The sequence below is a fragment of the Canis aureus genome, chromosome 14 (genome assembly GCF_053574225.1).
Source record: "Canis aureus isolate CA01 chromosome 14, VMU_Caureus_v.1.0, whole genome shotgun sequence".
Lineage (NCBI taxonomy): Eukaryota > Metazoa > Chordata > Mammalia > Carnivora > Canidae > Canis > Canis aureus.
In genome coordinates this window covers 2,848,112-2,909,059 of record NC_135624.1, presented here as the reverse complement: position 1 = coordinate 2,909,059, position 60,948 = coordinate 2,848,112, and the positions used below count along the sequence as shown (strand labels likewise).

Genomic DNA, 60,948 nt, shown 5'->3' with positions numbered 1-60,948 from the left:
ATAGTGTCTTGTAAGTTATATTAGCTGAACTAATTAATTAATTCTTTTTTAACTTGTGGGTTTTTTTAAAAGTAACATAAAATTTACCTTCTTCGTTGTTTTAAAGTGTGCAGTTTGCAGTATTAAGTATATTTACAGTGTTGTACAACAGATCTCCACAGCCTTTTCATCTTGCAAAACTGAAATTCTGTAACCCATTAAAAAGCAGCTCCCCATCTCTTTCTCCCTAAGGTCCTGGCAGCCACCTTCCTACTTTCTATTCCTATGAATTTGACTACTTTAGATAGCTCATATAAGTGGCATTTTAAACACAATCTGATCTATATTTTTATTACATATACAGTCACAAGAGCCATGGCAATATGATTTTATATGTTAGTATATTAGCACGTTAATTGTTTCAAAGAGCTTGCATTGATATTAAGTCCCCCTTTATTCAGTACTTTCTCTCCTGTCACCCTCTTTCTCAGACTTCCCACTCTTCGAACCCTTTTCATCATGGCCTTCAAAACTCAATCCCACTGTAAGCAAGCATTCTGTACTCTTAGTCTTAACTGAAACCTCAATTTCCCTGGAGAATCTTTTCTCTCTCCAAACCTATAATGAAGGCCCTTTGTTCTCTTATAACTCACACAGTCCAAGGCCATGGTGATGGGGTATAGGAAGGAGTATATAAGTTAATAGCTAATAGTCTTATGGTTAGTAGTAATAGAGACTCAGACTAATATCTAGCATAACCTTAAAAAATTATGGACCTATATAACTGAAGAGAGGTATTCTCAAAGATGCAAACAAATATCAGAAATATTATTATTCCAACTTTCAGCCATTATTTCTACTTGTCTCTGCTCAAAATAATTTTCTCAGGATTCTATGGCCATCTTCTAGGCAGTGGGCAAGATGGCTGCTGATAACAAGGTCACATCATCTTTACCCTCATCTTGAAGAGTACATCTACAATTCAGAAGTACTGTAGTTGAATAGCTTGGGTAATAAAGCTATTCTTTGATCCAGTTACTTTCTGTGCAAACACTTTCCATAACTTTCTATTGGTCCAGCCTGGGACATAAGTCCACTAATTTGTGAGGCTGAACACCAAAATAGATAGCTCCTCCAAAATCACATGAAGTTCATATCTTCAAAGAAAAACATAACAGGCTATCTACTAGAGAAGAAGTGGCATTCTTTAGCACCTCGTGTTAGTTTTAAATCATTTCTTCTTTATCTTCCTCTAATAAAAGCTAACAAACCTCTCCTCCTTTGAGACATGTTACCCAGCTCCTATTCTCAGCCATCTACTGTCATTGGTCAATACTTAACTTAGATGGGTTTGGCACAAGTTTTTCAAAATATTTATCATCATAGTGTACTACTTCCATGTCCATTTGGATGACTTCTCCAATAGCCTAAAGTCTTAAGTTCATAGTTCCTTGGTCCCCTAAAATCTAGTCTTCTTAATTTTCTTTTTTCTAAATCTTATCAACCATGGAAATCTTCTTTTTAAAAAACCTTAAGATTCTAGTGTTAATCTCTCTGACCACAAATTCTGACTTTCTCCCACTGTGTCCACATGGACATCTAACAGAAACAGCAAGCCTGATATGTCTAATTGATAAATCATGGTAGACTGTATTAAGATTGTGCCCCAGGCACTGCTACAGTTCATACACCTTGTCTCTGACCTGCTTGCCCACCTGACAAAGAGCAGCTACCCATCAGCAGTGATTCCAGCTCTGACCAGATCTCCTCCTTTGGGTTTTCTGAGTACCAATCAATCTAGGTGTACATGCAATAACATGTAAAAGGCACCAGCTTTAATCTCAGGTCATCCAGATGTTGTGAGCATCAAACAAGTTCCCTCTGGCCACATGAGTTCCAGTTTGTTTCCTCAGGTTCCACTCTGTCCCTATGGACCTCAGCTTGCATTTTCCTTTCCTATGTGTCCTGCTGACCTACCCTAACTGCAAGCCCACCATCATATGCAGAGGGGACTTAAAGATATTGTTTCTCCAGATTCCCTTCATGATGATTAGCAACTTTTCTCTGATCTTCCAACATCACTGTTAAGATTTCTGTGCCTCCAGGTTCTTGTACACTTTGTACGATCTAATCCCTACAATAAATCTATTTCATATCACTCATAGGGGTACTCCTTCCCTAGTCAAGCTGTAACTGAGACACCTGATTGGAGGTTATTGCACAAAACTGTAACAAGTATCTATAGAAAAATAAAAGTCCTTAAGAAGCAAAAGAATTCACATCAAATGGGAATTTATATTCTTAGATGTGTTTGAAAAGTTCTGTATGATTGGAAATGAGAGGAATAGCAGGACTGAAAAACACTCATAAATTTTATGTCTCAAATCACTTAGGATGCTATTTCTATGTAACCTCATCCCTTTTTCCATTCCACATAAAATCAAGAATCATTAACAATTTTTTACTAACTGGTCCTATGCTTTTCCCCACCAACCTCAACCAAACATTTTATGTTACATTTTAGTACAAAATGGTAGATTCAAAAAAAAAAAAAAAGGTAGATTCAGCCTATTTTCCACTTTTCTTCTTCTGTATACCCCATAAGATTATAATAAGGATTATCTAAAATTATAAAAACACAATAACTAAAATAAAATAGTGGAAGCATACAAAAACAAGTACTTTAACATATTTCTGGAATATGGAAATTGAGAAAGAATACCTCTTGTCCTTTAGCCCAAAATAAGAGAGAAGGAGGCTTCAGCAGATATGGGAAACACCTTGTCCAGCAGAAATCAAGATGCTTCAGAATAGAGACTATAGGTAGAAGAAAGGTCAGGAGAAAGTGGACATGAAAACGAGATTAAATGAAGACCTGTATAAGACATAGACACCTGTCTTCTCACGCAGAATGACTTGTAGTTAGGCATTTCACTGGTGCCAGAAAGCAAAGCCCCTCTCCTTCTAGTATTAGTTAAAAGAAAAGGCAGCTGGCTCACTTCCCTCTAACTATAATGTAAAGCTTCTAGCCACCAAACTTCTTCACATACAGAACACACCATAACCTTTTAATTCCCTCAGTTTGAAATAGAAATGGGCAACAAATGACTACCAGAAAACTGAGAGAAGGTTGCAGTGTAACAGAAAGACCAAGATAAATAACAAAATTTTCCCCTAAACAAAAAGAATATCCAGGAAACAGCAGAAGAAAGCCTTAAGTAAAACTTTAGTGTCCTTACACAGAAAATACTAAAGAAAACAAAATTGAGAATCAATATAAAGTCTAGTTATTAAGAATTCTAAAGAGATGAGAGCAATTTATCAAAGAATTAAAATAAGATAATTCTCCGGAGATGAAAGGAGGACCTGTCTCCAATCTGGTAGGGTCTACTTGCAACCAATGGTATGAATTTAAAAAGAACCACACTTGGGCACATTATTATATAAAACTTCAAAACTCCAAAAGTTAAAAGATATTAAAAAGCTTCCACAGAGGGCTGGGAAAGACAATTGTGTACACAGAAATTAGAATCAGAAGCATTGATTCCTGGGATTCCTGGGTGGCTTGGTGGTGGAGTGTCTGCCTTTGGTTCATTCTGAGGCCTGGGATAGAGTCCAGCATCAGGCTCCCCGCAGGGAGCCTGTTTCTCCCTCTGCCTGTGTCTCTGCCTCTCTCTGTGGGCTCTCATGAATAAATAAATAAAATCTTAAAAAAAAAAGCATTGATTCCTTTTTGTTTTATTAGCGACACCACATAGTACAGCAATATTTTTAAGGTTCTGTGGGAAGCTTTTTTCCAACTTAGCATTCTCTACGCAGCCAAACCATTAATCAAGTGGGAGAGAATGAAAAAGAACTTTTTGGTCTGAAAGCACTGATAGATTTGTCTCCATACCCCCTTCCTTGGGAAGTTCCATGAGGAGTGGTGACAGGTATGAGAGTTGTGTGAGGTAAACCCTCATAACTCATAGCAGGATGACACTAGGAAGTGTCAAAGTTGATAAGTCAAGAAATCGCATTATACATGATTTATTGGAGACATGGAGTTAACCACCAGAATAACAAAACAAAACAAAAAAAAAATGAAGTTGTAAAAGTAGTGACTTCTAAAGAAGGACTTAGGTGGTAGGGTATGTACAACTTTAACCATGTACATATATTAACCTGAAGTAATTTTTAAATGTACTACCAGAGCTCCAATTAAAATTCTTTGTCTAATGTTTTATAATATTAACTACATGGACTGTGGTGAGCAGAATGATGCCCACAACAGGACCACATCTTGTGAATATGTTATCTTATGTAGCAGGAAGGGACTTTGCAGATATGATTAAGGTTCAGGATCCTGAGATGGGGAGATTAGCATAAATTAACTAGGTGGGCCTGACATAATCACAAGGTCCTTAAAAGAGAAGAGGAGGGCAGCCCCGGTGGCTCAGCTGTTTAATACTGCCTTCAGCCTGGGGTGTGATCCTAGAGACCCGGGATCGAGTCCCACATTGGGCTCCCTGCACAGAGCCTGCTTCTCCCTCTGCTTGTCTCTCTCTCTCTCTCTGTCATGAATAAATAAATAAAGTCTTTAAAAAAAAGTAGATGAGGAAAGCAGAAGGGAGTCAGAGGAGATGTGACTAGGAAGAGTAGGTGGAGAGGTGTAACTTTGCTGGCTTTAGAGATGGAAGAAGATGCCAAAAATGTAGGCAGTCTCTGGAAACTGGAAAGGCAAAGACATTGATTCACCCCCGGAGACTCCAGAAGGGAATACAGTCCTGTTGACCCCTCAATTTTATTTCAGGAAGATCCATGGCATGCTTCTAACCTGCCAAAGTATAAGAAAGATTTTTGTTTTATATTACCATGTTTGTGGTCATTTGTTACAGCAACAATAGAAGACTAATACATGGACTTACATGACTGGAATTAACTCCTTTTGATGTTTTCCCATCTTAGACTATTATTTTCCTTTCAGCTATTACATTATGATCAGGTTTTCCATTTTAAAGGGCAGCAAAACAGACCCTTTGCTTTTCCTATTTTATAGGTACTGGCTTTTTTGATTAGTATTTCAGGCAGTTTACTACCATAGTATCAAATCTTCCTTGGTATCAATTTTGGATCCATTATAATGTGTCTATTTTCAGTGAAGCCATGATGGAACATTTTTTGATGATCTTCTTTCCTAGAAACCTGAATAATTTCATCTGATTGCCCATGTCTTTTTTCAAGAGCTTCAACATCCAGAAACCACACTTCTTTCAGAAACAAAAAAGAAAGCGATTAAGTGAAAGAAAAAATGATTCTGTTTTTTTCTGACACAATTAGTTTTATTTCTCTGTATCAAGTCTTCTAGACATAACTTCAGGTGTCACAGCAAGGTCAGAAGCTTTTGCTAAACACTCCACTTAATAATCATGTATTTTCATTTAATTATACCTTAAAGTAATTTTATGGTTGTCATTATATATGTACTAATCTTCACTTTCTCTAAACTGAAATTCTCTTTGCCTCTTTGTGGGGAAAACATGGACTTTGAGCTAAATATATCTAGATTCCATACCTGGCTCTCTCATTTACAGTCTACATAACCTTGGGCAAGTTATTTAACCTCTCTGAGCTTTCTCCAACCATAAATACAGAGGTTGTAATGCTTTATACTGCCTACCTCACCTCTGCACTACTGACATTTTTTTAAATAATAAATTTATTTTTTATTGGTGTTCAATTTGCCAACATACAGAATAACCCCCAGTGCCCGTCACCCACTCACTCCCACCCCCCGCCCTCCTCCCCTTCCACCACCCCTAGTTCGTTTCCCAGAGTTAGGAGTCTTCATGTTCTGTCTTCCTTTCTGATATTTCCTACCCATTTCTTCTCCTTTCCCTTCTATTCCCTTTCACTATTATTTATATTCCCCAAATGATTGAGACCATATAATGTTTGTCCTTCTCCAATTGACTTATTTCACTCAGCATAATACCCTCCAGTTCCATCCACATCGAAGCAAATGGTGGGTACCTGTCATTTCTAATGGCTGAGGAATATTCCATTGTATACATAAACCACATCTTCTTTCTCCATTCATCTTTCGATGGACGCTGTTTGTTGTAAGGAGCTGTCCTCGTGTTTTTCAGCAGCCCTGGTCTCTCTATTCGTTAGATGTGAGTACATCCCCCACTCCTTGTTACAATCAAAATTTTTTCCAGACATTGTCAAATGCCCCCCTGGGACAACGATTACTTGTTTGTTGAGTGGGTTAAATGAAATTCTGTGAGTCATTTAGCACATTTTGACGCATAATAGGTACACAATAAATGTAATTTTTGTATTATTGGTAGACCTGGGTTCTCAATAATGACAACAACCACATTGTATTGCATAAAAACAAAGAATGAGAAATCAGAGAATGAAAATTTTTAAGTTATTATTATCAGGGTAAGATTGGCTATAATTCAGAAAGGAAATAATTCAGTATTAGTTCGATTAGGATTATAGGAGTTTGGTTGTGCCTATTCTGAGGGAAGGAGAGGAGGGAACCTGAGTAAGTTAAAGCATTTGTGAATTTGACAGATACCAATTTCAACACTAGCTGACATTTTTTTCTTCTTTTAGTCCCCTGAGAAAAACACAGCCATTGGAATTATTTTTTTAATAATAAATTTATTTTTTATTGGTGTTCTATTTGCCAACATACAGAATAACACCCAGTGCTCATCCCGTCAAGTGACCCCCCCAGTGCCCGCCACCCAGTAACCCCCACCCCCCGCCCTCCTCCCCTTCCACCACCCCTAGTTCGTTTCCCAGAGTTAGGAGTCTTTATGTTCTGTCTCCCTTTCTGATATTTCCTACCCATTTCTTCTCCCTTCCCTTATATTCCCTTTCACTATTATTTATATTCCCCAAATGAATGAGACCATATGTTTGTCCTTCTCTGATTGACTTATTTCACTCAGCATAATACCCTCCAGTTCCATCCACGTTGAAGCAAATGGTGGGTATTTGTCATTTCTAATGGCTGAGGAATATTCCATTGTATACATAAACCACATCTTCATTATCCACTCATCTTTCAATGGACACTGAGGCTCCTTCCACAGTTTCAGCCATTGGAATTTCAAATTAAATTCAAGCCTTATTTCCAACTGTCTGATAATGTAGAAAGAGTTCAGCATTGAGAAACAGGCAGGAAAATGTCTAACCATTCTGAGCCTATTTCCCTATCTGCAATATAAGGAGCAATAATATTATTACTTGATAGTGTTTTGTGAATATTCTGTATTTCATCTGGCAACCTACAATAGAAATCAAGGATTAAGCACCTGAGACCCTACCATTTATTGGTACCTCCTATGAACCAGGCATTGTCGAAGAGCTTGGCATATATTAACTCACTTAATCTTTAAAACAAAGACAAGAACTCCAAGAGCAGGACAGCACTAATCTACCCCTTTTTTTAGAAAGGCACCAAGGTGCTAAGGCACTTGCCAAAGGTCACATGACCAGGGGGTGATGGAGCTAGAATCACAACCTTCCAACTCCAGAGTCTAAACTTATAACAAGTAACATTTCCTAACTCTTATCCTCGCCTAGTTAGATATATATAGCTGGAGTCTGCATAAGGTCCCTTACTTAGGTTGATGGAAATGCCTTTTCACTTTGTTTTAAAGAATCTGGGGTTAATAAAGAAGACAGATGTGATAATTCAGATTCCAAACTCTGGATTCAAAGTCTTGTATAAATTTGGATCACAGTGAAGGACAAGAGCCTGAACATTTAACAAACCAGAAAGGAGAGTGATTAAAGACTTACAGTGACCAAATAGCTAGGGATTAATTGCTTACAAAGCAAGTTTATTTTTATTACAAGAGGTTAATTCATTTATGGATCATGTGCAAATTTTTTACAAAGTATGGGGAGAAGTTGGAGCAGAAGCAGATATCTCTGAAATGTTCTCACCTTCCTGAGAGTCTATAGGTTTTAGAGAGAAGATGTACATGAAGAGAAAATAAATGAAAAGAATATACATGGTTTTGGGTTTTTTGCTTTTTGGGTTTTTTTCTGGGTAACTGTTTTACTTGTTGAGACACATATTAGAGATGCCCCATTAGGAAAAGTCCTTCTGATATTACATTCACTGCAGTATTTAAAACTAAATGCTTATGCAAATTTTTTATCACAATCTTTGTTAAAAAATAAATCCTATATTAAAGAAACATTTTGTTCAAAATTTGCCTAAAACAAGAAAAATACAAATATTTGCTTTTTTTTTTTTAACACAAATTGTGAAAAGCGTGTTGGGTTGAATAATAAATTAGAGTCAGACTAGGAAGGGTCCTCAAAGCCATTCTAAAGAGTTGTGAAGGTAAACTAGTGAATAATGAGGGTAGAAAAAAGAAACTGTATCTGAGGGACATCTCCCAAGGAGAGTGGATAGGTCCGCAAAACTGATTAGATTTAAGGAGCGAAGCAAAAGGCGGAGCAGAGAAAGACTCCAAGGTAGATAAGTGGTGAAGCCATTAGCCAAGACTAGGCAAGGCATCCCCTATCCCCTGAGAGGAGAAACAGCGGAAGAAAGGGAATAACAAGCAATAGAACGACTTCAGTTTTAGAAATGTTGAGATGGTGCTTAATACACAGGTGTAAATAGCTGATGTGATACTGGGTATATGAATCTGAGTTTGCAATGATTACAACCATAAGAATTTTTATTTATTGCTAGACTCTACGCTAAGCATTTCGTACTCTGTAGCAGAAGCTGCTATTTCTAAATATATGTGCTCCCTCAATAACTATATTCACCTTTATTGATATTAAGAGAACCCATGATTTGTGGCTAAGTACATAGCTACTTGGAAAGAGACTGTGTGTCCTAATCTTCCTTGGCTAGGTGTCATCATGCAACTAAATTCTGACCAATGGCCTGGAAGTGGAAGTGTTCTCAAAGAAGCCCTTCCTTATCCTTCTTAATGCAAGAATGCAAACAATGACATGGCTAGGATAGACAGATACTTAGATATGGAAATCATCCATAGTACAGCAACCACACAAACCAGTACCTGCATACCAGGAGCACCACGTCAGAGCCCTAGGCACCTAGTGAGAATTATTCGTAAGACAAAAGTAATTTGTCTCTTGTTTAGACTACTAATATTTGGATGTTCTGCTTTTTAAAACAAAACCAAATCTTAACTAGGTCATGTACATCATCTCATATAATCCTCATAACAACACTATCATTATACCTAATTTAAAAGTGAGGAATGAGGGGTGACTGGGTGGTTCAGTGGTTGCGCATCTGCCTTTGGCTCAGGTCATGATCCTGGGGTCCTGGGATTGAGTCCTAGATGGGGCTCCCAGCAGGGAACCTGGTTCTCCCTTTGCCTATGTCTCTGCCTCTGTGTGTGTGTGTGTGTGTGTCTTATAAATAGATGAATAAAATTAAAAAAAAAAAAAAAGAAGGGAGGGATGAGCCTAAGAGAAATGAAGAGAGAGATTTGTCCAAGGTCATCCAAACAGGAGAAAGTAGAGCTAGAATTTAATCCAAGAAATCCAATGGCAGAGGCCATACTCATTATCACTAAGCTTTATGAAACCATCTACTCTTTGATTTATAAAGGCATCCCACCCAGATAAAAATCAGTCGTTTCATTTTTTAACTTTTTCTTAAACTATAATATATGTAGAGAAAAGAACACGTCCGTATTTTTTAAATGAAGAGCATATTCAAAGTGTTATCTGGTTTCTAACCTATACTCTTCCTCCTCATTCATGTGCTCATTTTCCCTTGTCCCCAGATGACTATGTAAGCATCATTCTTTCCATGTTTATTTTATGACCCAGAAACACATTATTAAAGGACTCTGGAGACTTCTCTTTTGTAGGCTAGAAAACCACAGGTCCTTATGCTTTTATTTATAGATTTAATTTTCCAACTACTTGAATTATTCCCACTGTAAATCTTTAAGCATTCTTTTTTTTTTTTTTTTTTTTTTTTTTTTTATGATAGTCACAGAGTGAGAGAGAGAGAGGCAGAGACACAGGCAGAGGGAGAAGCAGGCTCCATGCACCGGGAGCCCGATGTGGGATTCGATCCCGGGTCTCCAGGATCGCGCCCTGGGCCAAAGGCAGGCGCCAAACCGCTGTGCCACCCAGGGATCCCCCTTTAAGCATTCTTTAATCCCTCTCAATCTTTTACCTAAGTACCCTTCATGGTGGCAAACTGAGCAGCATATATGGCTTGAAAATGGGTTTTTCACAGCACTTCCTTTGTGCCAGGCCAGGATTCATGCATTATCCCACCCATCATATTGAGTAGATTTAAATACTTGGTGAGTTAAGAAGTTCTTTCTGTTTTTTGGAGACAAAGAGGGCTTTGTGTCATTGCTGAAAAGCCACATAAATAACTTGAAAACAAAGAGTTTGTCAATTACAATCTGTTCTTTATATTTTCAGGATTTGAATTTGGCTAGCCATAATCCACTAAAAGTCATCTGTAGACAGGAAGGCATGGGAAAAGTGGTGCAATAGTTTCTTTCTGGGACAGACCCAGGGGGTCAGCAAATAGGGAGAGGTACACCATGCTCGAGAGGTAAATTTAGAGCAGGACAATTTCCATGGGTTAGGACATTGTCATGAGGAGGAATAAGCTCAAGAAATACAACTTGCTGTCACACACTCCCAGAAAAATCCAGGTGCCCAAATAGCTTAGATTCAAAAGAAAGATCTATGCCACTGTGAAATTCTAAAATTTAGAAGTCTAGAAGTTAATTTGTTTCCAGATATTTGGGTAAAAAAATTTAGAAAAGAAACATGCCTTTTGCTAAGAAGGAGTACTCAGAGGTAAGATTAGAATCTCAGAAGGTTCTCTAAAGATGCTCAGAAATATGGAAAATTGAAAGTTGAAATTCATCAACACTGTAAATTAATTACAGAGATGAAATAATCTTACAGGAAAGAAACAAAAGGAGTATCATTACAAGCAAATAGATAAATAATGTGAAAGACTTGCAAGTTCTGGAGATACTATCATTAAAATGATTTTTATTATTTTAGTATAATGATAGGAACATGAAATTTAGATCCAAAAGTCATGTGCATCACACAAAGAATGGATTTCTTTAATATATGAAAACTGCTGTTAATAAATTTTAAAAAGACCTATCACCCCAATGAAAAGGGACATGAAAAGATAGTTTACAGAAGAAAGACAAATAGTTCTTCTATATTTGACATAATGCTCCACTGTACTCATAATATGACAATTAAAAATTAAAACTACCAATGAAATACTTTTCATCTCTCAAACTGGCAAGCATCAAAAAGTGTAATAAAGCATTATTTGCAAGACTGTGTAACATAGACCCTTTCATAATTGCTGGCAGGAGTGAAAATTGATCCAATTTCTTAGGAGAACAATTTGGCAATATCTATCAAAATTACAAAGGTATACATCCTCTCACCCAAAAGCTTTGCACCTACATCCTTAAGTCATCTACTCCCACATCTTGAAATGACTTGTGTTCAAGGCCTTTATATTGTAGCATTTTAAAAACCCGAGTATAGCTGACACACATTGTCACATTAGTTTCAAGTGTACAACATAGTGATTAAAAATGTTTATACATTATGCTATGTTCACCACAAGTACTGCTATTTTTTTCCTTTAAATTCATTTAATTTCAACAATCTGTCAAAAAAGAGCCAATAAACAAATACTGAATTACATTTTGTTGGGTTTTTCAAACCCTCCAACTGCAGACTATATAAACATCTTGTGTGTCTCTCATTCTGACCACCCTGTTACTTTTCCATATACCACAGGCCACCCATAGATACAAAGCCAGGGGCCAAAGCCGGTACAGTCTACTTGGAGCCAGTAGACAGAAGGGGATGAGGCCTGATGAAGCACTTATGGACAAAATATAGTTCACCGTTGGGTTGAAGTTCTTCAATATAAAGAAGGAGGCAACAATGACCAAGACCAGGAATAGGGTGTTGTTATAGAAGATGGAAAATGTTGTAGCTTCATAATCAGCAACTTCATTCTTCTTCCACAAAATTCTTTCATCTTTTTCCTTTCAAGACATCTTTCTGTTATCAGCTTCAGAGAGTTTTCGAGTCACTTCTTTGGAAACAGCATCCTCCCTCTTCTATGCTACTTTGTGTTTGAGAACAAATTTCACGTTTTTGTATGCGAAAGCCACCAGGTTAAGTGCTTACGAGGGTCATCACACTGTAGAGCATGGCCAACTGAATGAGATCCATATGCCATATTCGCCAATACAGCCAGATGGGGATGGCTGACACGATGAAGGCGTTCCCGAAGAAGAGCGCGGAGGACTTGGCTGACAGGTTGCCACACAAGGCTATTGCAGTATCATGGACTATATTCCTTATGCTGTGCCTTTTATTCCTCTGACTTATTCATTCCCTAACTGCAAACCTGTATCTCCCACTCCCTGCACCTCGCCCCCACCTCCTCTCTGTCAACCATCAGTTTGTTCTTTGTATTTATAGTCCCGATTCTGCATTTTTTTGTTTGTTTATTCTTTTTTTGTAGTTTTCTTTTGGATTCCACATGTGAGTGAAACCATGGTATTTGTCTTTATCAGTCTACCTTATTTCACTCAGCATAATACCTGCTAGGTCCATTCTTCTTGTCTCTGAAGGCATGATCTTATCCTTTTTATGGCTGCATAATATTCCTCTGTGTGTGTGTGTGTGTGTGTGTGTGTGTGTGATATCTTCCTTCTTTCTTATCTTTTGATAAGTGTCCTATTGATGGACACTTAGGTTGCTTCCATATCTTGACTATTGTAAATAATGCTGCAGGAAACATAGCGATGCATATATATCTTTTCAAATTAGTGTTTACATTTCCTTTGGGGTAAATATCTAATAGTGGAATTATTGGATCGTATGATATTTCCATCTTAATTTTTTGAGGAAGCTCTGTACTATTTTCCACAGTGGCTGTCCCAGTTTATATTCCCACCAACAGTATACAAGTGTTCCTTTTTATCCACATCCTTATCAACACTTGTTTTCTTGTCTTTTTAATTTTAGCCATTCTGATACATGTAAGGTGATATCTCATTATGGTTTTGATTTGCATTTCCCAGATGAATGATGTTGAACAACTTTTCATGTAGTCTGTTGGCTACATGAAACAGACAACATGAATGTTTGTATATATTGTAACATTTTTACCATGATGAAAGATTTTAAACTATTTAAATCCTCACTGGTAAGGGCCTCGTTTGATCAATAGTGAATCACTCAATCAATGCACTACTTAGTTGTTTCAAATAAAAATTGAAGATGAATTCTTTATGCATAGATCTGGAATGATTTATGTGCAGAGTTAATAGGTGAAACAAGTAAGGTACAGAATAAAACGTATAGTATATTAGCATCAGCATAAAAAATGGTAGAGGAGACTTCTATTCACTAGTATATGCATAGAATATCTCTGCATAGATAGCCAACTAACTAACACTAACCTAATGATATTGCCCCAGAAGGAAAATGGGTGGGTGGAGGACAAATGTCAGAGGGAAATTTTCTCTGCATAACTTTCTGTATCTTATAAATATTGACCATAAGAAAGTAGTAGTTCTTTTTTTATCTAAGAATAGTTCACATACAATGTGAATTGTTTTTAAATTAAATAAAAGCTAGATTAAAAAATGACCTAGGCTTGGGCTCCGCCTCTCCAAGAGTTATTTTAACCTATTTTGAAATACAATTTACTATTTTGGAATTTCCCTAGCAATAAATGGTACTTCTTGCCTATCACACATTATTTCAGAGAACCAATGAGAAAACAAGCATGAGAGCACTTTGTAGACTATAAAGTACTATGCAAAGGCAAAAAAAAAAAATGTGTCTATATAACAGTATTGAATGAGCCTAGATCCTTACTATAAAATAAATAATATTCTAATAGTTTTGTTGAAACTCAGTTTAAGAATATCATACAAATTCTAACCTATTTATTTGCAAATTGTTTATTCTGGCTCCAAAAAATGATTTTTTTAGCCTTAAACACAAAAAAGAACTCACCTCGTGTCATGTAATATTAAAAAATAGTCATGTGTAACTCAAAGAATAACACATTAATGTACTAGGAAAGGGAACACCTGGGTGGCTCAGTCCAGTAAGAGTCTGCCTTCAGCTCTGGTCATGATCCTAGGGTCCTGAGATGGAGCCCGACATTGGGATCTCTGCTGAGCAGGGAGCCTGCTTCTCCCTCTACCTTCTCCCTCTGCACCCTCTTCCTGTTCATACTCTCTCTCTGAAATAAATAAATAGTTTTTTAAATGTTCTAGGAAATTGATCTCAAAAAATCCTACTGTGAGGATTTGCTTACCAGGAAGAGAACTTTTAAAGAATAAACAATTACCCCAAACATGAGAACATATGTATATAAATGCAAATTATCATATATCTAATTTACCCCAGAAAGAGATAAATGCCCCATGTACATTCTAGAATGAGAATGCCATGTATGATTCATTTTCTTGCCAACTTCTGTTGATTGATGATATCTTCTTGTATCATTCTGTTGAATGAGATTCCAAGGCAAACTCTGGACTTAATGGGAAAACATGCAGCAATAATTATGTCTGCCATGTATGTGAGAGTAAGGAACAGTTGGAAGGCCAGACACAGTCACAACTGCTCCCTACATTCGCATATGTTTCCCCTTTCTTCTTCCTTTCTGCCCTTCAGCACCATAATTTTCTACAAAAAGATTACTAGGAAAGAGGTTCAGGATAGGATTTAGGCAGACTGGTAGTAAGAAAGAAGGAAGTGTTCTCCTCCCTAGACTTCCTAAGCAAGAGGAAAGGATGAAGAGATGGAAGAAAAACTTGTTTGGAGCTCAGTTAGTTTTTCGCTCTGGTTATTATCACGACTAGTTCATATCAATACTACTAGATTTCATTTATATACAATGTAATCAATGAAGGTCAAGAATGTCCAAACAATAGCTCATTTAAATCAACATTAGAATCCACAGAAGCTGAATGATCTCCTTTTTGTGTATGTCTCCTTTTTTTTGTTTTGAGGTTTTTATTTATATGAAAGAGAAAGAGAGAGAGCGCCAAAGCCTTAAAATGTATATAACTTTGATTCTCTATTTAAACTTTAAGGGTATGTGGTCTAGGTAAATAAACATGGCTACATGAAGAAGATAATTAAGGAAATGCTTGTCGCATAAAAGTTTATAGCAGCAAAACTTTTGAAACAACCTAACCAGCTAAAAATTGGGGATTGGCTAAACAAATTATGGGATATCTCTACAAAGGAATCTATTGTCGTCATACCCATGAAGTAGCAGATTATCAAATCAAAAGATGCTCCCTAATCACCAATAAGTGACAAGAACAATTATAAATTATAAAAGGAATGCATAATATAGTCTTCTTTTTGGTGATACTAGAATATTGTTGAAAGCCTACATACCAAAATATTAACAGTGGTTATCTATGGGTGGTGGTATCACGGGGGATGTGTACTTCTTTTACTTTCTACATATATTTATTTCCAATGCATTCAATAGACAAGCATATCCTTTGTAGTAAGCTATACTTGAAACTTCAAGAGGAGTAGACTTTGTTATATTCATTGTTTATGTCCAAGATATAGCACAAAATATTGCACATAAGTGTTCCATAACTGTGTGTCGAAGAAAAATATATTTAAACATATATTTATATTTAGTTATTATAAATAAAATTCATATAGGATATAAATATAAGAAATATATATTCTCTAAAGCAAGAGTTGTGGCAGTCGTAATCTCAGAGGAAAGCAATATGTCACCAACATGACCATTCACAGAAGAAACAGTCACACAGGTCAGGCCAAATAACTACAGTTAAAGGAAGAAAACCACTAAGTAATCACCAGGTGGCAGGAGATAGAACCAGCAACTTAGCTAAGGAAGCCAATGAGTATAGTGAGTTCTAGAAACGGCATCCTCCACAGAGGGCCTAAGAAATCCAGGCTCTTGGCCAACAGGACTGACTCAGGCCTCCTTCACTTCCTTCTGGAATTCAAGTGAAAGTAACTCCTCTCTTCTGAGCCTTGATCAGTAAGCTTGTTTCACACAGCTAGGGTGGATGCTTAGAACCCTCCAGTGGGCTGGAGACATTTTGTAAGATAGGGAGTGTAGTCTGGAAGAAGGAATTTTTGGATTTTAAATGAGAAACAACTCTGCCATTATCAGCGTGTGAGTTTTGCCAAGTTGCATTTTTGTTTTACTTGTTAAGTATGAATTAGAAAAATAGCTGTTTGTCACAAGATTGAGGACAAAATGGATAATGACTGAAAAAAAATTAAGAAGTACCATAACTAGGTGTTAAACTATAAAACATATTACCTTTACTACCTTAGAAAGAGAGAAATGCCCCATGTACATTCTAGAATGAGAATGCCATGTATGATTCATACGGAAGATGCTGAAATATAATATGTACTTAGGTTTTGGAGACCAGATACAAGTGGACTTGGGTGGCAGCCCGGGTGGCTCAGAGGTTTAGTGCCACCTACCGCCTGGGGTGTGATCCTGGGGACCCGGGATCGAGTCCCACGTCAGGCTCCCTGCGTGGAACATGCTTCTCCCTCTCCCTGTGTCTCTGTCTCTGTCTCTCTCTCTGTGTCTCTCATGAATAAGTAAAATCTTCAAGAAAATGAGTGGACTTGGGTAACTAGATGAACACATGCAAATCTATTGGTTAAGTCTCTGCACGGAAGCATTCCTAGGTTTTTAGGTTAGGTTTTAGCCACAAATAGAGGTGTTAACTGGAATAGCAGGGTGTGATTTTGCTGATTTTGCTGAACTTCGATATCTAGAGACATGTCCCAACAGCACACAGGAATACATTTGCATTCCATACTTATTTTCCTATTATCTGAGCTCTATCTTCTATTCCACACCAAACAGCAAGCCCTTCCAGACAGCCCCATTTGTACAAATAAAGAGCCATTACTAATTTGTCATGAAACGCAGAAGGGGGAAAGTGCAGCACAATAAATAAGTGTACTGAACAGTAACAACAAAAGGATGTGAAAGATTGCATAGGTTAATGATTAAAATGATAGCCAAAGGGATGGAGTAGCTGGGGAGGGGTTAGGGATTCTTAAAGGAAAGCCCATTAGAACTATAAACAGAATGATCTTTTTTATTAAATCTGCAACTTCAACTCATTCAAGGTGGCTTTAATACAAGAACATAAGAGACAACACAGTGTGTGGCAAATGAGCTGTGATGTCAAGTAGAAATGACTTCATTGTTGGCATTGGACTTATTAGCTAAGACCTTGAGCAATAACTTTTCTGAGCCCCAGTTTCAATATCTGTTCAAAAAAATAAGAGAACGTTGTAGGAATTACTGATAATCTATGTGAAGTGCGGGATCCCTGGGTAGCGCAGCGGTTTGGCGCCTGCCTTTGGCCCAGGGCGCGATCTTGGAGACCCGGGATCGAATCCCACATCGGGCTCCCGGAGCATGGAGCCTGCTTCTCCCTCTGCCTGTGTCTCTGCCTCTCTCTCTCTCTCTCTCTCTGTGACTATCATAAATAGATGGAAATTAAAAAAAAAAAAATCTATGTGAAGTGCACAGCTGACATGTAGGTGCGCATTAAGTAGTATCCATTGACAGTGATGACCTCTCACCCATAAACCTCAACCAAGTAGTTTTATTCAAAATAAACTCCTTCCTCTGAAAACATAATGGAATTAACTAGGGAGGGGAAATCCTCTCCTTGCGCACTGAAGGTGAGTCACTGGCAGGCAGGCAGAAATTGCACAAAGGGAATGTTTCTGATTTGAATATTGCTCAAAGTGAAAATTTTAAGCAAGATTTTCCAAAATAGCTTGGTGCTCTTTTGGTTTTTCTTTAAGTGTTGTGAATTTAAAGAATTTATTCAAAATCTGTTCCTTAGGGCGCCTCGGTGGCTCAGTCAGTTAAGTGTCTGCCTCCGGCTCAGGGACCCTGGGATGGAGCTCCACATCAGGCTCCCTGCTCCATGCGGACCCTGCTTCTCTCTCTCCTGCTACCCACCACCCCCACCCCCACTTGTGCTCTCACTCCCTCTCTCTCTCTCTCTTTTTTTTATCTCTGTCAAATAAATAAATAAAATTTTTTAAAAAGAAAAAGAAGAGTATAGGTAAAGTAAATGAAACTGTAGACATATGCAGACAAATATTTTACACGGCTGTTTTTATGGAACTGTCAATCAATCTCTCTCTCCCTTCCCCTGCCCTCCACACACACTAAGGATGAGCATCATTTTAGCTAAACTCAATGTCAGCCTTGCTTCTTTGTTACCTTTACCTGTCCTTACTCAAATTATTCTCCTCAGATTCCAAACTGGTCCTCACTATCCGATTGTGTGAATCCAAGATCAGACATCTCTAAAGCTTATTGTCTACGTGGCCATGACATTATTGTTTGGCTGTCTTCATTAACATGACTTCTATTGTCTTCATCAACACAACTTTTTTATTCTAGGAAGCTCTGGAGCAGAGAGATAAATGTTTATCGATTCTCAATGCTTTTTGAAACACTCACCTCAAGACACTCATCTTATGTCCACCAATCCAAAACTAGTTTATCATAATCATTAGCTAATTCTAATCAAGCCCTTGTATTGAAAGACCCATTTTAAACTCAAACCCCAAAACCACTTAAATAGTCCAACATTGTCCTTCCTGCTCCAAGATGCTATTAAAACTTTGCCAAGGAAGAAAGCTTACTTACCATGGTAAGCAACAAACTCAGTTTTGCCTTAGCAACAGGCTGTTTTGGTAGTATTTTTAGGGAGCTAGCATTCAGCAATTGCAAGCCTTGGAGCGGGTGTTCTTAGTTTGATGATTATAGTATATAGGAGGGGGGTGTATGGGTATAATTTGATCTATAATAAGAAAGTTTTTATATCTAGTGTTAATGTGGCTGCTGCCTTTTACTGTTTTCTTCTGTCATTACATTCATGCTTTACCCTAGTGAAATTCCCTTAAGCTTTCTTCTAAATGCTGTACTCTCCCCTCACTTTCCTTTGTTCTTCTGGTGTGCAATGAAAGGTCTCAGGCATTCCGCACATATAAAAGACTATAACCATGACCCCATATTCACTAGACAACAACTCACTGAAGATTATCATAATCCTCCAGAGGACCCTTCTCCTAATTAGCAGATCTCTCCCTGGTCACACTAGCTACACAGCTCAACCTGGCCAGTCCAGAATTGTTACATCTCTACAGGTGGTTACTGAGACAGCTTCACAGCTTCTGAGGACAAAGAAGACTGTCTTTTCCATGGAAGAACAATGCTTCAAAACATCCTTTGAATGGCTACTTTCTAACCTAGGGAGTCTCAACTCATGTTATTTTATTGCAGATTCCTGTTTCCTATTTTTAAATTCCCCTCACCCTTATGACCACCAACTCCCAGCAAGTTGCTGCTTTAAAACAGGTGGATCTTTGCAACCTAATGTTTGTAGTAGTCAAGACCAACACAGAAATGCTTTTAAGCATTTTATGATCATGGAGATTCTGATGCAACCATTGTAAATTATAAAATCATCATGGATCAGCAAAGCCGTGCTTCAGTTTTCCATTTGGAAACCCAGCAATGAAGTGTTTAAAACAAAAGAACAATGTGAAGATAAGGCAGAAACAAAGATTGGTATCATTGGTGGGCTAGCTTTTCAGAATGGTAGAAGATATTCACTTTTTTTAAAATGAGGCAATGAGTGTAAATAATTAATAATAGCAAGTTATATAATGAATAGCTTCCTTGCCCCTTGTTTCATGCCTTTTTAAAAACTTTTCCTTTTATCCTTTTGGTCTACTTTTTAAAAAAGTTAGTGTTTCATACATTTTGAAGTGGCATAACTAAGGCGACGCCACAACAAAAATATAAAAAGAAATATAGAATAACAGGTAATAGCTGCTTTTTCTGCTACGGACTTATAACTGTTATTTTTTTTTTTAATTTTTATTTATTTATGATAGTTACAGAGAGAGAGAGAGGCAGAGACACAGGCAGAGGGAGAAGCAGGCTCCATGCACCGGGAGCCCGATGTGGGATTCGATCCTGGGTCTCCAGGATCACGCCCTGGGCCAAAGGCAGGCGCCAAACCGCTGCGCCACCCAGGGATCCCCAGACTTATAACTGTTAATTTCTATTTTGCATTACTTCTCCCGGAATAAATGAGAAACAGATTCAAAAAAAGGACCTAGAACATTGAGATTTTTAGTAATCTAACCCACTCCCCACTTAGCAGAGCAATACATTGACAGCAGTGGTGAGACACAAGCTTTTTATTATACATTCCCTAATTTTAAAAAATTAGCGTGTTTAGAACATGCATGTACTATACATGCATAAATTTTATACATGTCTTATTATACCAATATAATTCATAAGACATGTATGGTACACAAAATTGAAATTTTGTTAAGTGTGGAGGCTAAAAATACAGAAATAGAAGATACCAATTTTTGTGTTTAATCCAAAAGATTTTCCTACATTCCCTGAGATGAACTAGTCTGAACTACCAAATTAGATCTTTCAAGGTTTTCCTTGCATCTTTAAGAAAGTTTATAATAGGGCAGCTCCGGTGGCTCAGCAGTTTAGTGCTGCCTTCAGCCCAGGGCGTGATCCTGGAGACCTGGGATCGAGTCCCACGTCAGGCTCCCTGCATGGAGCCTGCTTCTCCCTCTGCCTGTGTCTCTGCCCCTCTGTCTGTCTCTCATGAATAAATATAATCTTAAAAAGAAGCGCAGCCCCCAACACACCAAAGTTCTAGATTCTCTCATTTTACCTTAAATAGATTAATTAATTAATTAATTAAAAAATCTCACTCTCAGTCTTCATCTCTGGGATGATCTAGTTCTGCAAGGAGAAAAAGCAGCACTGGGGTGTAAGAGGCAGAGACACAGGCAGAGGAGAAGCAGGCTCCATGCAGGGAGCCCGACGCAGGACTCGATCCCGGGACCCCAGGATCATGCCCTGGGCTGAAGGCAGGCGCCAAACCGCTGAGCCACCCACGGACCCCTCAAGGGTGCTATTCTTGACAAGAGCCTCCGCGGCAGCCAGAGCAACGTCCAACCCAACTGGCCTCAGATCATTTCATAATTCGGGGGTGGGAGGTGGGGGGTGGGGAGCTTTGAATCTCTGTCTTGGCCCCTGGCAGACTAACCTAGGAAAACAGGCTTGTCGGGGAGAGAGAGTGAAAAAGTGAACCAGGGGACATTTCGGATGCTGGGGTGCGGCACGGAGTCTCGTGTTTATTCTTCGTGCCTGGGACACGGCCGGCTTTGAATCAGAACATTAAATACACAGCACCGCAGCCTGGGCCCGGCCCGGCCTCTGGCGTGTGGCGCGAGGCCCTCCGCCTCGCCAGCGGGCCCGGCCCTGGTTCCGCGCTCCCGGGAGTGCCGGGCCCCCGCGCAGCCGGCGCAGCTCGGGTCACCCCTGGTGGGGGTTTCTCCGCTCCTGCCTCCCCCGCCGACGCCGTCCCAGGAGGAGGGCGGAGAGGCGCGGCCGGGCTTCCTCGCCGGGACCCCGCGGGCCTCTGCGTGGAGGGCGGAGCGGGAGGGGGGCCCGGCGAAGGCGGGAGAGGGCGAGCCGGAGGGGAGCACGGGGAGGCCGGGAAGGGCGTCACTGCTCGCTCTCCCCTTCAGGAGCGGGCGGCAGAGGCGGCGGGGCGGAGCGGCGGCGGCGACGGGGTTCGCAGCGGTCCTCGCCTCCACTCCTCCGTGGGCCGCGCGGAGGGAGCGCGGGCGCGGCCGGCTGCACCCACCCGGGCCGGAGGGCAGGGCGCGGGGGGAAGGGTGCTGCGCGGGGGGGCTCCGCGAGCTGGGCGGCCGCGCGTCTCCCGGACACTAGGGCTCCGGCTGCACCCACGCGGGCCGGAGGGCAGGGCGCGGGGGGGGGGGGGCTGCGCGGGGGGGCTCCGCGAGCTGGGCGGCCGCGCGTCTCCCGGACACTAGGGCTCCGGCTGCACCCACCCGGGCCGGAGGGCAGGGCGCGGGGGGGGGGGGGGCGCTGCGCGGGGGTCTCCGCGGGCTGGGCGGCCGCGCGTCTCCCGGACTCTAGGGCTCCGGCTGCCATCGGGCCGCGGCCGGGACGGAGCTCCCTGCGCTCCCCCGGGGGCCTCGGCGGCGCAGCCCCGCAGCTCCACGCACGCGGCGATGCGGGCGCGGAGGGGCGGGCGGGCGGGGGCGCGAGGCTGCCGCCAGCCGCCCGGAGCCGCTGTCCACTGCTGAAGCGCCGGCCGCCGGCGCCGCGCTGCCCGCCTGGAGCGACTCTGCTAGTACGGGACGCACGGGATGCCCGGGACGCCTCGCTCGCAGCCCGGACCTCCGCAGGCTGGGGTTCTCCTCGCCCGCCGCCGCCTGCTGCACTCGCTCACCCGCTTCGCCCCGGAGAAGGTCTGCCTGCCGGCCGCGCTGCCCCAGCGCCTCCGTCTTCAGTTCTCCGGCCTCCCCGTCGGCCCGCGTGGCGCTGCAGACCCCGGCGGCCAGGCGCTGCGGCTCGGCCTGCGCGGCGGACCGGGCGCGGCGGTGCGGGGCCGCTGCGCTGGGGCTGCGGGACTGCAGGACGTGCTGGCGCTCTCCCGCGGCCCAGTGCTCCCGAAGCGCTTCCTGCGCCTGCGGCACCGGGGCCGCCCGAGCAGCGGCCCCAGCCTTGGCCGCGCGCGCCCCCGCCGCTCCGGGCGCAGGTGGCCGGCGACGACCGCCGAGGCACCGGGGGCGTCGGGGAGCCCCGCTCGGGGGCTGCCGGACCCGCTCCGCTTTCTCTTCTTCGGAACGCACGGCTTTTGGGATGAGATCCTCTTCACTTTCTTGGGCAGGCAGACGGGCCGACCAGCGGCCACACGTCGCTCTGGTCCTCCTTTCTGTAGGGCAGCTGCAGCTTCGTGGTGGAGAAACTCTACTTCCACCTGCACTGGAGCCGCGGCTGGAGCACCTGGAAGCGGTGCCCGTCTACGTGACCTTCCTCTACGCGTGGGAGCTGTGCCGGGGCCTGGGCCTCCGCTCGTGCGGCGCTTGCTCCTGGGACTATTCTCACTACCCACTCAATTTCATGGGCCTCATCACCCTGATGTATTTACCTGGTTGGATATTCCTTAGTGTGTACCAGGACCTACTTGGTGTTGTGCCGGGTTCAGTACATACCAACTATCTAAAGGAAAAAAAAAAAAAGTCATTCGAGTCCCGCGAACCAATTCGATTTATTTTTACACGTTTAAAACGGAGTGGTTTTTTTAGCCTTTTATTTTTATACGGTTTCCTAAGCTCTTCTAATATGTTTTATTCGACTTTTCGGTTTTTCTGACACTTTGGAACCTATGCATAATACAACATTTTGAAATTTTACTCGAAACATAACTCAAAGTACTTGTCAATATTTAAAATCCCTTACAAGCCCAAACAGCAAAACCATGATACCTTAACATCAGAAGCTGTAGTATATTCACTTATTTGGGCATGGGTGGGTGATAACTACTAGGTTTTTGTTGTTGTTGTTGTTGTTGTTGTTGTTTAAGAATGAAGTTATTCAAATCAGAAATTGATGATCTACAAGATTTGGTGAAATTTTCTAATTCAGTGATTTTTTTTACTTTCTTTTTAATCCAATTTCATTTTAATTCCCTGCCCTATTTACCAATCACTGCTGAAACTCAGTGTCTTTTATTCCTAGAATGACAGTTAATAACTCTTAAAGTGCCTCCCTCTAGCGCGCAAGTGGAAAGAAACTGACAAATGTGAAAACACATCCTATGGATCGATTTTTAAATAAATCTTTTCTAGCAACTCAGACAGGTGACACTGTGTTAAGATTTTTGATCTTCATCCTGGAGATGATTGTTTTTCCAATGTAGATTAGCCTTAAACGCCAAGTGTGTTGACATTGGTCAGATGCTGTGTTATCTATAGTTGTAAACTTTGGTTGTAAAATGTTCACCTTATATGCCCAAAGGCCAAGCAAAATTTTATCACCCACAATAGTATTCTAACCCTAAGGACTCTTTCTACACGGAGCTTCAAGAACAGAAACAGTTCCTTGGAATAAAATGAACCTGAATGTTCATTATCCTCGCATTAGACCTAATTGCTTACCGTGAATACAGATAGGCGTTTTCAGAGTATTTCTGCCACGGCTCACTTGTAATCGTCTTTCTTTTTCCTTCTGGACCCACAGAGTTCTTGGGCCAAACCTGATGTGCTAATGTGCAGTATAAATCAATGATAGCTTTTTGGTGACTCATTATTGTCTGGAAGCTCCAAAGTTAGATGATAAAAACCGCTTTAAGAAATCATGTCTAATCAATAATAATGTACTTTAAGGTTGTTTGTTGTTTTATTATATTTAGAAAAGATGTACAATTGAGTATAGCTCAGCCAAGGATGACTAACACTTTCTCAGTTTTCGTTATGAAAATTATGAGGAAAACTTACAGTTTGTACAAATGAATTGTTTCCGCTTCAAATTATTAGCTTGTCTATGCTATGAAAGGGGACTTCTTTCTGGTTTCAAAAAAATATTTGCTATGGCAGTAAAAACAAATATGTATTTAGATGATTGTTGGGAATAATTTTGAGAATGTTATTTTAATTCACTATCTGAGGTTGTGAGCTAAATTATAAATAATGCAATATAATCAACCCCACCTGTGGAATGGATCGTGTCAAACTGATTATGTTAGCTAGTCAAAGCTGAGTAGCAAACCAAATGTTTGCAGAAAGTTAAAGTGTCACTTTATGAAACTTGGTCATAGGTAAAGGATTTCTGAAAACACTGGCCAGAGAAAAGTAGAAGTATAGACACTAAAGTTAGTCAGATGCTAAGCAAATATTTGTAATATGAATGTGACCCATTGCACAGGAATCTGAGTTAGGTGTGGCACCACACCACACATTCCTGTGAATGCTTAACCAAATCCTTGACTTCTAGGATACTTGCTAAATGTACATGTTTGCACTTACATCCTTCATATACGGCTCCTCATCCCTGCTTACCTGCTTACCGGCGTTCCTAGGTTCAGAAATCTGTCAGGAAGTAGGAAAGCCTGCTACTTTTTGTTTGTTTGTTTTTGCTTTTAATGTTAATCCTATTTTAAAGAAAAAACCAAGTTTTCCATCCATTCAGTTCATTCAAGAAATAATTACTGTGCACCCATTATTTGCAAGGCATTTGCCTAAATTCTGCAGATACAGCAATGACCCAACACAAACAAAATCTGTCCTTATGAAGCTCAGGTATTAGTGTTTTGGAAGTTATACTTAACTCGGAAAGCTACTGTTTTAGTACTAGGCAACGAGAGGCAGTTGCTAGGAGGGTCCTCATCAGGCTGGATATTCATCAGAATAAACATCAATCCATCATCTCTAAAACAAAAGTCCATTAACAGCCCCTCTTCTAGTTCTACAAAGACTTCATCCGTATGTATTCCGGAAGTGATTATCCTGTCTATGAACTCGCACCTTGCTCTAAGACTTCTTGTTATGTGTTTACTCAATTTCTTAATTGACATTTTGCTATAACTGAAACTTGAAAGAAAAAACATGGCAAGAATCATCAGATCAATCAATTTTGTTGGGGGGAGGAGCAAGATGGCGGAGGAGTAGGGTCTCCAAATCACCTGTCTCCACCAAACTACCTAGAAAACCTTCAAATTATCCTGAAAATCTATGAATTCGGCCTGAGATTCAAAGAGAGACCAGCTGGAATGCTACAGTGAGAAGAGTTCGCGCATCTATCAAGGTAGGAAGACGGGGAAAAAGAAATAAAGAAACAAAGGCCTCCAAGGGGGAGGGGCCCCGCGAGGAGCCGGGCTGAGGCCGGGGCGAGTGTCCCCAGGACAGGAGAGCCCCGTCCCGGAGGAGCAGGAGCTGCACCGACCTTCCCGGGCGGAAAGGGGCTCGCGGGGAGTTGGAGCAGGACCCAGGAGGGCGGGGAGGCCCTTGGGCTCCCGGGGACAGTAACAGCAACTGCGCGCCCAGGAGAGTGCGCCGAGCTCCCTAAGGGCTGCAGCGCGCACGGCGGGAACCGGCGGGACCCGGAGCAGCTGAAGGGGCTCGGGGGCGGCTCCGCGGAGGGGGCTGCGGGGCCCCGGGAGCAGCTCGGAGGGGCTCGGGCAGAAGAAGAGGCTCCGTGCGGAGGGGGCTGCGCGGTTCCAGGAGCAGCTCGGAGGGGCTCGGGCGGCGGCTCCGCGGAGGGGGCTGCGCGGCCCGGGAGCGCGAATCCACCAGCGCAGGCTCCGGAGCACAGGGCGCCGGGACACAGCCCAGGATCCCGCCTCCCCCGGGACAGGCAGAGGCCGGGAGGGCCCAGGACAGCGAGAACGCTCCTGCCCCAGCTGAGCAGATCAGCGGCCCCGCCCCGGAGCCTCCAGGCCCTGCAGACGGAGTTCCTGCCGGAGCTGAATCCAGGGCTCCAGAGCTGCCCCGCCACTGGGGCTGTTCCTCCTGCGGACTCACGGGGTAAACAACCCCCACCGAGTCCTGCACCAGGCAGGGGCACAGCAGCTCCCCCAACTGCTAACACCTGAAAATCAGCACAACAGGCCCCTCCCCCAGAACACCAGCTAGACGGACAACTTCCAGGAGAAGCCAAGGGACTTAAAGAACACAGAATCAGAAGATACTCCCCGGTGGTTCTTTTTTTGTTTGTTTGTTTTTGTTTTTGTTTTTGCTTTTGTTTTGTTTTGCTTTTTGATTTGTTTCCTTCCCCCACCCCCTTTTTTTCTCCTTTCTTTTTCTTTCTCTTTTTCTTCTTCTTTTTTTTTTTTTCGTTTTTTTTTCTTTTTCTTCCCTTTTTTTTTCTCTTTCTCTTTTCTTTCCTTCTTTCTCTCCTCTCTTTTTCTCTTTTTCCCAATACAACTTGCTTTTGGCCACTCTGCACTGAGCAAAATGACTAGAAGGAAAACCTCACCTCAAAAGAAAGAATCAGAAACAGTCCTCTCTCCCACAGAGTTACAAAATCTGGATTACAATTCAATGTCAGAAAGCCAATTCAGAAGCACTATTATACAGCTACTGGTGGTTCTAGAAAAAAGTATAAAGGACTCAAGAGACTTCATGACTGCAGAATTTAGAGCTAATCAGGCAGAAATTAAAAACCAATTGAATGAGATGCAATCCAAACTAGAAGTCCTAACGACGAGGGTTAACGAGGTGGAAGAACGAGTGAGTGACCTAGAAGACAAGTTGACAGCAAAGAGGGAAACTGAGGAAAAAAGAGACAAACAATTAAAAGACCATGAAGATAGATTAAGGGAAATAAACGACAGCCTGAGGAAGAAAAACCTACGTTTAATTGGGGTTCCCGAGGGCGCCGAAAGGGACAGAGGGCCAGAATATGTATTTGAACAAATTCTAGCTGAAAACTTTCCTAATCTGGGAAGGGAAACAGGCATTCAGATCCAGGAAATAGAGAGATCCCCCCCTAAAATCAATAAAAACCGTTCAACACCTCGACATTTAATTGTGAAGCTTGCAAATTCCAAAGATAAGGAGAAGATCCTTAAAGCAGCAAGAGACAAGAAATCCCTGACTTTTATGGGGAGGAGTATTAGGGTAACAGCAGACCTCTCCACAGAGACCTGGCAGGCCAGAAAGGGCTGGCAGGATATATTCAGGGTCCTAAATGAAAAGAACATGCAACCAAGAATACTTTATCCAGCAAGGCTCTCATTCAAAATGGAAGGAGAGATAAAGAGCTTCCAAGACAGGCAGCAACTAAAAGAATATGTGACCTCCAAACCAGCTCTGCAAGAAATTTTAAGGGGGCCTCTTAAAATTCCCCTTTAAGAAGAAGTTCAGTGGAACAGTCCACAAAAACAAAGACTGAATAGATATCATGATGACACTAAACTCATATCTCTCAATAGTAACTCTGAATGTGAACGGGCTTAATGACCCCATCAAAAGGCTCAGGGTTTCACACTGGATAAAAAAGCAGGACCCATCTATTTGCTGTCTACAAGAGACTCATTTTAGACAGAAGGACACCTACAGCCTGAAAATAAAAGGTTGGAGAACCATTTACCATTCGAATGGTCCTCAAGAGAAAGCAGGGGTAGCCATCCTTATATCAGATAAACTAAAATTTACCCCAAAGACTGTAGTGAGAGATGAAGAGGGACACTATATCATACTTAAAGGATCTATTCAACAAGAGGACTTAACAATCCTCAATATATATGCTCCGAATGTGGGAGCTGCCAAATATATAAATCAATTATTAACCAAAGTGAAGAAATACTTAGATAATAATACACTTATACTTGGTGACTTCAATCTAGCTCTTTCTATACTCGATAGGTCTTCTAAGCAAAACATCTCCAAAGAAACGAGAGCTTTAAATGATACACTGGACCAGATGGATTTCACAGATATCTACAGAACTTTACATCCAAACTCAACTGAATACACATTCTTCTCAAGCGCACATGGAACTTTCTCCAGAATAGACCACATATTGGGTCACAAATCGGGTCTGAACCGATACCAAAAGATTGGGATTGTCCCCTGCATATTCTCGGACCATAATGCCTTGAAATTAGAACTAAATCACAACAAGAAGATTGGAAGGACCTCAAACACATGGAGGTTAAGGACCATCCTGCTAAAAGATAAAAGGGTCAACCAGGAAATTAAGGAAGAATTAAAAAGATTCATGGAAACTAATGAGAATGAAGATACAACCGTTCAAAATCTTTGGGATGCAGCAAAAGCAGTCCTAAGGGGGAAATACATCGCAATACAAGCATCCATTCAAAAACTGGAAAGAACTCAAATACAAAAGCTAACCTTACACATAAAGGAGCTAGAGAAAAAACAGCAAATAGATCCTACACCCAAGAGGGAGCTAATAAAGATTCGAGCAGAACTCAACGAAATCGAGACCAGAAGAACTGTGGAACAGATCAACAGAACCAGGAGTTGGTTCTTTGAAAGAATTAATAAGATAGATAAACCATTAGCCAGCCTTATTAAAAAGAAGAGAGAGAAGACTCAAATTAATAAAATCATGAATGAGAAAGGAGAGATCACTACCAACACCAAGGAAATACAAACGATTTTAAAAACATATTATGAACAGCTATACGCCAATAAATTAGGCAATCTAGAAGAAATGGACGCATTCCTGGAAAGCCACAAACTACCAAAACTGGAACAGGAAGAAATAGAAAACCTGAACAGGCCAATAACCAGGGAGGAAATTGAAGCAGTCATCAAAAACCTCCCAAGACACAAGAGTCCAGGGCCAGATGGCTTCCCAGGAGAATTTTATCAAACGTTTAAAGAAGAAATCATACCTATTCTCCTAAAGCTGTTTGGAAAGATAGAAAGAGATGGAGTACTTCCAAATTCGTTCTATGAAGCCAGCATCACCTTAATTCCAAAGCCAGACAAAGACCCCGCCAAAAAGGAGAATTACAGACCAATATCCCTGATGAACATGGATGCAAAAATTCTCAACAAGATACTGGCCAATAGGATCCAACAGTACATTAAGAAAATTATTCACCATGACCAAGTAGGATTTATCCCTGGGACACAAGGCTGGTTCAACACTCGTAAAACAATCAATGTGATTCATCATATCAGCAAGAGAAAAACCAAGAACCATATGATCCTCTCATTGGATGCAGAGAAAGCATTTGACAAAATACAGCATCCATTCCTGATCAAAACTCTTCAGAGTGTAGGGATAGAGGGAACATTCCTCGACATCTTAAAAGCCATCTATGAAAAGCCCACAGCAAATATCATTCTCAATGGGGAAGCACTGGGAGCCTTTCCCCTAAGATCAGGAACAAGACAGGGATGTCCACTCTCACCACTGCTATTCAACATAGTACTGGAAGTCCTAGCCTCAGCAATCAGACAACAAAAAGACATTAAAGGCATTCAAATTGGCAAAGAAGAAGTCAAACTCTCCCTCTTCGCCGATGACATGATACTCTACATAGAAAACCCAAAAGTCTCCACCCCAAGATTGCTAGAACTCATACAGCAATTCGGTAGCGTGGCAGGATACAAAATCAATGCCCAGAAGTCAGTGGCATTTCTATACACTAACAATGAGACTGAAGAAAGAGAAATTAAGGAGTCAATCCCATTTACAATTGCACCCAAAAGCATAAGATACCTAGGAATAAACCTCACCAAAGATGTAAAGGATCTATACCCTCAAAACTATAGAACACTTCTGAAAGAAATTGAGGAAGACACAAAGAGATGGAAAAATATTCCATGCTCATGGATTGGCAGAATTAATATTGTGAAAATGTCAATGTTACCCAGGGCAATATACACGTTTAATGCAATCCCTATCAAAATACCATGGACTTTCTTCAGAGAGTTAGAACAAATTATTTTAAGATTTGTGTGGAATCAGAAAAGACCCCGAATAGCCAGGGGAATTTTAAAAAAGAAAACCATATCTGGGGGCATCACAATGCCAGATTTCAGGTTGTACTACAAAGCTGTGGTCATCAAGACAGTGTGGTACTGGCACAAAAACAGACACATAGATCAGTGGAACAGAATAGAGAATCCAGAAGTGGACCCTGAACTTTATGGGCAACTAATATTCGATAAAGGAGGAAAGACTATCCATTGGAAGAAAGACAGTCTCTTCAATAAATGGTGCTGGGAAAATTGGACCTCCACATGCAGAAGAATGAAACTAGACCACTCTCTTTCACCATACACAAAGATAAACTCAAAATGGATGAAAGATCTAAATGTGAGACAAGATTCCATCAAAATCCTAGAGAAGAACACAGGCAACACCCTTTTTGAACTCGGCCATAGTAACTTCTTGCAAGATACATCCACGAAGGCAAAAGAAACAAAAGCAAAAATGAACTATTGGGACTTCATCAAGATAAGAAGCTTTTGCACAGCAAAGGATACAGTCAACAAAACTCAAAGACAACCTACAGAATGGGAGAAGATATTTGCAAATGACATATCAGATAAAGGGCTAGTTTCTAAGATCTATAAAGAACTTATTAAACTCAACACCAAAGAAACAAACAATCCAATCATGAAATGGGCAAAAGACATGAACAGAAATCTCACAGAAGAAGACATAGACATGGCCAACATGCACATGAGAAAATGCTCTGCATCACTTGCCATCAGGGAAATACAAATCAAAACCACAATGAGATACCACCTCACACCAGTGAGAATGGGAAAAATTAACAAGGCAGGAAACAACAAATGTTGGAGAGGATGTGGAGAAAAGGGAACCCTCTTACACTGTTGGTGGGAATGTGAACTGGTGCAGCCACTGTGGAAAACTGTGTGGAGGTTCCTCAAACAGTTAAAAATATACCTGCCCTATGACCCAGCAATTGCACTGTTGGGGATTTACCCCAAAGATACAAATGCAGTGAAACGCCGGGACACCTGCACCCCGATGTTTATAGCAGCAATGGCCACGATAGCCAAACTGTGGAAGGAGCCTCGGTGTCCAACGAAAGATGAATGGATAAAGAAGATGTGGTTTATGTATACAATGGAATATTACTCAGCTATTAGAAATGACAAATACCCACCATTTGCTTCAACGTGGATGGAACTGGAGGGTATTATGCTGAGTGAAGTAAGTCAGTCGGAGAAGGACAAACATTATATGTTCTCATTCATTTGGGGAATATAAATAATAGTGAAAGGGAAAATAAGGGAAGGGAGAAGAAATGTGTGGGAAATATCAGAAAGGGAGACAGAACATAAAGACTGCTAACTCTGGGAAACGAACTAGGGGTAGTAGAAGGGGAGGAGGGCGGGGGGTGGGAGTGAATGGGTGACGGGCACTGGGTGTTATTCTGTATGTTAGTAAATTGAACACCAATAAAAAAAAAATCAATTTTGTTAACTCATTAGCAGTTCAGACATAGAAGTGACAAGCCAATATAATAGTTAATATTTAAGGAACACCACCTGCCAAAAATGAGCCTCTATTACATACATAAAATCTGAAGTGAATATATGTATATATCCACGTATATGTTTTAAATGAGTAACATTTATACATCTTAAGTAGATGTATATAATCTTAATATATATCCATATACAAAGTAATGCATATAAAATATGATCTATATCTCTTAATTGTAGATATATATACATATGTATACAGATACATACAGACACAAACCACAGATTTTACTTAAACCTCTAGCAACCCTCCTTTTACAACCAAGACAATGAAACTGAAGCCGGAAGAGGTTAAGTAACTGCTCAAGTCATACAGCTATTGAATATTTAGACTTGAATCCAAGTACTCTGTACTCCAGGGTCTGTTTTTAACAGCAACACTGTCATGCCTCTGTCTACTGACCGCAATGATTTTGGATCTTCTACGGATTTCGCCTTGCAGTTTGTATTGCTCTTCCCTTTCACTATCACAAATGCAAGTGTAGATGTCTAATAACCAGGCACTAGTAACAAAAACACTCTATTCCATGGGAAATAACAACGATTTATTAATACCAGGATACATAACTGAAAATCAGCCTAGTACTAATTCCTCAGGTAATAGTCTTATACTTAAGCAGAGCTCTGAAGTGGAGTTCTTCATTTGAAGTCAGGCAATCTTGATCGAAGAATAATACACCAAGAGGCATGATACCTTATATCACAAGCTAGGAAAAATACATAATTATTGCTACATATTTAACATAGCATTTGGAAGGATCATCATTGTGAGAGCTAAGTGCTCCAAAAGTTAAAATTAAATTTTTTGCACCAACATTTATTCTGAGTTGGATTAAATACCTTAAAGTCTAAGGAGTTCTGAACAGAAAACATGGAAGAAAAGTAACAAGTATGATTTTTGCTCCATGTTTAACTTCAACAACACTGAAATTTTCTTCTAAAGGTGCTTTAAATTTTAAATCAATTCTATCTGGGCACTGTATCTACAGAGAAATATGATCTTTCAAGTTTCTCATGTTAACAAGGACATTTTTACGTTCTGCAAAGACTCCAAAAGGTTGATAATCTATATCAATATTTCAGACATTTCGGTGTACCTAACTTTGAATATTTTATCAATATTTGACATTTCATGTTTTGACTCAGCAAAACACAACTTAGAAAAGTATGACCTGTCCTTTGTTATTTAAAAAATGTTTCTAATTGGTTAATCCTATCCTTTTGAAAAACTAATTTTCCCATACTGTTTTGAAATAGACTCCATTGACATAATGGACCTGGTTCTATTTAAGAGGGCTGGTGAAGAATTTTGGTAGACTGTTTTGGTTCTTTTTCCACTTCCATAATACAGTTAAAAATCAATATACTTGGAAAGGAAGTTATAGTCATGCTACAGACTTGGAGTGATAAATAAATCATTGTATTGTAATATCTGAAAGCATTTTAATAAAATCATTTTTTGTTTATATTAAAAGGCATGAAAAACACTTTACATTTTAAATTAATTTTAAATATACTATCTCCAATATGTTTTCCAACATTGTTTAATGGAACTAAGCTCCTTTACTGAGGGGAAATAAAAGAAACACTCTTTCCCTCCCTCCATCAAACACATGCTTCAGTTTATGCTGAAGAGAAAGATGGCTGTAAAAGATGATGTTGTTGTGTTGCCAGGTTTTTTTTTTTCTTTCTATTCTTAGACTTGGTACCAGAGGAACCAACAAAAGCAGCAATTGTTTGTGCGGACTTCTATTCACTAGAATTTGCCTCATTCTGATTTTTAACATTGAGGTATGAAACCATCACAGAGGCAGTGGCTTCTAGACACTAGCAACCCAATTGTAAATTAAACTGGGATGAGTGTAGCGAATTTTTCCCTAGAGACTTTTTCTCTTAATATAAAGAGAACATAAATTTAGAGACTTTTCCCCTTAATTCTTAAATTCTCTTTGCAGAGGGGATCCCTGGGTGGCGCAGTGGTTTGGCGCCTGCCTTTGGCCCAGGGCGCGATCCTGGAGACCCGGGATCGAATCCCACATCAGGCTCCCAGTGCATGGAGCCTGCTTCTCCCTCTGCCTGTGTCTCTGCCTCTCTCTCTCTCTCTCTCTGTGACTATCATAAATAAAAAAAAAAAAAAAAAAAACAAAGTCTTAAAATTCTCTTTGCAGAAATGGTCTTTCTTTCTCTTTTCCCCTTAGAGGGAAAAGAGAAAGAAAGAAAGGGTGGGAGTGAGGGACTGGTCTTTGACATACAGAAAGACTTGATTTTCATCTTTTAATGATTCCATTAGAATCCAAACGTCACATGGACCAACTTTCCCATTTGGAAAAAATGAATTTTTACCATGGTTAAGGAGAGTCCATGTTTGAAAGAAAGCTGGTTAAACTGGTTAACAACCAGTTCCATCCCAGGCAGGAATTATTGACATGACATCTCTGACAGATGGTTTCTCAACTCAGCTTGGACTATTCAAGGCAGTATTAATTATGTTTTTCATGCAAAGACTGAATGAAGGGAAAGCTATCAACAGCTGAGCTGATAAAACCCACTCTCTGTCAGTGAAGGAAAAGGCTTTTCAAGGCTTTCAGGAGCTAACATATCTTGTGTGTTGCACATTGCTAATGTATTGCTTAATACATTGCTTGTGTATTGCAATGAAACGTTTTATAAGGCACTCTTTTCTTGTCATTAAAAAATCAGTGTTTCATTCTTTTATCATGATACGTATGGTCTTACATCTTTCCAAATGATGCCTTCATTCACTGAGTCTAAGCAGCAAGGCTTTGAGAACTTTGAGAGTAATTGACATTACTTCAGAGAAAGAGGAAAAAAGAAACATTGGCTGTAGATAGAGGAGTTGAAGGTTAAATGGTAGGGACCCTGCTTGGGTTGCTGGAGTCTCAATGTGGCTGGGCCCAGGAAAAGCTTTTGGTTGCTTCTCAAGGCTACCTACAGAATGTCAACTGGGGGACTTTCCTGATAGTTTCCTCTGGCAGACCTAAACAGCTGCATTAAGAAAGGAATTGAGAGGCCACAGGTGTCACAGAAGCAAGTAGCTAGCCAGGAAGGATGAAAGATGCCAATCGGAAAAAGAGAATTATGTATTAAAGGGAAAGCTAGCTCCACTTTTGATGGGATTCCAACAGACATTTAGGTTATATCTGAGATACTTTATTAACGTATTATTAAGATCCATGATGAAAATAAGACTTGTTTCACAGGATCTCAGATTCAGAACTTTAAATATTTGAAAGGTAGTTGTTGTTGGAGAAAAATGGTATTGAGAAGAATATGCAGAAAGTTTACATCATCTAATATTGATTACCCACTAACTTTTAGATACTAAAGCAAAATTAAATATGCTGTTGTACATTTCTGAGGGAAAACTAGTTTAGTCTTAACCTTTTATTAGAAACAATGAATGGACAGGAAGATAAAATAAATAAGAAAATTCCCTGGAGTACATCAGAGCAAGTACTCAGATCCTAAGTACTCAAAAGCAAATATTTAACAAAATTTATCATTGTTCTTACTTGTAATGAGGATATTTTCAACAAACAAAACAGAAACAAAAGAATAATAAAGGCATTAATAGGAGATATAATGAAAAGGATAGTATTCAGTAGCTTTAGAGAGCCCATGGATTATCTTTCTATGTAAAATAATTCAGATTATGAATGCTTTTCTAAGTCTTTATATCATGTAAGATTTGAATTAAAAGAAAATGTTGAGTTCATGAAATGCTGTACACCCTTAGTTTGGTGAGGTATCAAAATGTGTACTTTATTATGTTAACATTTATTCAGCAAATTTTCTGAGGTTTTTTTTTTTTTTTTTTTTTTTTGCATGTGTAATGATGTGATTGGACATACTATAAAAGTTTTAATAATGTGCTTTTAAAGTCTCTACAAATGTACAAGTAAACAGTCCACAACTTACTAAAACCTAAAATTATGGTATTTCAGGGGCACCCGGCTGGCTTAGTTGGTAGAGCATGTGACTCTTGATCTGGGGTTGTAAGTTCGAGCCCCACATTGGGTGTAGAGATTAATTTTTTAAAAAATTAAATCTTATGGAAATAAAAATAAATAAAACCATGGAGTTTCATAATTTGAGGAGAGAACTAAAGGTCATCTAATTTAACTTCCAGACAGTAGAATAATTCTTTCTAGATCCTCTTTTACAGGTGTCATCCACTCTCTTCTTGATCACATCCAATGAGATTATGATACTTACTCAGCTCTCGCAGGCCAAGAGAGCTGAGTCAGTATCATTTCTTTGTTCTATTGTTTTAGTTGCTAGAAAGTTCTTAACAGTAAGGGATATCTATAATTTTCACACATTTTCCAAGTTTTCACCCATCAAAAGAGGACCAAAGGTTTGAAGAAAGTTTCCAAGTGTGTCTTAATTGTTTTACTCCTGGTGAAATATCCAAGATCTTTCAGCAATAGATAATAAAGTGTACAATTAGAAGATTATTATCTACTTCAATCAGGGCACTTTATTTCTGCAAATGGGAACAACATTAAGCACTATTACCTTCTTTAGCAGCTCTGACCACTTGATTGTTTCTTTTCTTTTTTTTTTTTTTTAAGGAGATTGATTTATTTGAGAGAGGGAGCAAGCTTGGGGGTAGGGGAGGGGCAGAGGGAGAGGAAGAGAGAGTCCTAAGCAGACTCTGCACTGAGCATGGAGCCAGGCTTGTGATCTCAAGATTCTGAGATCACCACCTGAACTGAAACCAAGAGTCTGACTGATGTTCAACTGACTGTGCACCCCAGGTTGCCCCCCACTTCAATTGTTTCAATTGAACTTTTATTTCTCCAAACACTCCAAGTCTCTTGTAAACTGCTGTTAAGCCCATGATCACTTTGTGTATATGCACATTCGTATAAAAATAATTGGCATGGATCTGTTCTATTCCCATACTCCATGAATTGGCTTGAAGTGAATGATAGAGAAATGAAGGCAAGTTGAGTGAAGAACAGAGAATCGACCATTGAATTCACTCTTCATTTCCTTCATTCCTCTGATTTTCCTACTCTCATTTTGAGAATGAGCATTTGTCATTCTTTATGTTTTCTCCACAGTTAGGAAAGAACCTAGCACAGAGCCGTACTCAAATTTTGTTGCTGATGATGAACTTATCTGAGCTTTCATGTCAGACAATTCAATAGTGGAAGCAGGAATTAGGAATGTGCCACATGGCCACATGGCCACACAGGACATTAATTTATGGAACATACACGAGACTCACCACGTGCCTAGAATTATGTGGAATTTGCTTAGTCTCTCCTCTCCTTCCCTCATCTGTTCAGCAACTTCTTTTGTCAGGTGCAGAACTTTATAAGAGATTTTAGCTACATTATAGATTAAAATTTGTAAGCTATTTATAGAACTTAAATACCCTTTGAAATGTTATTTTGGAAATATGAATTTTAAAAAACCGACGTGCAAATGAACTAGTTTGTGGTATAAGTATTACTACATGTCACTTCCCTAAAGACTGTCTTGCTCAGTTTGCAGCTTACTGATACCTGTCTTGATTTTTGTTGTTTTTTTTGCTGATGACTTTCTGGATTTTGGCAATTTTTGAATAAAAAAGAAAAACAAAATTCAAAATTAGTTATATTTAGAAAATTGCTGCTAGTGACAGGTGGTAAACATTTATGTTTATTATCTATGTATCTGATCACTTCTTGGTATATTTCCAACTCCAAATATTATTGACAGATTGTATTAGTCAGGATTCTTCAGAGAAACAGAACCAATAGGAGATATATATGTATAGGTAGACAGATACTGTGATAGATAGATACAGAGATAGATAGAGATATACAAAGAGAGAGGCTTATTATAAGGAATTGGCTCACACAATTATGGAAGCTGACAAGTCCTGAGACCTGTGGGATGAGTCTACAAGCTGGAGATCCAGCAGGACCAATGGTGCAAGTTCTAGTCTGAGCCCAAAGACCTAAGAACCATAAGAAACAATAGTGCACCTTCAATTCAAGACTGGCAGGCTCAAGACAGGAAGAGCTGATGCTTCAATTGGAGTCTGAAGGCAAGAAAATACCAATGTCCCAGCTAGAAGGCAATAAGGCAGGAAGAATTTCCTTTTATTCAGAGATGGTCAGTCTTTTTGTTCTATTCAGAACTTCAGCGATTGCATGAGGCCCACCCACATTAGGAAGGACAATCTGTTTTACCTCATCTATTGATTTAAATATTAAACTCGGGGCACTTGGGTGGCTCAGTCACTGAGCATCTGCTCAGATCATGATCCCGGGATCCTGGAATCGAGTTCTGCATCAGGCTCCCTGCAGGGGGGAGCTTCTCCCTCTGTGTATGTCTTTGTCTCTCTGTGAGTCTCTCAGGAATAAAATAAAATCTTTAAATATATATGTTTATATACTATATGTCAGCCAGAAATATCTTCACTGAAATATTCAGAACATTTGATGAAATATTCAGGCATCCTTGGCTCCATCCAGTTAAGACATAAAATTTACCATCATACAGAGCAAAGCATTTGAACCAAAGGATTAAAAATGAGCATAAGGAAAATTGAGGAGGGTTTATTCACTCACCTGTTCAACAAATATTTAAATGTGTATTATGTGTTAAAAGCCAAAGGAGACATAGATAATTCTTCTTCTCATGGAACAAAGATACAGATTTTAAAACAAAATTTTATGTCAGAGAAAGGTGCTATTGGAGGAGAAATAACAGACCGCCACCTAGACTGAAGAACATGGTGGCAAAATTCTACAAAAAGGGTCCAGGATGCTAAAGGTCCTGGCAAGAGTGAGTATCAGACACTGAGTAACTCAAAGCCCATGGAGTGTAGATTAAGAGAGAGTAGTATAGAAGGGTGAGTGAGCAGGTCCTGCAGCCTTCCTGGCACATTAGAGTAGGAGAACCATTTCCTAATGGTGTTGACAAGTTACTTAGAGAGTTCAAACAGACAAAGTACTGATCCTCTTTGCATTTTTGAAAGGAAACTGAGAGAGGACAAGATGAGAAATAGAAAAAGCCAGCTACGGGGCTATTATACAAAAAAGTGAGAGGGGCACCTGGGTGGCTCAGTGGTTGAGCATCTGCCTTCGGCTCAGGTTGTGATCCCGGGGTCCCTGGATCAAGTCCCACATTGGGTTCGCTGCAGGGAGCCTGTTTCCCCCTCTGCCTGTGTCTCTGCCTCTCTCTGTATGTTTCTCATGAATGAATGAATGAATGAATGAATGAATGAATGAATCTTTAAAAAAAGTGAGAGATGGATGCTGGGCTGGGCCAGGATTGATGGTGGAAATGGACTAGCATATTACATCTGAGAGACACGTAAGAGACCCAGCAGACACTGTGTGGTGATTAGATGCAAGGAGAAGGAGAGAAGCAGATGCAGTTGGCTGAGAAGTGACTGTAGACTCAGAGCCTTGAGGACCTCCCAGAGCAAGTGATAAGAGGAAGTCTGCAAGAGATGCAGGGATAAATGGTCAGATAAGCAGGTGGTCCAGAGAATGTGGTTTGGCAGACAACAGAAGAGAGAAGGAGGATGTGTTCAGTATCATTAAATTCAACTTGAAATGAAAGCAAATTAAGAACAGAATCAATGACCATTGTATTCCAAGATATTCAGGAAGAGGAAGCGTAGGCAAGGATCTGAGATGTGAAACTGAAATATACTGAGGGTTGCAACTTGGGAAAATGATGATGGTGGCATATGTGACTGGTCTGAAAAGTGGCTGTGGGGGCACCTGGGTGGCTCTGTCCACTAAGCCTCTGGCTCCTGGTTTCGGCTCAAGTCATGATCTCCTGGGAGGGGAGGGTGGGGAGATTGAGCCCCATGTGGAGCATCACAGAGGACTCCCTGCTGAGTGGAAGTCTGTCCCACTCCCCTGTCCTCTGCCCCTTCTTCCCCCCCCCCACCCATCCACATGTCTTTCTCTCTCTCTCAAATAAATAAATCTTTAAAAAAATATAAAAGTAGAGGGAAAGGACTGGCCTGTAGGCAAAGAGAGGTAAAGGGTCAAGGGAGAATTTTTTATCTTCTAAATCGGGAGATTTGTTCATATATAAATGTTGCTGGGAAGGAGCCAGTATAGAGGTTGAAGGTACAAAAGGAAGGAGATATTAGATCTCTGGTTAAAGTAGGTTTAAGAATAATTGATAACTATGAGTGATGAGAGCTCACTATTTGTTTTCTAAGCATGACACGTATCAGTTTAATTCCCACAGCAACCTCCTCGTAGGTACTATAATTATCTCCATTTTTACACATGCTGTTATTGGCACATGGGGTAGTTAACCACCTTGCCTAAGGCCACGAGAGGTAGAGCCAGGACTTGGGCCCAGGCAGTCTGGATCCCAAGCTGCATTCTCTGAACACCTACATAGTCAAATGGAGGAAAAACGTAAAGGGGCAGATAGAAAGGGAAGAAGAACCTGGGATTGGCTCTACACTGAATGTCCATGCTGCCCATATACAATCTAATAAACAAGCCAGAGAATGCATCTGAAACCAGTTCTACTCAAAGAGAATTCAGATGCTTATCTGTTGACTAACTTTTGTATTTTGGATTCAATTATAGATTTGTTTATTCAGTAAAGACTTTTTGAGCACCTACTATGTAATAGGCACTGAAAATGCCCTGGGATTACAAAATGAGCAAATCTAGGAATGCCTGGGTGACTCGGTCAGTTAAACATCTCCCTCTGGTTCAGACACGATCTCTGGGTCCTGGGATCGAGCCCTGAGTCCATGGAGTCTGTGTCTCCCTCTCCCTCTGAACCTCCCCCCTTTCTTGTGCTCTTCCTTGCTCTCTCTCAAATGAATGGATAGAAAAAATCTTTTAAAAAATATGAGCAAGTCTAACATGGACCCTACCCTTGATACCCTAACTTATTGTATTACTCAGCTCAGGACGCAGACTGGTGCTGTGAGCAGCAGAAACTTATTTTCTCTGTTCTGGAGGCTGGAAGTCCAGGATCAAGGTCCAGCAGGATGGTATCTTCCCGGCTTGCTGATGGCTGTCTTCTCACTTGTCCTCATATGGCAGAGAGAGAGCAAGGTCTCTGGTGTCTCTTCCTATAAGGACTAATCCTATCAAGATCAGAGTCTTACCCTTGTGATCACATTTAAACATTACCTCCATAAAGGCCCTGTCTCCAGATATAGTGACATTGGGGGTTAGGGCTTCAACATATTCATTAGGGAGGGGAGGAGGGGAGATAAAATTCAGTTCATAGTATATATTCTTTCTTAATTCCCCCAATGACCCTGTATGGTGGTGGTTGTTGTTATTTTTTTATTATCGTTATTAATTTACAGTTCACAGATGAAGTGATTGAAACCTATCTGCCACACAGCTAGTAAGGGACAGGAATGAGACTCCATTTCAGCATTCTTTTTAGGCAACACATCAGTCTCTTAGAAAGTCCAGGGTGGTATTATTAGTCAAGAGGGAAAGACTATAAAAAAGAAGGAGCATCCTGTTAGTCTTAACCCTCTATAGTTATATAAACCAATCATCATTGGTTTTTATTCTCTCTAGAGATAAATTCTATTTTGTCCATGCCTAATTTTAACCTTTCTTAGTAATTATTCACAGATTTCTAAGTGAGCCCCTCCCCATTTTTATTTTATTTTTTTCTCCAGAGTCTATTTGTTACCCAGAAAATTAGCTCTCTGGAAACATCGGATCACAGACACTATGTCTCCAGGACTTTCTGCAAGCTAACACAGAGGTTTAAAGGGCAACTACACTCAGAGTCAATTCGCTTCAATTTCATACAATATATCTTGAGATTAGTGTTTAATATAGTTGCCCAGTGTTATATTTCCGAAGTATTATAACTTTTACTGGGTAATCACATTTCCATTAAGTTTATACGGTATTTATTTCCATTTCAGAAGCATGAATTCCTAATATTATTTCTAGATGATCTATAAATAACTGTAGATATGTTTGCCAGTGTGTTGCTTTGCCTTTGATGGTATAAAATGGAAAACATAAATAACAAAGTATTTTGTTTTCTTACCCAAAGGAAAGAATATCTTTTTTAAATCCATAAAACTGTATATTACTTTGGAAGCTGTATGCAAATCAGACAATTTAGACGCAATATCAGAAGGAAAGGTGGTCTCCTAGGAAACTCTTGGCAGTTTAAATGTTTGGTAGGTTCCTTCTTCAATTAAAGCAGAGTACAGTAAAGGGACATATCCCTTGAGTCACCCCATGTATTAGAAGTCATCAGCCTTCCCAAAACACTAGAGGTAGTCTGAGTGAAAACTTGTTGTTGGAGCAACTGGGTGAAATCCTGGAGCATAAATAAATTCCAGATTTTAACTTCACCACACAAATCACATTTTGGGGGATAATATGTTTAATTTCATGGTAAGAAATTCTGTCGAGGGTCAACTTGCTGTCCCCAAATAGTTGAAGTATGTCAATGGAAACTTCTCAAAAACGGTAAAGGTCAGTGAATGGCTTTTCTACAAAAATACTTTTCCAATACTAGACTTTCTTGAATAGGCTCATTCACTAAATCAGATAAATGTTAATAAATAATTTGATAGTCAACTTTACACCAGGATGAACCAATAGAACACTTGTTTTGTTTTGTGCTTTGGCCTTTTATAAAACACAGTTGGGAAAGGGTTGCCCTAAATGGATCAACTAACATTCAGCCTATGCCATGACTCACTCTGATCTTCTTACTGTTGGTAACTCTACAACAAAAGCACTCCTTTTGCCCAGGATTTAAATGTATTAAAAAAGTTTCTCAAAATTTAAGAGTAGTTGAGATTCCTCCTTTTTACATACCTTACATGCAGCCAGGAACCCAGAATCTCCTCTGATATATCATTTACGTTAATTTATTTCCATTCCCTCGGCCTCCAGAGCAAACAGAAATCAACTACAATCTCATACATTACCTCCCTCACCCAAATTTCTGTACAGTTCAATGTTTAAACTAATCTTAGAGGACAGTATCAGGGGCTACATCTTCTACTGTACACCTAATACCTGTAGTTGACTTTTAGCAAAGCAACTTCATCCATCATATTAAACAGTTTATTTTTTATGTTATTGCTTTATATTAATATATAGATGCATTTCAGTTTTATCTTCATGTAGAGCCATGAATATAAGGTTTCATCCCCATTTCTGTTTATTCATTATTTAATATCCCTGATAATTTTTTCTCCCTCAAGGACATTTCTGTAAGTTTCTTTCATGTAAGTGCCAGAAACATACTTTCTGCAATTTCCAGTTTTTATATACTGTTTTGTAGAAGAGCTTGGTACTTCAAATTGTGGCATTTTTTAAGGTTTTTATTTATTTATTCATAAGAAACATACAGAGAGAGAGACAGAGACATAGGCAAAGGGAGAAATAGGCTCCCTGCAGGGAGCTTGATGTGGGACTCCATCCCTGGACCCTGGGATCACAACCTGAGCCAAAGGCAGATATATGCTCAAACACTGAGCCACCCAGGTGCCCCAAAATAACAGAATTTAAAGACTGGTGCTGGCAAGTTCCAGGACTTGGGGTCAGCAAATAAGCAGAAGCCACACTTCCAAGCAAGGTACACTGTCTGCTTCTCATCCTCTGTTATCACCCCTCAGGCTGCCACAGGCCAAGTTTTGGAGTGTACATTTTTAGTAGAAGTAAGACAGCCCTCTTAATTGCAGCTTGCAAGAAAGCACTAGGACCAGAACTATGTTAAGGACACTTTCCCAGGAGGGCACAGATGTTCTGGGTGAAGCTCAGGTCTAATAGTTATGAATCCTTCAGTGGATCCATATTTTTTTATTCCAGAAAGTGTGTGTATGATCTGACTCTGAGCCTATGTACAGACGTACATGGGAGATCTAACAAGGGAAAGTCCTGTTACCTGACCTATTTCCACATTGTCTAAACCAAAAGTGAAAAATCCATTTAGCCATGAGCTATAGAAATACAAATAAGAAAGAAAGATTTACAAGTAGGATATCTCTGACTTGATTTATGATTGTATAAAACAGTATGTTTTTCTACTTGTTTTTCTTGTTATCTGAGAGTTGAAAGCTATCCACTTTAAAACAAATACAGCATCATAGAAACATAACTTATTACATTACCTAATAAATGACAAATGTAAACATAATACTTATAAATATATATTAATAACTTTCTTGTATTAGTCTGGGGCTTCTTTTGATTACCTTGCATAGTATATTAAGTGATTCATACAGTTGAACTCTTTTACATGTTTTAGAAGACGAGCATATCTTAAAGTAATATGCTTAACGTTTTCAAACAGAAATTTGCAAGTCTTTCATCTTTTAAAGTGCCCTTGCTTTCTTTTTTGAATGTATTTATCATTCAGTGGCCCATAAGAAATGGTTACATTAGCACATTATAGTAGCATGTTGTTATAGATTTGTTGAGTATGGATATGGTTTAACTTAAGGAATATTAATTTGGAATAAAAATGATTTATGTATTTTTATCATTCAAATATTAATGTAGTCTAAGAGCAAGATACTTTAATACGCAGAGTTACTATTGAAAGATATGTATTTAGTGTCAGCATACCTATTCAGTCCCTGTTTTTGTGGACTGTTCCCTTGAACTTCCTCTATTACAGAATTCCCCTTAGTACTTCTTGCACAGCTGGCTTCGTGGTCACATATTCTTTCAGTTTCTGCCTATCTTGGAAGCTCTTTATCTCTCCTTCTATTCTGAATGAGAGCCTTGCTGGATACAGTATTCTTGGCTGCATGTTCTTCTCATTTAGGACCCTGAATATATCCTGCAAGCCCTTTCTGGCCTGCCAGGACCCTTGGAGGGGTCTACTGTTAAGCTAATACTTCTCCCCATAAAATTTAGAGATTACTTTTCTCTTGCTGCTTTAAGGAAATTCTCTTTATCTATTAAATTTACAAGTTTCACTATTAAATGTCCAGGTGTAGAGCGGTTTTTATTGATATTGGGGTTGGATCTATCTATTTCCTGGATCTGAATGCATGTTTCCCTCCCCAATTTAGGGAAGTTTTCAGCTATGATTTGTTCAAATACATATTCTGGACCTCTGTCCCTTTTGGTACCCTCGGTAACACCAGATAAACGTAGATTTTTCTTTCTGAGGCTGTTATTTTTTCCCTTACCCTATCCTCATGACCTTTTAGTCGTTTTCTCTTTTTTCCCAGTTACCCTCCTTGCCGTCAACTTGTGCTCTATGTCACTCACTGTTCTTGTACCTCGTTAACCCTCATCGTTAGGACCTCTAGTTTGGATTGCCTCTCATTTAATTGATTTTTAATTTTGGCCTGATTAGATCTAAATTTGTTGTGCCCAAGATCGCGAATCCGAGAAACCACCGAGGAGCCAACACTGATGCAAACACATGAGGGTTTATTTACAAGCTCGAGCTTGGGTCCAGGAATACCCGACACAGCAGAGCAGGGATTTGAACCCCGAGGTGGGTTTCAGATTAGTTTTTATAGGCTGGTCTAGGGGATCTTCAGAAGGGCTAGAGGAATTTCTCAAGTTCTGTTTACATTTTGATATGGGACTTTCAAGGGCATTGAGCTCTGTTCTTATTCTAATAGGGGCTTCCTGCCCTTGTCTTGGGCTCTGTTCTCTTTCTAACAGGAGCTTTCTAGGACGTTAAATTGTAAGCTGTTTTCTTCCTGTAACTGAAGTAAGGTAAAGTTCAGCTCTTATTCATAGGGGCCTGGGATGGCTGCACTTGTGATAACGCTGAACTCAAAGTGGAATGGCCTTAATTTTCTCAGCCTCCACATTTCCCCCTCTCAGAGGAGCCTAAGGAAGGACCCAATCATGGGTCCAGGTTGCTCTCAGAGTGAGCCAGGGGGAATGATTAAACCAGGATTCTAACCAACCTTGTTGCTATTCTCGCTCCCATTTACATTCCAGGGAAGAAGCAACATCTTACGTTTAAGGCAGCACATAACCATCCCCACTCCACCCTTTGTTGTAAAAAGACTAAGTCTAATCCCTTTCTATTTTGAAAGACAACCTCAGACTAGGGAGTCTTGGAGGTGGGAAATAAGTGAGAATGGCACAGTCTTAGCTTTAGGGGATTGTCCTTGTCCGGGTGGCTTTTCCATTCTGGAACAAAGTCCTTGAGAACGGTGTGTGGGTCAGCTGGCTGGACGTGGGTGTAGTGGACCAGGGAATAATCCGGTCGACCTTGATAGCGTTGGGAGTGGTCAGGATCACGGTGTAAGGTCCCTTCCAGCGAGGTTGAAGTTTCCGGTGTTGGTATCTCCACACGTACACTCAGTCACCTGGCCGATATCGATGGGGATCCGGGGGTGGCCCAGTCTCATAGAGGGCCCTCAGTTTAGGCCACACCTGCTCATGGGTTCATTGTAACACTTGGAAGTAGAAAAGAAGTTGGTGATCATCAAATTCAGCAAGCCCCTCAGGTTTTAAATTGGGGATAACAGATGGAGGAAGACTGAACATGATCTCATAGGGAGTCAGTCCCATCTTATATGGGGAGTTCCTCACCCTATATCCTATATCCTGGATCCAGTGTAAGTCAGCATCACTATAGTTGGGGGTGTCCGGCAGGGTCCGTTCCCCCGGATCAGGTAGCGTGGTTGCTAAGACCTGGGTCACCAAAAGGGACGCCTCCTTTGCTTTTAAATCGGCTAGCCGGTTTCCCCTTGCTACTGGCGTGTCTGCCTTTTGGTGCCCCGGACAGTGGATGATGGCTAGGGCCTTGGGCAGCCAGAGGGTCCTCAGGAGTTCAAGAATCTCCGTTTTGTTTTTAACAGTCTTTGCCTCTGCTGTCAGAAGCTCTCTCTCTCTCTGTAAAGGGCTCCGTGGATGCGAGCGGTGGCAAAGGCGTACCTGCTGTCGGTGTAGATGTTTATTCGTTTACCTTCCCCCATGGTCAGCGCCTTGGCCAGTGCGGTCAGTTCTGCCCGTTGAGCCAACATTCAGGCTGTCAATGGCTCCGCACAGACGGTCTCCGTCTCCGTGGTTACGGCTGCCCCCGCATATCGGGGTCCTCGGACAAAACTGCTGCCGTCCGTGTACCAGGTGGCATCGGCATTTGGCAGTGGCTGGTCCTGGAGATCAGCTGTGATTCTGTGCACCTGTACCCAAATTTCTTGACAGTCATGCAGAGGGGGGTCCCAGTCTGGGTTAGGGAGTCGAGAGGCATGGGGTATTGGTGGACCCTGACAGGGTCTGCCCCCGGCTTTAGTTCTATGTATATGGCCGGTCGGTGCCGGCCCGGTTTCTGCCCGTGCTTGGGGAATTCCTGAAGCCAACGGTCAATGTCAGTCATTGGGGTTGAGGGCATTTAGTGGGGACGATAGAGACGATATTCGTCTTCTAAACTCAGGACAAGCACCTGAATAGGGTGCCCCTTCTTGTTTAGGACTTTTGCCCCTTCGGGGTGGAAGCAAATTTGTGCCCCCATCTTGGTGAGCAAATCCCAACCTAACAACGGGTAGGGACACTCAGGGATGACCATGAAGGAGTGGGATACCCGGCCCGTGCCGAAATCCACAGTTCTTCGGGTAGTCCATGAGTATTGTTTGGTGCCAACAACACCCGGTGTTGTTTTGGGGACCGGGCAGGTCCCCAAAAACATTGGTGTTTTTTTGTTTTTTTGTTTTTTGTTTTTTTTTTTTGCAACTTCATGGTTGGTTTTGGCCAAACTTTTTATTTAGTATTTTGTAGTTGCTTAACACACACTTAAATGGTCTTATTGGGGGAGGGGATAGGGGAGGTTCTTGTAGATTCCCAAGGAAATGTCAGAAAGGCAAAATATGGCCAGCATTATCCATTTGCTTTTTTGGATTTACTGGGTGAATAGCACTTTCCTTACATAAGCATCTGATCTCAGGTTTTTCATTACTGAGAACATTGAGATTTCAGTTTGAAGACACTCTGAAATCCTAAGAGTGGCATACCCCGACCACCCTCTAATAGCTAGCTTGTTTGTATAGGCAGAAGGATTCACCTCTCCATTTTAGAAGGCTAGACGTTTGTGGAAGGTCTTAGAATTGCTTTGCCTCATTTACTGGGAAAAATCAGATATAGGAAGTGGCCTTTAGGGACACTTTTAACTTGAAAAATTACAACACTAGTACACAAGTTAAGTCTTAACACATTTAACATTTGCTTATTGAAAGCAATGTCATAAAGTCAAATAAGATTAAACAGGTTTTACTTTTTTCCCTCACAAGAACATAAAAATTATGGAAGGGGAACTTAACAGGAAATTTTAAAAAGGTAACACAATTTTTCCTTTTAGTAGTCCTTGGGTAGTTATGACAGAAAAGGTTCCACTTTTTGTTTGTTTTCTTTGAACGGGGATTTTGGTCCAAAATCCCACATCACCCATGAAGTTTTGTTTGCCAATTTCCCTTGGGGTTGTAATAAAGCCGAATGTTGTGCCCCAGTGTCCACTAGGAATTCAACAGGTTGCCCCTCCACTTTAAGAGTTACCCTGGGCTCGGGGAGGGGTGCCAAACCCCAACTCCCCTAATCGGCCAGGTCCTCCATTTTCAAGACCTTGGCAGGGGCGTTAGATCTTTTGTTAGGGCAGCTTTTCACCCAGTGGCCCTCTTCTTTGCAATAAGCACATTGGTTTTTGTTCAGCTTAGGGCGCTCCCGATGGGGACCAGGGCCATCCTCCTTACCTGTCCCTGAAGCCAGCTTCTTGAGGTGCCTTCGTCTTTCCTGTGGGTCATCCATGGGTTGTGGCCAGCAGGATCTTGGTCAGGTTTCGGGTCTGCCAGTCACTTAGTTTGGTTTGTTGTTCTTCTGGACTTTCTCTATTATTATAGACTCATTCTGCTACTATCACTAAGTCCTGCAAGCTCTTCTCTCCCAGTCTCTCTACACTTTGCAATTTCTTTTTAATGTCCGGAGTGGCCTGGTTAACAAAAGCCATGATAATTGCAGCCTTTGTTTCCAGGGCTTCTGGGTTCATAGGGGTTTACTGCCTAAAGCCCTCTATGACTCTCTCTAAGAAGGCTGCTGGACTCTCATCCTTACCCTGTCTTACATCATAGACCTTGGCCAGATTGGTAGGCTTGCCTGCGGCAGCCTTGAGACCTGCCATTAGAGTCTGGTGGTAGACCCGGAGTCTCTCCTTACCTTCAGCTGAGTTGTAGTCCCAGGTGGGGCGGGATAAAGGGATGCTGAGGGCATCCCCGCCCCTCCTGGGATCCTGCTCCAACTCCTGGGAAGATTGGTGAAACCCCTGCTTCCCCAGGACGGGGCTTTCCTGTCCTGGGGACACTCGCCCTGGCCTTAGCCCAGGTCTTCATGGGGCCCCTCCCACTTGGATGCCTTTTGTTTCTTTCTTTCTTCCCTGCCCCCTCTTCCTACCGAGATAGAAGCGTGAACTCTTCTCACTGTAGCATTCCAGCTGTTCTCTCTTTAAATCTCAGGCTGAATTTGTAGGTTTTCAGGATGATTTGAAAGTTATTTAGGTAATTTGGTGGGGATAGGGGACTTGGGGACCCTAGTCTTCCACCATCTTGCCCCCTCCTACTCTGTTTTTTGTTTAAAATTGTTTCTAGGGCTAGCATCCAAGATCTATAAAAAACTTATTAAACTCAGCAGCAAAGAAACAAACGATGCAAACAGGAAATGGCCAAAAGGCATGAACAGAAATCTCACAGAGGAAGACATAGACATGGCCAACAAGCACATGAGAAAATGCTCCGCATCCCTGGCCATGAGGGAAATACAAATCAAAATCACAATGAGATACCGCCTCACACATGTGAGAATGGGGAAAATTAACAAGGCAGGAAACCACAAATGTTGGAGAGGATGTGGAGAAAGGGGAACCCTCCTGCACTGTTGGTGGGAATGTGAACTGGTACAGCCACTCTGGAAATCTGTGTGGAGGTTCCTTAAAGAATTAAAAATAGATCTGCCCTACAACCCAGCAATTGCACTGCCTGGGATTTACCCCAAAATACAGATGCAATGAAATGCCAGGACACATGCACCCCAATGTTTATAGCAGCAATGTCCACAGTAGCTAAGGTGTGGAAGGAGCCTTGGTGTCCATCGAGAGATGAATGGATAAAGAAGATATGGTTTATGTATACAATGGAATATTACTCAGTCATTAGAAATGACAAATGCCCACCATTTCCTTCGATGTGGATGGAACTGGAGGGTGTTATTCCGAGTGAATAAGGCAGTCAGAGAACGACCTACGTTATATGGTCTCCTCCATTTGAGGTATAGAAAAAATAGTGAAAGGGAATAAAGGGGAAAGGAGAAAAAATGAGTGGGAAATATCAGAAACTGAGACAGAACATGAGAGACTCCTAACTCTGGGAAACGAACTAGGGGTGGGCAATGGGAGGTGAGTAGGGGGTGGTAACTGGGTGATGGGCACTGGGGGGGCATTTGATGGGATGAGCACTGGGTGTTATTCTATATGTTGGCAAATTGAATACCAGTAGAAAATAAATTTTAAAATTCCCAGCAGTGCAATTGCTGGGTCACGGGGCAGTTCCATTTTTAACATTCTTTGATAAACCTCCACACAGTTTTCCAGAGTGGCTGCACTAGTTCACATTCCATCCAACAGTGCAAGAGGGTTCCCCTTTCTCCACATCCTCTGCAACATTTGTTTCCTGTCTTGTTAATTTTCACCTTTCTCACTGGGGTGAAGATGTATGTCATTGTGGTTTTGATGTGTAAATTCCTACACATAGCAAACATATAGCGTATCACCCAGAGCTCATCTGGTCAAGTGCCCCCCTCAGCGCCGGTCATCCAGTCACTGCAACCCCCAAAGTACCTCCCATTCCACTACACCTTGATCCTTTCCCAGAGTTAGGCGTCTTTCATAGTCTGTCATCGTCAACTGATATTTCCACTCATTTTCTCTCCTTTTTCCTTTATTCCTGTTCACTATTTTTTATATTCTCTAAATGAATGAGACCATGTAATGATTGCCATTCTCCGATTGACTTATTTCCCTCAGCATAATACCCTCCAGTTCAATCCACATAGAAGGAAATGGACGGTATTTGTCATTTCTCTTCTTTCTTTTTTCTTTTTTAACTTAACAAATATATTCAGAACATTTCTTCTTAAAACAGCAGAAGACACAGTCTTTTTGAGTGCATATCGAACATTCTCCAGAATAGACCACATACCCCGTCACAAATCAGCCCTTAACAAGTACAAAAAGATTAAGATTATACCATGCATATTTTCCAACGACAATGGTATGAAACTTAAGGTCATCCACAAAAAAAAAAAAAATTGGAAATACTACAAATACATGGGGGTTAAAGAATATCCTCCTGCTAATAATGCATGGGTTAACCAGGAAATTAAAGTATTAACTTAAAAATACATGGAAGGAAATGAAAATGAAAACATGAAGGTAATATTAAAAGATGTCTTAAGTGATCCTCTGATTTTCACACATGCTCTTCTTAACCTCCATTGTGGAGCTCATCCAATTTCTCCCAGGTATTTGGGATTAATCCCCCAGCCAGCATAGTAACTTCCTTCCTTGCCTGTTGATTCAGAGGCATGAAGAGCTCAAAGTGGCCAGGCAGCAGTTTCAATTTCCAGATCAGTGGGATTGTTTTTGTGTCTCTCTTTGTAACTGAGACCTCTAGGCCAGCAGAATATAAAATCGTGGGAACAGAGAGTCAACATTTTGCAAATAGATCATGAAGCGTTGTAGTGAGTAGTACCACTCCCAGTTCCAGGCCTTGACTTCTGCAGCTGTGAATGCGCACTATGGGAGAAACAGCATCATATATTAGGAGCAGATTTGGAACATATATAGCCCTATGGAGAACCTTCTCATAGCCTGCAAGGAATTGCCACATAGCTGGCACTACAGCTGAATCTTCTTTTTTAAAATTTTTTTTAAATTTACTTTTATTGGTGTTCAATTTGCCAACATATAGAATAACATCCAGTGGTCATCCCATCATGTGTCCCTTAAGTGCCTGTCTCCCTGTTCCTCCCCCCACCCCGCCCACCTCCCTTTTTACCACCCCTAGTTCATTTCCCAGAGTTAGGAGTCTCTCATGTTCTGACTCCCTTTCTGGTATTTCCCACTCATAATTTCTATGTTCCCCTTTATGCCCTTTCATTATGTTTTATATTCCTAAAATGAAGGAGACCATATAATGTTTGTCCTTCTCTGATTGACTTATTTCACTCAACATAACACCCTCCAGTTCCATCCATGTCAAAACCAAAGGTGGGGGCAGGCCCGGTGGCGCATGGGTTTAGCGCGGCCTGCAGCCCATGGCGTGATCTTGAAGACCCGGGATCGAGTCCAATTTCGGGCTCCCTGCATGGAACCTGCTTCTCCTTCTGCCTGTGTCTCTGCCTCTCTCTCTTGCTCTGTATCTCTCATGAGAAAATAAAATAAAATCTTAAAAAAAAAAGGAAACCAAAGTTGGGTATTTGTCGTTTCTAAAGGCAGAGTAATATTCCATTGTATACCTAGACCACAGCTTCTTTATCCATCATCTTTTGATGGACACAGAGGCTCCTTCCACAGTTTGGCTATTGTGGACATTGCTGCTATAAACATTGGAGGGCAGGTGTTCAGGTGTTTCTCTGCATCTGTATCTTTGGTGTAAATCCCCAGAAGTTCAATTGCTTGTTCATAGGGCAGTTCTATTTTTAACTTTCTTTGACAATCCTCCACAAAGTTTTCCAGAGTGGCTGCACCAGTTCACATTTCCTCCAACAGTGCAAGAGGGTTCACCTTTCTCCACATCCTCTCCAACATTTGTTTTTTCCTGTCTTATTATTTTTCACCATTTTCCCTGGGGTGAGGTGGTATTTCATGGTGGTTTTGATGTGTATATCCCTGATGGCAAGTGAAGCAGAGCATTTTATCATGTGCTTGTTGGGCATGTCTATGTCTCCCTCTGTGAAATTTCTGTTCATGTCTTTTGACCATTTCATGATTGGACTGTTTGTTTCTTTGCTCTAGAGTTTAATAAGTTCTTTAGAGATCTTGGATACTAGCCCTTTATTTGATACGTTATTTGCAAATATATTCTCCCATTCTGTAGTTTGTATTTTAGTTTTGTTGACAGTTTCTTTTGATGTGCAGGAGCTTTTTATCTTGAACTATTGGGAATTAGTTCCTTTTTTCTTTTGTTACCCTTGCCTTTCCAGATGTATCTTGCAAGAAGCTGCTGTGGCCAAGGTCAAAAATGGTGTTTCTTATCTTCTCCTCTAGGATTGTGATGGATTCTAGTCTCACATTTAGATCTTTCATCCATTTTGAGTTTATCTTTGGGCATGGTGTAAGACAATGGTCTAGTTTCCTTCTTCTGCATTTTTGTGCAATTTTCCCATCACCACTTTTGAACACACTGTCTTTTTTCCAGTGGATAGTCTTTACTGCTTTGTCAAATATCAGTTGACCATAGAGTTGAGGGTCCATTTCTGGATTCTTTATTCTGCTCCATTGATCTATGTGTCTACTTTTGTGCCGGTACCACACTGTCTTGATGACGACCACTTTGTTTTTTTTTTTTTTTTTTTTAAAGATTATTTCTTTATTTATTCACAAGAGAGGCAGAGACACAGGCAGAGAGAGAAGCAGGCTCCATGCAAGGAACCCGACGTGGGACTCGATCCCAGGACCCCGGGATCACTCCCTGAGCCGAAGGCAAGACGGTCAACGGCTGAGCCACCCAGGTGTCCCAAAAGTGACTTTTTTCTCCTGGAAAGGAAGGTGAGCCCACCACTTTAGATTCTCAGCAGGTACCGCCCTCTCTGCGTTTGGGGCCTGAGCTGCCTTGGGCGAGCCACGCACATCAGAACAAAAGTCAGCATGAGTTCAGGGAGCAGGACTCAGGTGGAGACTCTGAGCCCCCTCCTGGCCTCAGGGGTAGGTCAGCTTCATGGGAGCCCCTGACACCCCACTTGTCTGCTTGGTTTGCTTTACCTCCCCTCGGCGCACACAAGTTATGTAGCCAGGCCTGCCTGCGGGGTCAGCGTCCCACAGGCCCTGGACACTGAAATTAAAGGGCTCCGTCCTCTTTCCCCATGGATCGGCATCTTCAATACCAGGGCTTCTCCACTGTGGCACCGTGGGCATTGGGGCTGGATCCCTCTCTGCGTAGCAGGGGGACAGTTCCGTACACGGCACCATGTCTGGCCTCCACCTGCCAGATGCTAGTAGCACCCCTCCCTCCAGGCGTGACAACCCTAAACATCTCCAGGCATTTGCAGATGTCCCCTGGAGGGAGGCACAATCAGCCCAGGTTTATAGGCCTAGATTTCAGACCCCTCTACTGGGAGAGCAAGCAGAGAGGTGAGTTCTTCAGATGAATATAGAAAATTCTTCATGGGCCTTGTCCTAGGCTCACTCTGACGTCATCATAATAAGGAAATAACTGAGGAAGAAGGTTGTGACTTCTAGGCTAAGAGAAGACCCTGCCACATTTCTGGAGAACCCCCCAAGGAATGTTCCAGAAGGTTGGAGAAGGCATGGGCAGGCAGTTCCCAGAGGTCTGGACTCCTTGATGGAGCCGAGTCCAGCTCCCTGGATGACGACCACTTTGTAGTAAAAGGTGACATCTGGTATTGTGATGCCCCCGGCTCTGTTTTTCATTTTTAATATTCCCTTGATATTCGGGAATGTTTTGTGATTCCACACAAATCGTAAGTGATTTGTGCCAACTCTCTGAAGAAAGTCCAAGGTATTTTGATAGGGATTGCATTAAATGTGTAAATTGCCTGGGTAGCATTGACATTTTCACAATATTAATTCTTCCAATCCATGAGCATGGAATATTTTTCCATCTCTTGGGGTCTTCCTCAATTTCTTTCAGAAGTGTCCTGTAGTTTTTAAGGTATAGATCCTTTACCTCTTTGGTTAGGTTTATTCCTATCTATCTCATGCTTCTGGGTGCAACTGTAAATGGGATTGACTCCTTAATTTATCTTTCTTCAGTCTCACTGTTAGTGTATAGAAATGCCACTGACTTCTGGGAATTGATTTTTTTTATCCTGCCACACTGCCAAATGGCTGTATGAGTTCTTACAATCTTGGGGTGGAGTCTCCTGGGTTTTCTAGGTACAGTATGATGTCATCTACCAAGAGGGAGAGTTTGACTTGTTTTTTGTCAATTTGAATGCCCTTCATTTCTTTTTGTTGCCTGATTGCTCAGACTAGGACTTCTAGTACTCTGTTGCATAACAGTGGTGAGACTGGTCATCCATGTCTTGTTCCTGATCCTAGGGGAAAGGCTCTCAGTGTTTCCCCATTGAGAATATTGCCTGTGGGCTTTTTGTAGATGGCTTTTAAGATGCTGAGGAATGTTCCCTCTATCCCTACACTCTCAAGAGTTTTGGTCAGCAATGGATGCTGTATCTTGTCAAATGCGTTCTCTGCATCTATTGAGACGGTCCGATGGTTCTCATTTTTTTCTCTTGCTGATACGATCAATTAAATTGTTTGTTTTATGAGTGTTGAACCAGCCTTGAATCCCGGGGATAAATCCCACTTGGTCATGGTGAGTAATCTTCTTAATGTATCGTTCGATCCTCCTGGCTAGTATCTTGTTGAGAATTTTTGCATCCGTGTTCATCAGGAATATTGGTCTGTAATTCTCCATTTTGGTGGGGTCTCGTCTGGTTTTGAAATTAAAGTGAGGTTGACCTCATAGAACGAGTTTGGAAGTTCTCCATCTCTTATTATCTTTCGGAACATCTTTAGGAGAATCAGTATGGTTTCTTCTTGAAACGTTTGATAGAATGTCCCTGGGAAGCCCTCTGGCCTTGGTTTTTTGTGCCTTCCAAGGTTTTGAGGACTGCTTCAATTTCCTTCCTGGTAAGCAACTTGTTCAGCTTTTCTATTTCTTCCTGTTCCAGTTTTGGTAGTTTGCAGTTTTCCAGAAATTTGTCCATTTCTTGTAAACTGCCTAATTTATTGGCCTATATATGCTCATAATAAGTTTTTAAGCCGTTTGTAATTTTTGATGTTGCTGGTGATCTCTCCTTTCTCCTTCATGTTTTTAATAAATTGACTGCTTTCCCTCTACCTTTTAATAAGGCTGGCGAATGATTTATCAATCTTATTAATTCTTTCTTTTTTTTTACCTTTGAAGTTTTATTTATTTATTTATTAAATAATTAATTTATTTTTTATTGGTGTTCAATTTGCCAACATATAGAATAACACCCAGTGCTCATCCCATCAAGTGCCCCCCTCAGTGCCTGTCACCCAGTCGCCCTCACATCCCACCCACTTCCCCTTCCACCACCCCTAGTTCATTTCCCAGAGTTAAGATTCTCTTATGTTCTGTCTCCCTTTCTGATATTTCCCACTCATTTGTTCTCCTTTCCCCTTTATTCCCTTTCACTATTTTTTTACATTCCCCAAATGAATCAGACCATACAATGTTTGTCCTTCTCTGATTGACTTATTTCACTCTGCATATTACCCTCCAGTTCCATCCATGTCGAAGTAAATGGTGGGTATTTGTCGAAGATAAAGGGCTATTTTCCAAGTTTTATAAAGAACTTATTAAACTCAACACGAAAGAAATAAACAATCCAATCCTGAAATGGGCAAAAGACATGAAGAGAAATCTCACAGAGGAAGACATAGACATGGCCAACAAGCACATGAGGAAATGCTCTGCATCACTTGCCATCAGGGAAATACACATCAAACCACAATGAGAAACCATTCACACCAGTTAGAATGGGGAAAATTAACAAAGCAGGAAACCACAAATGTTAGAGAGGATTAGAAGAAAGGGGAACCCTCCTGCACTGTTGGTGGGAATGTGAACTGGTGCAGCCACTCTGGAAAACTGTGTGGAGGTTCCCCAAAGAATGAAAAATAGATCTCTGCTCTGACCCAGCAGCTGCACTGCTGGTGATTTACCCCAAAGATACAGATGCAATGTAATGCTCAGACACCTGCACACTGATGTTTATAGATGCAATGTCCACAAAAGCCAAACTGTGGAAGGAGCCTCAGTGTCCTTATAAAATCTTTCAAAGAACCAATTCCTGGCATTGTTCATCTCTTCCACATTTCTTCCGGGCTCTATTTCATTGAGCTCTGACAGAAACTTTATTAACTCTCTTCTTCTGCTGGGTGTAGGGTCTATTTGCTGGTTTTTTTTTTCTCCAGGGCCTTCAGGTGCAAGCTTCACTTTTGTATTTGAGTTCTTTCCAAGACTCGCATGGATGCATGCCTGTATTGCAATGTATTTCCCCCTCAGGACTGCTTTTACTGTATCCCAAAGATTTTGTGGGGTTTTTTTTGAATAATAAATTTATTTTTTATTTGTGTTCAATTTGCCAACATACAGAATAACACCCAGTGCTCATCCTGTCAAGTGCCCCCCCTCAGTGCCCGTCACCCTGCCCTCCTCCCCTTCCACCACTCCTAGTTCGTTTCCCAGATTTAGGAGTCTTTAGGTTCTGTCTCCCTTTCTGATGTTTCCTACCCATTTCTTCTCCTTTCCCTTCTATTCCCTTTCATTATTATTTGTATTCCCCAAATGAATGAGAATATATAATGTTTGTCCTTCTCTGATTGACTAACTTCACTCAGCATAATACCCTCCAGTTCCATCCACATCAAAGGAAATGGTGGGTATTTGTCATTTCTAATGGCTGAGTGATATTCCATTGCATACATAAACCACGTCTTCTTTATTCATTCATCTTTCGATGGACACCGAGGCTCCTTCCACAGCTTAGCTATTGTGGACATTGCTGCTATAAACATCAGGGTGCAGGTGTCCCGGCGTATTGCGATGTATTTCCCCCTGAAGACTGCTTTTGCTGTATCCCAAGGATTTTGAATGTTTGTATCTTCATTCTCATTAGTTTCCATGAATCCTTTCAATTCTTACTTAATTTCCTGGTTGACCCTTTCATCTTTTAGCAGGATGGTCCTTAACCTCCACGTGTTTGAAATCCTTCCAAACTTCTTCTTGTGATTTAGTTCTAATTTCAAAGCATTATGATCTGAAAATATGCAGGGGACGATACCAATCTTTGGGTGTTGGTTTATACCAGATTTGTGATCCAGTATGTTGTCTAATCTGGAGAAAGTTCCATGTGCATTTGAGAAGAATGTGGATTCAATGGTGTTTGGATGGAAAGTTCTGTAAATATCTGTGAAATCCATGTGGTCCAGTGTAACATTTAAAGCTCTTGTTTCTTTGGAGATGTTTTGCTTAGAAAAACCTATTCAATCTCTGTTTTTGTGGATTGTTCCCTTCAACTTCCTCTATTACAGAATTCCTCTCAGTATTTCTACCAGAGCTGGCTTCGTGGTCACATATTCTTTCAGTTTCTGCTTATCTTGGAAGCTCTTTATCTCTCCTTCTATTCTGAATGAGAGCCTTGCTAGATACATTATTCTTGGCTGCATGTTCTTCTTATTTAAGACCATGACTATATCCTGCCAGCCCTTTATGGCCTGCCAGGTCTCTGTGGAGAAGTCTGCTGTCATGCTAATACTTCTCCCCACAAAATTTAGAGATTTCTTGTCTCTTGCTGCTTTAAGGATCTTCTGATTATGTGGGGAATTTGCAAGTTTCACTATTAAATGTCAAGGTGTTGGGCGGTTTTTATTTATTTTGGGGGGGGGCATCTCTCTATTTCCTGGATCTAAGTGCCTGTTTCCCTCTCCAAATTAGGGAAGTTTTCAGCTATGATTTGTTCAAATACATCTTCTGGACCACTGCCCCTTTTGGCACACTCGGGAGCCCCAGGTAAACGTAGATTTTCCTTCTGAGGCTGTCATTTATTTCCACTAATGTATCCTCATGATCTTTTAGTCATTTTTCTCTTTATTTATCAGTTTCCCTCCTTGCCATCAACAGGTCTTATATGTCACTCATTCGTTCTTCTACCCTGTTAACCCTCATCTGGTTTGGATTGCATCTCATTTAATTGATTTTTAATTTCGGCTTGATTGGATCTAAATTCTCCAGTCATGAAGTCTCTTGAATCCTTCATGCTTTTTTCGAGAGCCACCAGTAGCTTTATAATAGTGCTTCTGAATTGGCTTTCTGACATTGAAATGTAACCCAAATTTTGTAACACTATGGGAGAGAGGACTGTTTCTGATTCTTTCTTTTGAGGAGAGGTTTTCCTTCTAGTCATTTTGCTCAGTGCAGAGTGGCCAAAAACAAGTTGTACTTGATAGAAGCGTGAACTCTTCTCTGACTGTAGCATTCCTGCTTCTCTCTATAAGTCTCAGGCCGAATTCCTAGGTTTTCAGGATGATTTGAAAGTTATCCAGGTAATTGGGTGGGGACATTTGACTTGGGTACCCTGGTCTTCCATCATCTTGCCCCCTCCTACTCTCTTTTCTGTTTAAGCATGGTTTCTAGGCAACGATATCAGGAGGGTCAATGAGAAAGTCGTCTGACATTGGCCACCTGAGCTGCATGGTGACTGGCCAACTGAAACAGGCCAACCTGAGAGCCTGCATGATGGGTCACAGCATGGCGGTGACATCACAGAAAGGCATTCTGATGCACCTGGGTTGATAAAAGCATGGCAACCCCACAGGCCCCTGTGATGACAGAGAAGGCACTTCAGCCACAGATCTCCCTTCTCTCCCTCAGGTTCTCTGCCCTGTTTTCTGCTCCTGCTCATGGCAAGCCCTTTTTGCACCCCTTCTGACCCAGGCCTCTCGTCAACTCTTTGGGCTCCCCCTGAATATCTCTTCATTCCCCTCTGTGTTCCTGAGAGTCCACAAACCCACAGCAGGCAACTCCTGGTTCCATGTGCAACTGTGAAGTTGGCCTGGCTGTTCATGGACATATTCCCATGTGGCCTGTGGGAGTGGGACACTGGGAATCAATACCGTGGATACTCAGGCAGAGGGGACAAGCCTCTCCCACACCTCTGGGGTCAACACTGGGCTCAACAGAGGAAATCTGTGAGCCCCCATCCTGAGGGAACCCATGGCACTCACTGCTTCTCTGGATCTCTCCAACCCAGCTCAGCACAGGGCACATTAATGCCCTAAACCTCCACTCCACCCCCATGTGTACAATGTCTGTAGTGACTCAAGCACCTGGCAGAGAGGGGATTTTAAGAAACAAGTAAGTCCTGGGAGAAGGTGTCACCACATCACTGGAAATGGTGGGGGACATTGGAACACAGGCCCTCAGACCACGAGCTCCATGCCCCAGCTCAGTAGTGGTCAGATGGATCCTCCAGATCCCTGGCTGACCAGGAGCCACAGACCACAAACCCACGAACACAGCAGGACACTGAGAAATTCAGTCCACAGAACAGGGCACCTACCAGGAGCACTCAGACTGGGAACCCTCTGAACCCACAAGCTCCCGGGCATCTGAGTCACCCAGACACAGATGGACAACAAAATCTCATAGCACCAGCTCTATAAGGCAAGGGGGCCATGGGAACACTGGGTTTGCTGAGTGTCTCCAAATCATGATCCCTGCATCCCAGATCATCATTGGGAAAGGAGGCACCTGCACAGTGGGATCAGCATATGCCTTGGACCTGGAGACCAACATCACAGCTCAGCTGTACTCACTTAGGTCCCTGGTAAGTGGGCTCCCCTTGTGATTTGGACTTGGGTTTACACATCCCAGAAATGGCTAGGTGAATCAGGCCCCTGGATCACTATGTGCCATTGGACCCCTGGACTAACAGCATATCTCAGCACTAGGGCAAGCTGGCCTCTGCATAGGAATAATTCATGAGATTGAGAAAACTCTCGTAGGACTTATCAAGGAAAAGATAAAGAATCCAAACAAATAAAATTATAAATGAAAGAGGTGGATCACAACCAACTCCAAATAAATGCAAACAATTATAAAGAATCTTGTGAGCAATTAATTGCCCCCAAATTAGGCAATCTGGAAAAAAAATGGATGCTTTTCTGGAAGTTTATAAACTATGAGAATGGATACAGGAAGAAATTGAAAACCTGAACAGATCCATAACTAGTAAAGTAATTGAAGCAGTCATC

The 60,948-nt window shown here is 41.2% G+C and overlaps 1 protein-coding gene and 1 pseudogene across 1 annotated transcript; one reads left to right on the top strand and one right to left on the bottom strand.

The window, feature by feature from the left end:
* Window positions 1-11,687: 11,687 nt before the first annotated feature.
* On the bottom strand, window positions 11,688-12,342 carry LOC144282815 (translocon-associated protein subunit gamma pseudogene; annotated as a pseudogene).
* A 9,839-nt stretch (window positions 12,343-22,181) lies between these two features.
* On the top strand, window positions 22,182-24,082 carry LOC144283047 (transmembrane protein 229A-like). Its single transcript, XM_077846671.1, has one exon. The coding sequence runs from the start codon at window positions 22,318-22,320 to the stop codon at window positions 23,119-23,121; it is 804 nt and encodes a 267-aa protein (XP_077702797.1). The 5' UTR covers window positions 22,182-22,317; the 3' UTR covers window positions 23,122-24,082.
* Window positions 24,083-60,948: the final 36,866 nt, after the last annotated feature.

What these genes read in the sequence shown, in the direction of transcription:
- LOC144283047 (XM_077846671.1), top strand. Translation starts at nt 22,318, where the DNA reads ATGCCCGGGACGCCTCGCTCGCAGCCCGGACCTCCGCAGGCTGGGGTT.